Below are 69,994 nucleotides of genomic sequence, written 5' to 3'. Positions count from 1 at the left end.
GTGTCTCAGTGGTTAAGAGCCCCTGGGTTCAATTCCCAGAGAAGCTTGTCTCTTTATCGTGGACGTTCTTTCTTGACCTACACAAAAGCTCGACAAGGGCTCCTTTCCTGAAGATCAGTGCTCCCCGAGACCCCGCCCCGACAGCTCGTCCTCTTTCACTGAGCTTCGCTGACTCCCGTGCACTTTGAATCTGATCTGAACCTTGCTGGGCTAGCCACTGGGTCGTCTCGTTGGCTGAGGTCTGCAGTCCTTTCCAGTGTCCGCTCTTTGGCGAGCCCGTTGTTTGAAGGACGGGGCTGCAGCACTCACACACTGAACTCAGCCCTGCCATGGCCCGGCAGCCAGGCTGCTGCTCCCCGGTCAGGAGAGCTGCCACCACAATGGTTCGCCCTGGTGACTGGTCCAGGAGTCAAGTGACGATCCCGGAGCAACCGACCCGTGGCCAGGCGGGCTAACTGAGGCCCCTAACTGTTGTCCCTGCTTCCACTTCAGGACCAACAGAGAAAGCCCAACATGCCCTGCTCATCTCCCAGGGGGCCCCTGCACGTCTCTGCCTCCAGCCTCCTCAGCCAAAGCCTCCATCTTGTTATGCGGCTCCTGTCTGCCTCGTCTGCCGGGCAGTGTCCGTGTCTGGCGCCTTCAACACGAGCTCTGCATACAGCGCTCTGCCTTCGTTTACTCCCACGCTCCCACTGTATGCCGTCAGCCGCAGACAGTATGGCCTCGCCTCTCCCCAGAAACGTCTGTAATATCATCCGAGAGTCGAGCTTGAAGTGGTGGGTCAGGGCGTTGCTGGTCTTCAGTCCTTTCCCTCCCAGCAGAAGGCTACCTGCCACCCGAGGGGCCAGTCCAGGGCAGAACCGGCTGGCCGGGGCTTCGTCCCCTGGGGTCCTGTTCCCCGGCTGGCAGCAGACTCCCATGCAGCTCCACAGAGGGCAGGCAGCCAGCTCGGGGTCGAGGTGGAGAGCTAACACATGGCCGTCCAGCTCTGGACACCCTCGGGTGAGCTGGCCTCCACCTCCCTGAGGGCAGTGTGGCTGCGCGCTGCCTTGGCTGGGCTAGGGCCACAGTCTTTGCCACCTTGCTTCTACCTCGTCACCGTGCAGCATCCACACAATGGAAGTGCTTCGGCCTTAGAGTGAAGACCTGTGGGCCCCTTAGGGGGTCTTGGGGCCCTGGCAGCCCGCAGGACGGACTGGAGGGTTGGTGTGTGTGTGTCCAGACCCTCCATTGTGGCTGTGTGTTGCCTGAAAGTGTCCCAGGGTCCTAGTGCAGCTTTAGGCTTTAAATCAGTTTTTGCTTTGTAGGGGTTTCTGATGTGTCAGCAAACAATGACCAAGATTCATAGGAGACGCCTGAGAATTGTGATCAAGGATGAGCAGTGGAAGGAAGAGCCGTCTGTTGGGGACGGCAGCACAGAGCAGCACGGCGAGCACCGGGGCAGAGGTGGTGCGCGATGACAGCCCTGGCACAGCCCCCAGCACAGCCCAGGGAAGCCTGCCACACGGCCGGCTCTGGGGCTGCCCCGCCCGCCCGCTCAGCGCTGGGCATTCAGGGAGGATTCCCGAGCTGTGTGTCCACATCAAGCTGACCTCGGGGCTCGCAGGGTACCCTTGATTTCAGAAAGCGCAGGTGCTTATCTCTTAGCTTACTGAGTCAAAAGAAGAGACAGCTCTGCCGGCATTCTGAGGGGTAAAACCTCTGCATGGGTAAGGTAGGCATTGCTACTGAGTTAGGTTTTTGCCTGGATCAAAAATCCTGCCACAAAAGCAACCCAGAGAGAGCCCGTGCAGGGCACTGATAGACCGTCTCCACCCCTAGGAGAGTCAGCTCTGGCTCCAGCTCACTCCCGGGTGCAGTCACCGCCTCAACTCAGAACCAGCACATCAGAGGTAAGTCACAGACTCCCGTCCACTGACCTCCTTTCAATGTTCAGTTTAAAAAGGAGGTGGACAGATGAGGCTGGACCGAATGGCCAGCTCACCAGAGGGACAGGCACAGGAACCCCGCAGCACCTGGAGCAGGGCTCTCCTCTCCATCCTGCCTGCTCTGGAGCGGCTTCAGGGCGTCTGCAGCCCAACTTGAGATGGCCACTGTATGCTTCAGAAGGCCAGCACTGCCACTCCCACACAAAGGCAGTCACCCCCCCCCCCCCCCATCCCTGTGAATGTCCTCGCTGCTTACTTGCCTTAACCAAGTATAGTCTGGCCTCTGGAAATCCGCGCTTTCGAAGGCTCTGTTCTGTGAGCACAGCTTGCTGAAGGCCATAAGCAACGGCTCTCCAGGTGTGGAGGCCCAGCAGGAAGCTGTTTGATAAACGCACCCCACCCATGTCTGGAGACCCTGCGGAGCTCCCTGCCCTTGACAAACAACACGTGCTACTCAGACAGCTGCCCCAGGAGCCCAGGCTCCGCACGCACGGCTCAGTGAGAAACCAACTCACTCCCAGTTCCCATTGAAGGAGTCTTTCTAAGCCAGCTGCCTCCTGAGGCAGCCTCCTCACCTTGGAAGAATTGCTTTCTGGACTGGGCCATTCCTGGGTCCAGGTGGCTCCCTGGTGGGACAGGGACAGAGAGCAGGAAGCCCTCATGTCAAGTCAGCTGGCTTCAGCCCCCTCCACTCCCAGGGGGACCAAGCTCCTGCTGTGAACCACAAGGCTGCTTCCTGCAGGGCCCTGGGGCCCAGCACCACCTTCTAGGGTGGAGACCTGGCAGGAGAGGCAACAACCCAGAAACCGGAGAATCTGCAGGGCATCTGGTGAATCACTTGGTCTTCCCAATTCCTGTTATCCTTGCTTTCAAATCCACATTGGTTTCGAGTGTCAGGACAGTTGAGAAAACAGTGATTTAAAGTAATAAATTGTCAGGAGGAGCTAAATCTCATTTTCTGCTTTAGTTTCCCTGTTTTTTTGACCTGGGGGTCAGACCTATTTAGTCATCTCTGCAAGAATGATCAATTCTTCAGGCATGTTAATTTGACTAAAATCCATCAAAGTTGAGTCTTTGAAATGCTCAGTGTATTTACCAGAAGGAATCAAAACCCTGCCTCCCATGGTTCAGATAAACCCGCCTGGCCTCTCCCTCCAGCGTGGCCTGCCAGTGGACGCCACGATTCCCGGGTGCAGAACTAGAAGTGGGGTCACGTGAACAGTGCCGTCTGTATGAAGTCCTCAGGCTGCCTTAGACTCTAAAACCTCAGCCGCAAAGACGGACTGATGAAGCGCTGCCAGTGTGTGAATGTGTCTAAAGGAGGTCGCGCCTGGATTCACAGCGGACACGGACGTCAAGGCTGCTGGCTTGCCTTCCCGTCTGCAGCAAGTGAGAGCCGTCCAAACACAATCGTCTACCCCACCAACCTGGGTTTTAAATCTCATCTGTTCATGTTTTAAAATTCAGCATAGGCCTTAAATGAACATGATATTAGTTGAATTTGTCATACCTGCAAAGCACGGAGAACATACCAATAGTGAATAGAAGCCTTCTTGAAGTTTTGATACAGATCCCCCAGATTTCAGATCATCAGAGATGCATTCCTGTATCGGAGGATGTCACGCTGAGGCAAGGGCACCTCTGTCTGCTTTCGAGTGTCCAGGTGTGGCCAGATGCTTCCAGGTGTGCCAGGGACGGGCCTCTCGAAGCTTTAGAGACTGCTCTAGGAGTCCTGGGGTGGAGTTGTTCCTTCAGGGAAAGCAGGGATTATAAATGACTCCCTAGTTTACTGTAGACCTGGCACATGGGGTCTGGAGAATTCCTAACCTATGTACCCCACTTAAAATGTCCAGAAGGGAACTAGGGGCTGTTAGTGATGTTCATGGGATTTGGAAACTACTGATTAGAATTTTAAACACCTTTTCTGTGGAGACTCCTTTTTTAAAATTTTGTTTTAATTATTTCTTTTCAGTTTTACAGACTGCCTTTCGATTCATTGTACACAAATAGGATGCAACTTTCTATTTCTGTGATTGTACACAATGTAGCTTCACACCATTTGTGTAATCAACATGTACACAGGATGATGATGTCTGCCTCAGTCCACTATCTTTCCTTCCCTACCCACTCCTGTCCCAGTTCCCTGTACATAATCCAAAGTTCCTCCATTCTTCTCTTCACCCCCCACCACCCTCCAATAAGTGTCATCATCTACTTATCAGAGAAAACATTGCACATTTGGTTTTTGGGCTTGGCTTATTTCACTTAGCCTGATATTCTCTAACTCCATTCGTTTACCTGCAAAAGTCATAATTTTATTCTTCTTTATGGCACAGTAATATTCCATTGTGTATGTATACCTCAGTTTCTTTATCCATTCATCTATTGAAGGGGAACTAGGTTGGTTCCACAAGCTATTGTGAATTGAGCAGCTATGAACATTGATGTGGCTGTGTCACTGTAGTATGCTGATTTTAAGTGCTTTGGGTATAAACCGAGGAGTGGGATAGCTGGGTTGAATGGTAGGTCCATTCCAAGCTTTCTGAGGAATCTCCACACTGCTTTCCAGAGTGGCTGTACCAATTTGCAACCCCACCAGCAACGTATGAGTGTTCCTTTTTCCCCACATTCACGCCAACACTTATTATTGATTGTGTTCTCGATAATAGCCATTCTAATTAGAGTTAGGTGAAATCTTAGGGTGGTTTTAATTTGCATTTCTCTAATTACCAGGGATGATGAGCACTTTTTCGTGTATTTGTTGATCACCTGTATATCTTCTTCTGTGAAGTGTCTGCTCAGTTCCTTAGCCCACTTATTGATTGGGTTCTTTGCATTTTTGGTGTGAAGGTTTTTAAGTTCTTTATAAATTTTGGAGATTAGTGGAAAAGATTTTCTCCCACTCTGTAGGCTCTCTTTTCACATTATTGATTGTTTCCTTTGCTGAGAAAAATCTTTTTAGTTTGAATCCATCCCATTTATTGATTCTTGCTTTTATTTCTTGTGCTATGGAGGTTTTGTCAAGGAAGTCTGGTCCTAAGCCAACATGATGGAGATTCGGGCCTACTTTTTCTTCTCTTTGGTGCAGGGTCTCAGGTCTAATTCCTAGGTTCTTGATTCATTTTGAGTTGAGTTTTGTGCAGGGTGAGAGATAGGGGTTTAATTTCATTTCACTGCATATGGATTTCCAGTTTTGCCAGCACCATTTGTTGAAGAGCTATCTTTTCTCCATTGTGTGTTTTTGGCACATTTGTCTAGTATGAGAAAACTGTATTTGTCTCTGTGTCTTCTATTCTGTACCACTGGTCTACCTGTCTGTTTTGGTGCCAATACCATGCCGTTTTTGTTACTATTGCTCTGCTGTAGAGTCTCAGGTCTGGTATTGTGATATCTCCTGCATCACTCTTCCAGTTCAGGATTGCTTTGGCTGTTCTGGTTCTTGATTCTATATTTAGAGGATCCAAAAAACTCCACCAGGAAACTTCTAGAACTAATAAATGATTTCAGCAAAGAAGCAGGGTATAAAATCAACATGCATTCCTATTCATAATTGATAAATCTTCTGAAAGAGAAATTAGGAAAACCACTCCATTCACAATCGCCTTCAAAAATAAAATGAAATACTTGGGAATCGATCTAACAAGAGGTGAAAGACCTCTACAACGAGAACTACAGAACACTAAAGAAAGAAGCTGAAGCAGACCTTAGAGATGGAAAGACTCCCATGCTCCTGGACAGGCAGGATTAACCTTGTCAAAGTGGCCGTTCTACCAAAGGCACTAGACAGAGTCAATGCAATTCCAATTAAAATCCCATTGATGTTCCTCACGGAAATAGAGCAGGCATCACGAGCTTCACCTGGAGACTCCTTTTATTAATCAGTGCTGAAGGGCCTTCTGGAGGCTTGCCGTTCTTGGGTCGCCTGCCTGAGAATGGGCCACGTTAGAGGAGAAGCCCTGGAGGAGTGACTTGTCCCCTCCCTGTGGCAGACAGGCACGGGGAAGTGTCCCTCAGGGGGTGTGACAGGTCCAGGGACGGGCGGGCCATGGCAACAGGACCCTCCTCGTGACCTCCTGTGGCTCCCCTCTGCCCCTTCCCCACCTCACATCCTTCTTTCCTGCTGCGTCCCCCCACCCGAACAGGACTTGCTGGGCGCCCCTCCCAGCACAGCGGACATTCCTGCTGACTGGACAGCTTCAGAAGAGGAAGAAGCACCCTCCGGCCCCTGGAGAGGGGGAATAAGAAGCCCAGGGAGAGCCCACCTGCCAATGCGCTAGGTTGAGCTGCTCCAAGCCCCGTTCCGGAGCTGCAGGGCATTTCACGGGATGAGGAGGAGGTTGGGATCCTGGAACTTGATGTTCTGGGTTTTTGCTTTGCTCCCATGCCACTAGGCAGGGGGTTGTTCCAGAGCCACAGCTGCGGCCCCTGCAGTCCCCACAGCCCAGCAGCCCCAGCTGCAGCAGGGCTGCAGCTCCTGTGACCCAGCCGGGCTGTGCTGGGCGGCTCCAGGCCCCAATCCTCTGTCCCTTCCTCTCCGTGTCAGCTCTCTGTGGAGCCCCTTTCCGCACGTGTTTCCAGTGCACATTACCTACCCGTCCAGCGCAGATCCCAGAGCAGAACCGTGCTCTACGGCTCGCAGGTAATGCGAGCAGGCCTGCGGGCGAGTTGGAGGTGTGCTGTTTCTCTGGGGCATTTGAGCTGTGTCTCTAATTATAATAAAACTCTGTTCCACGTAAAGAAATGTTGGTTGCCACGTCAAAATGAGAGGGAGACAAGTCAGAGCAAGGTCCCTTCTGAGGCACGGTGACCACCTTCTCTGCTTATCTGCAAAGTGGGTCTCGAGGTCCCATGGGGGTAATGCACAGATGTCTTCCTTTGGTCCTTGTCACAGTACCATTTTGTCTCCACTTTGTGTGACGAGGCGAGTATTTTTGACAAACATGAATAGACGTTTTGTACTTAGGACCGTCTACTTCCTGATAAGAGCCCCGATGGGATGAAGACTGTTTTCAATGAACACAAAGGACAGAATGATCACTGAAGTTCTGACATTGACGCAGATAAACACAGGTGGCGCTCAGCCGGGACTTCCGAGGAGCATGCTCAGAACTTCCTCCGCTGCTCCAGTAGCTGAGCCGGGCTTGCCTGGCAGGCTAGAGTCCATGCTGCGAAGGGTACTGCAGCAAGAGGGCCTGGCCAGGCAGCCACCCTCCCAGGCTCAGGGACAGAGGGAGGCAGGCGACACCAGAGGTGAGTTGGGGCAGCCCTGCACAGCTCGGGGCCCCGGGTGGGGAGGAGTTGGGGTCTGGGCCAATGTGGAGGGGACCACCTGTGTTCCTGGCCACCTTCCCAGGATTTCTGAGGCATAGAGACGGGGATAGCAAGATGTCCTGTCCTGGCTGTGTGGCAGGTAGAAGAAGACCCTGGCTGGGTTCCTGAAGCAAGTCCTGGCTAGCTGGTGGCAGGGCTTCAGAGGGTCCGTGGTCAGCCAAGGGACCTGTGACCAGCAGGTGCCGAGAGAGTGGCTAAGTACCCAGACTACAGGTGACACCAGGGAGAAACTGAAACGTGGTACAGGCCAAGCCAGCCACGTGGTGACATGGGCCCTGCCACTGTCCAGTGGGGGACAAGCAGGATTCGGGGGGGGGCAGGGCCTGAGGGCATCCAACTGCCCCTGTGGTCTCAGAAAGCCCCCACTCCTCCAGCCCAGACAGTCAGGGGCACATTCCACAGGGGTCACACCAGAGAGGAGCCCACCTGACCCGCGTTTGGCTCTACTGCAGAGCCACGCTCAGCAAGCCAGCTGGTTCCATGTCCGCAGTACCAGTGTTACTTCCAAGGCTCCCCAAGTAGAAAATGGAGAGACAGACCACGGGCAGCGTGGCGGGCAGCATGACTGGGTGCGCTGGGGCAGGACGTGGGCAGAGGTGGGTGGCTGTCTGGAGGCCCTCCTACCAGGAAGTGACCTCTCCAGACACCTCACACCCTGGGACATTTCAAGCCTATCTCTCAATCCCTTGCCACCAATGGAAAACCAGGCAAAGTCCTCTCTGTCACCAAGAGAGGTTTGTAAATTTGGGCTTTAGTCAGATTAAAAAGAAAACTAATTGAAGGCCTTAAAAAGGTCTCTGATATGCATGGATAAATGTGCAATGTGATTGCTTTTGTTAGGAATTTGGATAGCATGGCATTTAAAGATGGGCTTTGTGCATCACAGTGAGGCCAGGAGGACCACAACAGGGAGAAGAGAAGCTCAGGGAGGCCCTGGGGACCCAGGGCTCCAGCTGCTGGAGAGCTTCCTCAACAAACTTCCGGCTTCTCTTCAAGTCTCCTCTCTCACTCACCTGCAGGCAGGGTGTTCCCTGAGATTTCTGAAGCTCTTTCAGCTAGTCAGCCCAACAGTGACCCTGATGGTGGTCCTGAGGGAGCTCAGCAAGCTACAACGAATATGGAGCAGAAGCCAATGAAGTCAGCAGGACAGTGCACTGTCTGGGTGGGCATCAGGGAGATGGATGTCACCATGACAACAGAGGCAGCCAAGCCCCAGAAGCCCTGGGGCTGAGAGCCGCCATAAACCAAAACAAGGCCTTTGACAACAGACCAGATCCAGCTGAAGAAACAGTTCTCAGCCAGAAGATAGGTCTTTGGAATTAACTCAGTAGAGGAAAGAAGCAACAAGATTGGCAAAGAGTGAAGAAATCCCATGGCACCTGTGGAACAGCCATGAGCAGTACTGGCACTGCAGAAGTCCCAGAGGGTGCAGACAAGACAGGCAGAGGCAGGCCTCAGGGGTGTGCCTCGGTGCCTCCTCCTGTCCCTCTCTGCTCCGGCTTCCTGAGCCCTTCGGCCATGATGTTCCATCTCACGCTGGGCCCCGCACAATGGAGTCAGCCAGCCACGGACTGAGCCTCTGACCCTGTGAGCCAAAATAAACTCCTCCTCCTTAGTGGTTGGTCAGGTGTTTGGTCACAGCTGTGAAAGGCTGAGTAAGGCAGGCTGGTTGCAGAAGCGTGGCTTGTCCCCAGGAGCAGGCCTGCGGTGGGCTGGGCTCCAGCAGGGTTGGCGGGTGGGGTGCCTCTGCTGAGCTTCCCGTCCTCTGCTGCACCCTTTCTAGCCCCCTGCCTGGGAGGTCTCATGGTGGCTTTGTCCAGATCTAAACAGAGAGAGAAGTGACTGAACGCTCCGACGTCTAGCTGAGGCTGTGGGTGAGATGTGGTGCCTTGTCTTCAATCCCTGTCATTAGGGACCTGGTGATCTTTCACCAAAAGATCCCCTGCCTTGTGCAAGGTAGCACAAGGCTGAGGTGACGTGGAGCAAGCTTCCCTGTGCCCTGCAGGTGCTACCCAGGTGCAGCTCAAGGAGCAAACACAGGGACACCACCTGGGCACCACCTGTGTCCCCTCAGGCCTGCTTGGTGGGAAGGCACAGGCAGAGGCCCCACCTCTCCAGCTGGGCTGTGGGAGAGTGCAGACCCCACAGGCGTGCGTCTGGCGGGTCGGGAAGTGTGGGAGGAAATGACTCTTCAGCTGAGGGCCCAGGACGAGAAGAGCCAACCGGAGAAAGAGCAGCACAGGAACACCTGGAGGCCAGTCAAGGTCACAGTACTGGAGCTGACGGTGACCATGAGCTTGGCCAGTCAGGGTGCCGGGTCAGGGACACCTGTGAGTCCAGGGTCTGGAGTTCATCGAGCACCATGAGGAGTGCAGATGAGTGTTAAGCAGGGGCGACCTGGTCACTTCTGTGCGGCTCAGGGACCTGCAGGCCCATGAGGGGCACATGGGCACCCGGAGCACGTCTGTGGTGGGCGGCTGTGGCAGGAGCAGGTGGAGGAGACGGGGACAGGGAGCCCCTGCAAGGCGAGGGCAGCAGGGCACGGAGGGGTCAGCCTCTGATTCCGTCTTGTTAAATAGGGGCCGGGGGGAGGAGGGTGGTGGAGTGAAGCAGACACGGTTACCTTCTGTGCTTGTGTGACCGCAAGACCACGTGATCCCGCTACATGTACAATCAGAAACGTGAGATTGCGCTCCAGTTATGATGACTTATCACAATGTAGAAATGCATTCTACTGCCATGTGCAACTAATTAGAACAAATAAAAAGTCAACTAAAAAAAAGAAAACCCAGAGACACTAGTACAAAGAGCGAAAGTTAAAGATCTCCCAACAGCACCACACTCTGCTCCCTGCTGGCCCTGGCACCGGCTTTGCCCCGGGCCGGAGACGCTCCAGCTGTGTAGCTGAGCCTTCGGTGCAGCAGCAGTCACTTCCAGGGGACCAAGATATGGCCTCTCTCACCCGCTGAGCGAGGTCTTCCACCAGGCCGACTTCACTGGGGGCAGACACTCACCTCCTTGGCTCCTGAGGCTGAGGACTATGGATCGCAGGTTTGGAGACCCTGGTGGCCAAGGAGCCAGGGTCGTCTGCGTGGCTCCCTGACCTTCAGCACTGTTGGAGGTCGTCTGCGGTTTTCTGCGTTTGAAGAGAGCACTCATTCTTAAGACAGGCTGCCCCTGTGGCCTCGGCCAGGGTCCAGAGCCATCGCTGCAGGGCCCACCCTCAGCAAGGCAGCAGACGCTGCTCCGCGGCCACCTCACTGGCTTCCCACTGCCGCTTGCAGGTCTTGGGAAGCCACCTCGGAGGCCCAGCACGGGCCAGCCACCCGGAGAGGCAACGCCTGCAGGCCCGCAGTGCCAGCTCGCCCTCACCCCGGAAGGAGCGGACGGCGCCCCGCGGGCTGAGCACTGGGGTCAGGCGGCCCTCCGCAAGGTCCCACTTCCCTCCTTTCCAGTCGGAAGACCCGGTGTGGCTGCCACTGTGCAGCTGGGCCTTTTCCTGCCTGGTTCACAGTCGGATGAACTCTCGCATGCTTTGGACCGTCTTCTGGGCCTCTGAGTGCTGCCCCTGGAATGGATATAACAGCTGTGGCTAGGCTGGTTCACGTCACTCGGGAAAGGCAGTCGAGCTTGAAAACAAGAGGCCCGGCAGCCCAGGCAGCCACGCTCGGGCAGTGCTGCCCGTGCAGGGCAGACGCTGTGCCCTCAGAGCCGTGGGCTTTGAGCGACAGCACAGGGCTCAGAAGAGGAAGCAGGGAGCTGGCTCACACAGAAGAGCTGAAACCAAGGGGATCTGGTGTCAGGACTCTCTTGACAGAGCAGCTTTCTGTGGGAGGTTCAGCTCGACTCCCAGGAACTGTCAATCATCAGAAAGGCCCACAGCTGGGAGTAAGCTGAAGTGTTACTAGGGCTGAATCTAATCAGCGCGTTGTTCCAATTAAGGCTTGCGGTGTATTCGAGAGGCGGGCAAAGAGCTGGTCAAGGGGTCATCCCATCACTTGGGCAGCTGGGCATGAGTTGCTGCCTTGACCAACCTCGGAGGACTTTCTGGCAACCCGGGTGAGGCAGGACCACAGGGCAGGAAGGGGGATTCGTTCTGAATTCAAGAAGCCATGAGCACTGAGGATGTGACCTAGCAGCCCCGGATGCCCAGGTCCATGGGAACACGCTACTCTCTGCATCTCACTTAAAAGCAAACGCACGCCAGGCCAGCAGCAGGTCTATGTTCCCGTCGTTATCCGCGAGCCCCGGAGACACAGGAGCCTGCACACCACAGGACCAGTGCTGCCGTCTCCCCTGACCAGCCTTTACTCCAGTCCTCCCCCGAGGCTTCCGGGGCAGAGAAGGGGCCCAACCTCCTGGAAAAGACTGAGGCTCCCACGCCCCACAGTGGATGTCTCCAAAGTTCCTGCTGGTTTTCAATGGACCATGTTGTCTCGCTGTTAAAATGACCTCCGGGAGGTACCATGCTGGGGTAAGGACACCCACTCTTCGTGCCACACCGTGTGCTCGCACATGTCGGACGCTGACCACTGCACTTCCTGAGCCCAGGGGAGCCCGCGTGCACCGCGGATGTGGAGAGGCAGGCATCCTATGCCTGTAGTGGTCCTGAGCCCTGAGCAGTCTGCAGAATGATATCCGTCTTACAAAAATATTTTTGAGTGAAGGTTTCTAGAGAAAGTCACTCCATGCAAAAGGGCCTGTTGGTATAAACCAAGCATCTGCCATTCACTGGCAGGAAGGAAATGACACTTGAGAGCCAAGTAGTTCACTCACTCTGAAAGATCCCTGGAGAAATCACCAGCTTTTGAACATGGTGGGGGTCCAGATAGGAAAGCCTGGTCTCTATCCCAAACCACACCATCTTCCTATTCCCCTGTTTGTCAGGAAGATGAGGATAATTGAGACAAGAACGACCTTCGTCACAGTGATCAGGGTTCTCGTTGATTAGAAGCCGAATCTCCAGGGCCAGAAGCCGTGGGCTCTCTTCTCCCCAGCACTGGGGCCTGAGCTGCGTCTTGGGTTTCTGCTGCTCAGGTGGATGTCGGTGCTGCTTAGGCAACATTCTGCACTATGATGGGCTCCGTGGTATCTTTGATCCATGTTGGCGACGCTCAGAGGAAGGTGAGGTCCTGGGCTCCAGGACAGGAGCAGAGTGAGCACGAGGGAGGCTGGGCGGTGCGGCACCTCATCTCTTGAAAGCTCAGGAAATGAATGCAGAGCTCGGCTTGATCCCAAGACCCACCTCAGCCACCAGCCTTCTGGGACTTCTGATGCTGCTGCATTTCAAAGGAAGTCTCAATGGGTGTCCAGAAGGAAGCCTGGGACAGGCCAGGGAAGGATGCTGATTCCCACTGGCTGGGCGACGAAAGCCTGCCTGACACCCTGGGAGAGGTGACCGACTGCCCTGGCAGTGCCCACAGCCCCAGTCCTCACAGAGAACAGCGAAACCTCTCTCCATTTCCAGCAGGCGTTGGCACGCAGCTAAGATTTTTGTAGTTAGGTGAATAAGTGTAACGCAAACCTCTTGAGTATCTTCTGCTTTGAAAATATAAAGCTTGGAAAATGTTATTTGGGAAACAAATCAATAAAGTAATAAATAGAAATAAAAATAACAATGGGAAGACTAGAAACTTCTAATAGTTGCTTGCTAATTAGAACAAGTAAACTCACATACTTTGTGGTTTCATGATAGAAATGATCACTGTATTTTAGAAAAAAGTTGCAAACACAATTAGAAGTGCAGCCAGCCCAGTGCTCAAAATGTCCTGAGCTGGACTTGGTCTGACTTGCAGGAAGACGTGGGCGTGGGACCAGGCCCTCGATACCCTGGCACTGTCTGTGGGTGCCCCATGTTCTTACTGAAGTCTGATAATTGAATGCTGAGGACCTGCCCCTCAGCTTCCCTCCAATGAGCATGACCTTGAAATGGCGTCCCTGATAATGGGCAACGCTACCTGTGGCCACTTCCACAAGGATATTTATTGACTGACTGGAGAAGGATCTCAAGATCATTTTTCTCTTTAGACTAAAATGTCATGCAAAAGAGAACACACAAATAATTTCTTTAGAAAATGAAGCTGGTTCATTACCAATGAACCCACTGATCTAGCTCTCTGTTGAGCTGGTATAAATGTTCGTACTTTACTTCATTACGGTGCTGGCTCTCCTGTCCTGGGCAGTGGCCACGCCTGCTTCACACTCTCCTTTCTGCCCATGTCCAGGAGTGCAAGTCAAAGTCCCTGCCCCCATGCTAAGGGGCTCCTGGGCAGAAGGTCTGAAAAGAGGAAGTTCAGAGAAGCCACCTGAACTTCCCAGACTTCTTTCCTTCCAGAACCTGCTTCCCAGCAAGGAAGACTGAGTGGGTGCCACAGCTCAGGGGCTTTCCAGGCTGAGCACGAAGCTCCTGGGAGACAGAAAGGGGTGGATTGTGGGAAGAATGATGGGCTCAGGGTCTGTGGCTGAGGGAAAGAAGTGGTGCTGGAGCTGACCGCCCTCGAAACATTTCCTGGACTTCAGCTTCGTCCCACAAACCCTTGGAGATTGTGGGCTAGTGCCCAGCAGGGCAGACGAGGATCAGCAGTGTGCAGGTCTAAGGAGCTGCCCACCACCGGCCCTGCTCCAGACCCTCCACAGAGGGACCATCTGTACAAGACTTGGGATCGCTTTTGTCTAAGGAACAGAGGAGGGCACAGATCTTCTATCAGAGGAAAGACACGAGGTTGGACAGAGCTCCTGGAGCTGAGGACACGCCTTTGGGGTTTATTAAGTTTAGAAAAAGAAGACGTGGGCTGTCAATGGCTCTCACTGGACAGCGAGAATGACGAGGTTGCAGATACGGCACGGTCGCAGACGGAGCCGACACGGTGGGAGGCCTCCCCTTCTGCTCACTTCACTCCCAGCGCTGAGTCCAGTCAGCCCTCCTGCCTCTCAGTGCAGATGGCCAGCATTGGTGGGGACACAGGGTCCAGCCTCACCCGGAGAGGAGCCTGCAGGGCTGCACCAATCTTCTTAGAAAGGTGTTTTGCTGAAAGAGATACCTGCTTATTTTAGGTTTCCTTGGCTACCTGATTGCTCTGAGTCACCATGAAGAGGTCTAATTGCTGCAATAAAAGCTTTTGAACGGGGATTCCCAGGATGGCTGTGTATTTGGGAAGTATCAACAAATGCTTCCATTTTCCTGACCTGAAGCCTCCCTCTGTTCTTATGGCCTCTATAATGGGCACAGCTGCATTGTGGGACAACGGCAGCTCTGGGTGTCATCAGATCAAACGTGAATGCTGTCTGGGAGGAAGTTCTTCATTTCTTTATCAACTGGAAAACTTATTTCCCAGCACCTTTCGAGCCCGCTGTCCACAGGATGCAGCAGCCAGAGGGCCCTCGCCAGCTGTGGCCCCAGGATTACGGACTGTCAGCCACCAGAACTAATAGACTAATAACTAATAGACTTCTGTCCACTTATTGAAGCTGCCCCATCTGCAGTTCTCTGTTATAGTGGCACAAAATGGACTAAAGCACTTATTTATGGGGCATTTCTGGGACTTCCAGGGTCCTTTTGGGTGGGGAGCGCATACCACAAGTCACCTTAGGTTTGACTGCTCCACAGGCTGCTGTAAGCACGGGTGTTGTGAGAATGTGCAACCCCATCCCTGAAACACCTGCAGCTTTGAGCATGACGGTGTTGGTTTTCTGGAATAGGTTAGAGCAGAGGCCATGGTTAAGAAGTCTGATGATCTCAGTGCTGCGGGCCCCTCAGGAGGCAGGAAAGGCAGCCAGGGGCTGCAGGCGGTGCCTAGGACTTCCGGCTCCTGGCTCTGGCAAGGTTCTGGATCTCCAGGCTGCCCCATGGCCTATTTTCCTGTTGTAAGATGAGAGTTTGGCTGGGGTTCTTAAGTCCTGTCTGGCTTCTCCAGGGTAGAGCTCTGCTATGCAATGATTCACATTTAAATGTCCTCCAGAGGCTCGATGACGTTCATGCGGGACGGCTTACCTGAGTGTCTCCTTGGCTAACATGTGACGTTTGCATTGCAGTTTTTCCAGTCTTTCCCCAAAGTGGCCTGATACTCTCCTGACCACGTGGATGAGATCAGGTGAAGTCCCTGGAACCGGGATGTCCAGCAGGCATACCACTCATTTAGGGGCCACGTGCTCAGCTGGACCCCTGGGTTAACTGGGCAGTGCCTGCTGCCAAGGCACAGGAAGTCTGAGAGCTGGTGCTGCCCTGGGTTAGGTAGGTTGGGGCCGCCAGGCGAGTCTCTGGGCTTCTGTGGGATTTAGCATCTGTCTTTACTGTCCCTCAACCCACTGGGCATTTGACAGTCAGGCCTCTACTTCAAACAAGTCAGAAAACTGCACATGAAACAGACCCAGATCCTGCCTCAGCCCACCTCTTGGGGCCAGCTGGAGCCTGTCCATATCCAAGTAGACCGCCAAGAGTGTGAAGGATAGGAGGGGGCACCAGCAGTGGCCAGGGGCTTTCCCAGTGCTCTCCTGAGGTCCTCCCAGCCTCCTGCTGGTGTGAGGAGGGGCTGCTGGTCCCTCTCACTATGAGCACGAAGGCCGACCGCTTGCACGTGTGTCAATCTGCTCCTTCCCCTGGGTTTCAGCCGCACTCAGATTTCATCCCGTCCCTGGCAAACGTCGGTGTCCCCTGCAGGCGGGCTGCACCCACCTCCCATGTCTTACGAAGCTGAGTGCAGTGAGCCGTGCCCTCATGAGGGTGTGTCCCATTGCTTCTACCTGAGTAGAGCCCCCAGCAGCCTTCTGTCGGGGATGCTGTTCACCCGTGCCCTTGGGCTACCCAGGAGGGAGAGCCTGCCCTGTTCATCACGAACTGCTCCAGGCTCTGAGGGTCGGCAGTGACAGACGGTTCCTCCTATGGGACTGGTGTGCTCAGGGGGGGACAGGGGACGTGGATATCTGTTCCACTCCTTCCTCCAAGGTAGCATCTGACGCTTCCCTTTGGGGAGCAAGTTCCTTTGGGGGGGGATGGCCACCATTGCCAGGAGAGGAGCTGAGGGTCCGCTGGCAGAGGTGACCGATGTGGGGATCACACCCTTATCTGAGGGATTCCAGGGCACTCGAAGACCTCTGGGGAGGCAGGGGCCCCAGGAAGGCCACCTTGCTCAGGTTGTTCCCAGGTCTGCAGAGGACATGGTAGCACATTTCCCTGGCCACTGGGCAGCCCTGGGCATCAAGTATGATGGGTGGGACTGAGCTGGTGGAGGCAAGAGCCAGAGTGCCCTGTGGGAACAAGAGCGAGCTCTCAAAGCTTTGAGCGAGGTCTCAAAGATGCCTCACCTTTAAAACAACTCGGGCCTCCTTTCCGAAGCCTCCTTTCTGCATTCTTCTGGAGTCGGCTCTCAAGCAGGTGCCCCATTGGCCTTGCTGGTCCCCTGGCCTCACTGGCCTTCGCTGGAGCACACTGCCAGTGGCTGCTTGTGGCTGCTCTCAACGCCTGGAGTCTGAAAAGGCCCAGGCTCTGAAGAATAAATTGCAGATGAAAAGAACTGATTGGCCCCAAATGGAGGCATGTGGCTGCTTTCAGGATCTTGACTTTTAAAATATTTATTTAAAACAAACATTTGCTGTGCCCCATGAAAAGCCTTCCTTCCCGACTCCTCTTGACCTCCAGTGACCTCCTGTGGGGCACTGTGCTTTCTCCCTGGGGACGGTTGGAACTGGAGAGGCTTTTGTCTATTCTTCAGGAAGCTGAGCTCACAGGAGTTTTAAAAATTAACCTGGACTCCAGCAGCCGTGTGGACCCTGCTTCGTCCCAGCATCCCCTCACCACATTAAAACCCTGTGCCCGCCCCACCCCTGGGAAGGGGACGGCCCCATTCCTGACCCGGGAGTCTGGAGTCATGGGAGTGGGCAATGCGTCTTCCTTCCCTGCAACTGGCTAACCTTGAACTCCCGCCCTGTTTCCGAGTTCTGGAAGCACAGTGCCCTTCCATGAGGGTGCTTGACAGCGTGAGGTCTGGTCTCAGAAAGGAGGCTTTGGAAAGGAAGGCCCGAGTTGTTTTCAAGGTGAGGTGTCTTTGAGACCAGGAAAAGCTCCATCAGTCTAGGGTTCACTTAACTTCGCCCGACCTTTTTAAATGACGGTAAACCGGCTTCTGTCTGAGTGCACTTCTTGCTTTAAGAAAGACCGGCTCCTGGGGGAGTTGGGAGCTCGCTCTCCTTCCCACAGGGCACTCTGGCTCTTGCCTTCTCCAGCTCAGTCCCACCCATCATTCTTGATGCGCAGACTCCAGCTAGTCGGGTTCGCCGAAGACTGAGTTGTGAGGTGTCCCCGAGGGTCGGGGCAGCAGTGATATCTCCTAACAGGTGTGTGTGGCAGGTGTGCCATGACATGAGGCCTGGGCTGCCCTGAAGGCGCAAGTGGGACCTGGCCTCTGGGGCCTGTCTGCTGCCTCCGCTCTCTTCAGAAGCTCTGTGGAGGTTGATCTCTAGGTGCAAGCTAGCGGGGAAGGGAGGCTGATGTAGGAGGGCAGCATGGGGAATCTCCTGGATGCACCTGGATGTCATCAGAGCAGAGACGGTGCTGGGGGGCCGTCACCTGCCGAGCTTCCAGGGGGTGGAGGCCAGTGGGCTGTGGCTGACCCACAGTCTGGAGTGAGCCCTGGGTACCCCAGACCAGGTTCCAAGTCTGTCAAGCTTGACTCCATCTGAGGGTTCGAGGACCTGGACCAAAACGAGCCGCAGCCACAGCACCAAGGAGGCCTATAAAAGCTTTGTTGTCTGCCTCCCCTCCAGGCAGACCCTCACTCAGCTTCAGCATGGCAGAGCTTCCTGCTCCCTGCCTCTCTCCTGTTAGGAGCAGCGTTCCCTTGACAGCCTCCAGGACCCAATCCTCCAGACCTGAGGCAGGAGGCGCTGCCCAGGCAGCAGGAGAGCAGGTGTGACTACACATGCCAGTCTTCTCAGAGGGCACAGGACGAACAGGCTTCCCGGACTGCTCGTCCTTAAACTGCCATCTGACGACCCAGCTCCCCTGAACACCTCTGCAGGAGTGAGGGAACCCATGCTCTGCCTGTCACCTGGGCCCTGCCTCCCCCTCACCTGGGCCCTGCCTCCCCCTCACCTGGGCCCTGCCTCCCCCTCACCTGGGCCCTGCCTCCCCCTCACCTGGGCCCTGCCTCCCCCTCACCTGGGCCCTGCCTCCTCCTCACCTGGGCCCTGCCTCCCCCTCACCTGGGCCCTGCCTCCCCCTCACCTGGGCCCTGCCTCCCCCTCACCTGGGCTCTGCCTCCTCCTCACCTGGGCTCTGCCTCCCCCTCACCTGGGCTCTGTCCCCTCCTCACCTGGGCCCTGCCTTCCCCTCACCTGGGCTCTGCCCCCTCTTCACCTGAGCCCTGCCTCCCCCTCACCTGGGCCCCGCCTCCCCCTCACCTGGGCCCCGCCTCCCCCTCACCTGGGCCCTGCCTCCTCCTCACCTGGGCCCTGCCTCCCCCTCACCTGGGCCCTGCCTCCCCCTCACCTGGGCTCTGCCTCCTCCTCACCTGGGCTCTGCCTCCCCCTCACCTGGGCTCTGTCCCCTCCTCACCTGGGCCCTGCCTTCCCCTCACCTGGGCTCTGCCCCCTCTTCACCTGGGCCCTGCCTCCCCCTCACCTGGGCCCCGCCTCCCCCTCACCTGGGCTCTGCCTCCTCCTCACCTGGGCTCTGCCTCCCCCTCACCTGGGCTCTGCCTCCCCCTCACCTGGGCCCTGCCTCCCCCTCACCTGGGCTCTGACTCCCCCCATCCCCACAGGGCTGTCACTCAGATCCGTCATCATAGACTTGTGGAATGTCCCAGGGTGTTGTGAACTGTGCTCCCTGTCTACTGATATGATATTGCATATTAAGTATTAGTGTAGAAAAGCCAGACTGAGGAGAGGGGCAGGGCTCCCTAGCAGCCCTGCTAGTGGCAGAAAATGGAAACATTCTCCAGTTCCCCAGCAGGTGCTACGTGTGATGGCTCCCTGGACAGCAGGCTGCTGCGGCTTCGATTTCCTAAGGCCCTCGTCGGTGGACCCCAGCTCCCCTTCCTCTCCACCCTGTGGTCTCTTAATGAAAACCTCGTGTAGCCAGTGACTTGCACAGTCACGGCTGGGGAGGAGCCAAGGTCCCTGCCTGCTCAGGGACCACCATGAAGGAGGGAGAGGGTCTGTAAGCACTGGGGTGGGCGTGGTAGGTCTGGAAGCACAAGCTGCCATCAGCGCAGGCAAGGAGAGCTGCAAGTCGGCTGTCCAGGAAGATGCTGAGGCCCCTGGGCTCACCCTGGGAGTGGCCATAGCCAGGGGGGACCCAGGGAGGCCAGGAGAGGAGGCTTCCTCTCCGTGCAGAGGAGCAGCCTTGCTGGGACTTCTGGGAAGTCCCCCTCAAGCGAGATCCATGCCATCCCTTGACTCAGTGGGCAAGACCTGTCTCCATCCTCCCAGGACTGAGGCGTGGGCTGCCTCCTGGCTGCTGGGCCTGCAGGCCTGCACCTCCAAGGCCCGGCAGACCTTCCAGCCCAGGGCTTCCCCTCCCTCAGGCTGTCTGCGCCGGGTGCCCCAGCCGCGCGGGCCTTGTCCCTGCTCAGCGCGGGGGGAGGGGGCAGCGGGTCTGGAGGAGACTGAGCACCAGCACTCACCCTCCCCCAGGCTCCTCGGGACTCCAGAGCCCTCCTGATGCTGGGAGCGCGTCTGCGTCTGCTGCATTCCAACTCCTCTCTCAAGGGGAGAGCGCCCTGTTCCTGGAGAGAGGAGCACTCACTTCCCAGGGTGTTGCACCCCACCGCCTGCAATGGACCTAGCGAGACCCCCACGTGGAGGCCGCCGTGAGAGTCCTGGGGCCACGTCCCCACCTCCCAGCAGGTGGCGATTGTGTGGCGGTCACCGTGACCAGGAGGTGCTGGCCACGTGACACGAGATGCAGGGAGATGCACAAGCTCCAGCAGGAGGCCCTGGTCTCTGCCTCACGGACCTCCAGGTCCACCACCCCAGCCCCTGTGCCTGAAGTGGGTGCTGCACTCCTGCCTCCTCTTTGTGGCATGGAAAGCAAATGGAAGAGCAAGGGCGTCTCCTGAATGCCCCACTCCAGAACAGAGGCCCAGGGCTGGTGTTTCTGGGTGAGTCCACCACCAGACGGCCTGCATTCACTCTCCACGCTCTTCCCGTCCCTCATGGCCCCTCGCTCCTGGAGCAGACTGGTCCTGAGCCTGAGGGCACCCGGGGCCGCCTGCCCCAAGGCTATGGGAGCTGAGGGCACAGATTTCCTCCTCAGAGCTGGGACTTCTCTGTCCCCAGGGATCTTGCCTTCCTACCTTCTCTAGACGGGAGTAGCCGTTTCCAGGAGGAGACAGCCTGGGCCCGAGAGCTGCCTCTTAGAGGAGGTTTTCTTTTATCGAGGGTATGACCAGCTTGGGGCAGGAAAGTGCATGTCCAAAGCAGACCTGGGGGAGAGTAGGGAAGGACAGGAAGCAGAGGGACGCACAGCTAGCGGTCACCCTGTGGAGCAGGTGGAGTCCCAACCCCCACTGGCCCACCTCATCCCCCGTGGCCCTGCAGGGCGCCCCTCCACCCTGGGGACTCGGGAAGCCGAAGCTGGGTTGGAACGTGATGGACGTCTATCTCTCCCCCTGCGCACGTTCCTTCCCCAGGGAAAACAGCAGGTGGGAATGTCGTCCCAGAGAAGCGCCCAGGCTCCCCGGAGGCTGGTTCACCATGGCTCAGGGGCCATGCTCCTCATCATCTGCTCTGTGCCTTCGGAGGTGAGCAGCACAGTCGGACAGTGGTGCCCTCCAGTCCCTCCTGGGCGGTCGTCGGCCTGTGGGAAGGATGCAGGCGCCCCACCGGGGGAACGTTGGTGACGCTGGGCTACGGTCACACTAACTAGGCGGGGCAGGCCAGGAGGCTCAGAGCAGCCCTGTGGCCCAGCACTGGACCAGGCTTTGGGGACAGAGGGTCGCAGGTCCAGCTCTCCAAGCAGCTCCTCAGCACCCAGGCGGGAGTCCGATAGGGCCACTGCTCCTCGGCACCCTCCCGGGGAGCCAGGCGGGGACCAGCAGCTTCCGCTCTGAGAAGCGGAGCCCAGCCTGAGGAAGCGCCCACTCCCAGCAGTGCTGTGCAGCCCGCCCAGGTTCCTGCTACAGGTCTGGGACGCCAGAGGGCAGCGCACAGCTTCCTTCCTGAAGGCTGGCCTCCGCTTGGCTCAGACCACGCAGGACTCACCGTGGCCTCAGATGGCCTCAGACAGGAGCCTGGCACCCAGCTCCTGACCACGGCCAATGTCCTGGGGTCTGCTGCTGTGCCCAGCCGATCACAGGCCACATCCATGCTGTGCGCGTGCACACACACCACACCACATACCAGGCACACACATCACATCTCACACACACACCACACACCATACATACCACACACACACACACACCACACACCACATACCAGGCACACACATCACATCTCACACACACACCACACACCACACATACCACACACACACACACCACACACCACATACCAGGCACACATATCACATCTCACACACACACCACACACCACACATACCACACACACACACACACCACACACCACACATACCACATGCCTGCACAGGTGCACAGCCCGGTGCCTCGCTGGCCAGCATGCCGCCCTAGGAGGAAGCCCTGGTGGCGCGTCACAGGGAAGTGCAGCTGGTGCAGATCTTGGTGGCAGAGCCACCACCCAGTGGGTGTGAGGCTGGTCAGAGGGCCTTCTCATTTAGCGCCCTGGGGACATCTCAGTGTGTCACTGTCTAGCTGTCAGGGTGCCATGTCCTGGACCCACATGCCCGTGTGGGGACAAGTCCCTGTGGGCTTGCCCCTCCACAGAGCCCCTGGGGTGGACCAATGACCGGACACATTAGCCTGGGTGGGGGGCTTCCTCTGGCACAGAGAGGCCATCTCTTCCTGCCAGGTTTGGGCGCGTCTCCCTGTTCCTTGCCTTCTCAGCAGACTGAGCAGACCCTAGTTCTGGCCCTTTCTGAGCAGACCCGAGTTCTGGCCCTTTCTGAGCAGACCCGAGTTCTGGTCCTTTCTGAGCAGACCCGAGTTCTGGCCCTTTCTGAGCAGACCCGAGTTCTGGTCCTTTCTGAGCAGACCCGAGTTCTGGCCCTTTCTGAGCAGATCCGAGTTCTGGTCCTTTCTGAGCAGACCCGAGTTCTGGCCCTTTCTGAGCAGACCCGAGTTCTGGCCCTTTCTGAGCAGACCCGAGTTCTGGTCCTTTCTGAGTAGACAAGTTCTGGCCCTTTCTGAGCAGACCCAAGTTCTGGTCCTTTCTGAGTGGACAAGTTCTGGTCCTTTCTGAGCAGACCCAAGTTCTGGTCCTTTCTGAGTGGACAAGTTCTGGCCCTTTCTGAGCAGACTTGAGTTCTGACCCTTTCTGAGCAGACCCGAGTTCTGGCCCTTTCTGAGCAGACCCGAGTTCTGGCCCTTTCTGAGCAGACCCGAGTTCTGGCCCTTTCTGAGCAGACCCGAGTTCTGGCCCTTTCTGAGCAGACCCGAGTTCTGGCCCTTTCTGAGCAGACCCAAGTTCTGGTCCTTTCTGAGTGGACAAGTTCTGGCCCTTTCTGAGCAGACCCGAGTTCTGGCCCTTTCTGAGCAGACCCGAGTTCTGGCCCTTTCTGAGCAGACCCGAGTTCTGGCCCTTTCTGAGCAGACCCGAGTTCTGGCCCTTTCTGAGCAGACCCGAGTTCTGGTCCTTTCTGAGTAGACAAGTTCTGGCCCTTTCTGCCCATCAGTTGGATAGGGTGGGGGCGATTTGTGTCCAGGAGCCAGACTGTGAAAACAGTGTTGGGCATAGGCAGGCACGCGGCTGCTCGACCTCACTGTCCCCAGCCACCTGGGCGGCAGGCACCCCTGCAGGCAGCTGCCAGTGACCATCAGGGCCTGGAGGATGGGTTTGCTTACCCAGGGGCTTGTGCCCCATGCACCAACCTCGGGACTAGAGTACAAGGCAGTCCAGCCTCAAGACATGGACAGGCCACTGTCTAGGGGCACAGAGTCACACCATGCCCCCACGGGGCCAGGGCAAACCAGAGCCTCAGAGCCCCGCTGTGTCTGGACGTGGATAGCACCTTGGCCCCCGTGAGCAGGCACCCTGGTGCACAGCTGGAGAGGAAGCCAGGGAAAGACGCAGGCCTGCCCTCCACTGGACGGGGCACCGAGGCCTGTGCTCTCCATGTGCAATCTGACGGTGGCTCTGGAAGCAGAGCTGGTCTCCCCCCGACTCCGGCAGCATGGATTTGCCTGTTTTTTAAGGCACCGTCCCGCACTCTGTCTCCCCAAGGAACCTCGGCAAATGCCCAGGCCCCACGTGGAGCCCAGGGGAGCTCAGTGCAGGACAGAGCTGGTGCCAGTGCCCAGCCTCACCCAAGGGACCTGCACCCTGCTCTGGGGGTGGAATGATGTGATTGAGGGACTCCGTAGGGAGCATTTGTGACCGGTACCCTGAGCAGCCCCACAGAGGCACGTTCTGAAAGCCCAGAACGATTCTCTGCTCCCTTCCAGAGGCAGAAGCCCTGTTCCTGAAGGCACAGCCGGCTGTCTGCCAGCGTCATTCTGCATGGCGGGGAACGTTCACGGTCACTCAGCTTAGAAGCCCCTGAAACCAGAGTGTCCATCTCCACACCTCCATTCCACCCTGCCAGAGCTACTGGGCGTGAGCCTGTCTCCTCCAGGGCAGCAGGTCACCTGCGCGGCTGCCTGAGCAGAGTGGGCCAGCACAGAGAGCCCCTCTCCTCTCAGCATGCGCTCGCGCACTGAAGAGCACGCACTCCCGAACAGGAGAGTGACACCTGACCCTCCTTCTGCACAAAGCTTGTGGGAACTGTATCTTAAAATAGTGCCACGTGGGAGCGTTAAGTGGTGTGAGAGGAACGACACGTTAAATCCTGTAAAAGCTGTGATCCACGGCAAGGCTCCCCGTCAGCCTCTGCGCTCGGCTTTTCTGTCAAACCAGCAAGTCTGTGCAGCAGAGGAGAGGTGGATGGTGCTTCTGCTAATCCCTTATTTATACAGTAACAGCCCAGGCGTTCCACAGCACAGCCCTTTCCTTCCGGGGTCTGGACTCCCGATGGGCTGGGCCCGGGCCGGCAGCTCAGTGTGTTCTTGGCTGTTTCCATCCCACGTTCAGCCAGCACCTGGTGAGCTGATTCCACCTGGAAAGTTTCTCCAGAGGTCCCTGAGGCCCACACAGGCGGGGCCTGGGCTGCTGTGTGGCCACCCCAGAGCTGCTCCTGGGGGGTCTAACCTGGGCTCTGGAGTGGGGCAGGCCCCCAAGAGCTGCTCCTGGGGGGTCTAACCTGGGCTCTGGAGTGGGGCAGGCTCCCAAGAGCTGCTCCTGAGGGGTCTAACCTGGGCTCTGGAGTGGGGCAGGCCTCAGTGGTTCCTCTGGGGCCTGTGCTCAACCTCATGTCAGCCCTGCCTGTGGGACGGTCTGGAGATGGCTTTTGCTTCTCATTCGAGAAGTTCAAACGACAGTGTTCTTTTCTGATGCGCCTGAGCTGGTGTGCAGGGTCCAGCATGGGCCAGTCCCTGTGCTGGCTGATGATCCCTGACCTTGGCCCTGGCCCCTGTGAGCCACAGCAGGTGACTGTGGCCTGGGAAGACTCTGGAGCTTTGCTCCCAGTTGCCCCTTCTTGCCGCCCAGGGCCTGAAGAAGGAACAGGCCGCTCCTGGAAGCTCTGCCACGCAGGGTCTTGGCTTCCCTGGTTCTCTCTCTGTCTCCATCTGTGATTTGGGGGACGGAGGCTGCTGGGCTCCCCTTTGCCCCACAGAGAACCTCAATCCCCACTCCTGAGCTGCCCGTCTTCTAGAGCCAGGGCCTGCCTCTCTTCCATGACTCTCTGAACCAGGTCGAGACCTGCAACCTGTGACACTACAGACACCCACTGCGCCCCATGGCCCTCCCCGCACTGCTGGTCTTGTGTCACCGTGAAGGGAGCGATGAAAGCCTGGGGGACCCTTGCTGGCCCTGGCTCTCCCCAGAGCAGCAGAGTCGTGGGTTCCCTGCACTCGGGGCCCGTGTCCCCATGTCTCTCCTGCTCTGGGACCTCGTGGGCGTGAAGCGCAGCCCTCCCAGGCGCCGGCATCTCACTGGAAATAACCCACATGGAGCGGAGCTGCCAGGGCAGGTGGTAGCAGGAGGATGCCTCCATCCAGGCTGTTCTCCCTCGGCTGGGTTTAATGTTTGACGTGCAGAGGGCCAAGCCCAGGCTGTTTAACTGACGGTTCACTTTGAGCAGTCTCAAGCTCCACAGGCTCCAAATTACACAGGGCTACAAGCAGGTGGCAGAGAGCCAAGTCTCGTTCTCCACCTGGGCGCCCTCTGCCCACGTCACCTGTGTGGTCAGCAGCAGGTCCTGCCTGTCCTCTGTGATGACCTCTGCAAGACCACTCAAGCCTGGGACTGGGTTGGGCCAGAGACATGGGTACAACATGAGCACGTGCCACCTCATCAGAGTCCCACCATCTGGGTCGGGCAGCGGCCATGAGGTGGGAGTGGAGGAAAGGCTGGGGTCCTGAGCACAGGCTTGTGACAACGTATCCAACCTGAGCCACACAGGCCCTGGCTGCGCCGGTCCAGATTCTCCTTCTGTGCATGCGGGCACACAGGCTGAGAGCATGGCCAGCCCCAGGGGCAGAGGCCGGCTCTGGTCCTGGGTCCCCAGGCCGAGGTTCTGACCTCCCATGATGTCTTTCCCCTCACAAGGCCTCCTGGGGGTGGGGGTGACCAGATCCCCTGTAGAGTTGTCCAAGATGGAACAGAGGTGAAACTGCCTAATGCCAGCAGGCACTGGCATGGGCTGACTCAGACTCCAGCCCTGGTGCCCCACAGGGCTCAGAGCGTCTGTGCAGGAGCCTGACCCCATCTTCCTGTCCCCGGCCTGACCCCCCGCTCTCCGACAGGAGAGGACACAGGTTCTCCAGGGGACAGGGTGGGACAGCGGAACTGCTCCAGCTCAGGTGGGAGTCTCCATTCCTGTATCCTGTAAGTCCTGACAGTGACCTGGAAGCCCACCTCTGGCCCTACTGTACTGTGGTCCCCAGCGTCTTGGGGTCCCCTTCCCAGGGTCTCCTAGGGTACCTGGTTCCCCGCCACTCTGGGGTCTTTAGAGTCGTGGGTTCCCTGCACTCCGGGGCCCCTTATGTCCCCATGTCTCTCCTGTTCTGGGACCTCTGTCTTGCTTTCTGGAAGCGATTCTGAGAGACACTCTGGGAAGCACACGTAACTGGAAACCTCCAGGCAGGGGCTGGGCAAGGCCTGAGCCCTGGGCCCTGGACATGGGGGAAGGGCCCAGTCACTGGCTCCCTGTGTCCAGCATACTTGGAAGTATTTCAAAGGCCTTCTTTGCACACAGAGAGAAGTCCAACCAGGATCTGTCCACACCCGAGTGATGGCAATAAAACGAATGCAGTGGAAAGCCAAGTCCCTGCAGGACTGAGTCTGCTCTGGTGTTTCTCTGCTTTCAAGCATCAGAACTGATGACAAAGGTCTGTCCACCTATGTCTCATTAAAGCTTTTAAAATAACTGAAGGTCGCTCTTAAAGCCGGGGGCAGGGCCCCAGGGGCGACTCCCTGAGTCGTGTGGTACCTTCAGCCCGTCTGCCACCGTCCTCTGCCCCACGCGAGGGGCAAGTCTCTCCTGCTGTCGCCATGCTCCTACTTAACGTTGGCTTTGGGTGCCCTTTGCCCTCCTTAGCCAGGTAATTTTGTGATGTCCAATTGTGTCTGATACCTCGTCCTGCAAACTGGGCCCTGGCCCCAGCTCCCTGTTCCCAGTGCTGGGGGGCAGGGGCTCTGAAGCAAGGCTCCTCTGTGGTTGCAATTGAAGTCGGAAAAGACAGAAACCCAGGGGTGGGGATGGGGGTCAGAAGGGGCCGAGAATCCTCCTCCACCCTCCCAGGGCCCGTTCTTGGGGTTGTGTGAAGCCCAGCACCAAGGCAGCCCCCGATGTCAGAGTGAGCACCCAGTTCCACCCTTTGAGTCTGCATCCCCCAGCACGGCCGGCTCTGTCCCATCCACTTCCGACCACAGAGGCTGTCAGGGACTAACGAGGACCCGGGCTCAGAGTCCCTAGCGGGGGTTGGGGGAATCAAAAGGGTGTGTTAATCTGAAGCTGGAGCTTGGGTTGAAAGTCTGAAGTCCTTGATGTCCAGTGCCTCACTTAGACGTGCGGCTCTGCTGCCCATCTGCATGGGTTAGAGCGGGGCCACACGTGCATACTAACATCTAGGCATCTCACCTACTCAGCTCTGTCAGATGAGCCCTCAGGAGCATTCCCTGCAGCTGCAGAGCCTCCTGGTGGTGCTGGTTGTTGGAGCAGAGCAGACACCTGACCCCAGGACCCAGCAGCCAGGAGCCTTAGATTGCAAGCTGCCAATCACATCAGGCTTGGTGTGAGGCATGCACAGCAGAGCTCCAGAGACCAGCATCCTGTCACTATCTGATACAGATGCCTGATGTGCGGTCTTTCAAAACCATTTCAATATCTTTGCCTTACCCTTAGAACACATGGGAACAAATGGGAAATATTAGGCAAAACGTGTATTTTGGGGATGTGGAAATCTGCAGGGGTTGCAGATGAAGACCAAGACCAGGGATTTCTGAGCCGTAGACACATTGCACCATCTCTGAATTTCTTTTTAAAATTATACACATTCTTTGGTCATCCTCTTTTCATAAACCAGAAAAATGAGTACCAGCGGGCTCAGTGCCTCCCGAGCCACGTGGCTGCGAGGGAGCGTCCGGCCCTGCCGGCGCCCTCCTACTGCTCTCCTGCCCTGCCTCTGGGCAGGTCCACCCTCCTGGTCTGCTCTCTGCAGTCGGGGGTAGACGTTGGTGCAGAGCTGCTCCTCAGCCCTGGAGTGTGCTCAACACAGCGCTGGGTCTGGCCTCGCTGCTGGAGTCCTGCCACCCACTGGACTGGCCGTCAGGGCCTGTGTGCTGCCCTTCCCTCCTTCCAGGCCTCTGGGGTTTAGAAACCACTTTTCCTTCTTAACCTCACGTGACTTCAACATTGTTGCTTCACAAGTTTAAAATGCTATTTCTTAAGTGACAAGGAAGGCCTCAGGCCACGGGGAGCAGCAGGAGGAAGCGTGGAAGAGAGAGTGTTAGATCTGAAGCTGCGCAGAGGACCACAGGCCGAGGAACGAGTGGCCTGGCCCCGAGGGCCCCGGAGAGTCCCCTGCAGGAGTGCAGCCGTTCCCACATCCCTCCTCACCCACAGGCTGCCACCTGCTCTGCACGCTACTCTGGTCCTGTGTCCTCTTCCCTGACATAACCCATGGGGCCTGGCATCCTGCGGCTGGCGAGGGCTGCAGGAGGCGGGTGCTGAGGGGGCCTGGGTGGCCATGCAGCCCCCCATGTGCTTGGTGCCTGGTGAGGTGGAAGCCCAGCAGGGTCTCAGTGTGGCTGTGCATCTGAGAGCATCTTCCCTCCCTGTGAGCAGGCTGTTCATGTTCTCATTTGTCCCAAGCCTTGGAAAGTTCCCAAAGGCACCCTCACTGGAATTCTCCCGGAGACAATGCCCTGCACGTCCATACCTGACGCAGCACCCCGCAGTCTACGCACTGGAGAGGTGAGTTCCTCTGGTCAGGTAGGTGAGGACTGCAGAGATGGGGAGATGGGGAGGGCCAGTGTGCTCAGCCAGGCCATCTGGACACAGTCCTGGGCCCACTGCTGTGACATGGGCAAACTGCTGGCATCCTGAGGCTGTGCCCTGCCCCCACACCAGGAGTCGGTGGGCTGTGTCTGTCAATCTTGGGTCCAGGGGTGACAGCCTCCACCCAGGCTGCCCCAGACGACCTTCTGGGATGGCTTTAGGAATCTGTGCTAGAGCCCTTCCCAAATGCATTGAACCAGGAGGCACTGAGGCCGCCCCAGGGCCTGCCAGCTCCCGCAGCCCGGGCTGCTGGCAGGGGAGTGCTGGCAGCACCTGGGGCAGGTGGGGCCAGGGATTGCACCTTTAGCTGGGCATGGTCCCATCTGGAGGCAGGGCAGAGCTGGCCTGTTACAGGTCTGGGGAAGTGCAGGGTGTCTGCAGCAAGGCAGACCTCCCAGCCTGCACGACTGTGAGGCACGTAAGGTGGCTGTGCTTACGTAAGGTGGGACCACTTAGGCTTTACTTAAATAGCAGCATGTTATTTCACCACAAAAGCAAACCCCAAAGTCCCAAAAGAAGGACTAAGTTAATAGATTTTATGAGTAATTATTTGTGGATAAACAGTGAACTAAAGCAAGCTGGGTGATACTTCAGAGTGCATGTGCTCTGTGGTGATGAAGGGTGTGTGCCCTGCCGGGCTGGGCTGCCGCCCGAGAAGGCCTCCAGAGTGTGATTCCTGCAGAAGGGCCAGGCCTGAGCCAACTCTGTCCACTCTGCCGCCGCCTTGCGTTTCCAGCCTGTTACCCAGGATGACTTCTCTCCTTGTGCTTCAGGAGTCCTGCAGAGGAGGTCGGTTCCGAAGCCGACAAGATGGAGAGTCAGGCCTGCATTTTCTTCCAGCAGGCGCAGGCCTGGTCTAGTGGTTGGTGCTCAGTCCACTTGAGTGGAGTTTCCTGCAGGGGGGACAGGGCTTCAGTGTCACTCTGCCTGTCTGGGCTGTTCCTGCCCCGCCATCTGAGTCCTCTCAGAACTCGCGGGAGCTGACATGTGGCCCACCTGCAGCCAAGCCCTGCAGCTGAACGGCTGGCCTCTCCCTGAAGGGGTGCCATGCTGGCCCTGCATGACCACCTTCTGAAGCACAGCTGGCCACAGCCGGGGCTCAGTGCAGAGTGGCCGACACCTCCTGTCCTCTCTGTCCGTTGCCCTGGCCCGCGGAGCCCTCGCGCTCACCCCAGGCCCTGTGGCACTCTCTCTTGCCTTTCTCTGGGGTGCTTCATCTGACAGAGGACTCTGGACCACGCTCTTCCCCAGGCACAGGGGACGTTGGGCCTGCAGTCACCCGGGCTGGGCGGGCACGGAGCTCGTGGCCGCGTCTGGCCCTCGCTGGGTGAGGGTGTGGACTGAGAGCGGAGCTGGAGGGCGCGGGGCTCCCAGCACTAGCCCACGCTCCCAGCTGGGGCGCCTTGCAGAGAGTCAGCTCTTCCTACTTTGGGGGTCACTGAAACAGACAACTGAACTGCTCCCTCAGATTCGTATTTCTACCCAGAAAAGCCTGGCCTCTCTGGAAGTGGTGTCTGCGGTTGCTGCCTGCATTCTGAAGCGTGGGACTCTGGACCCCACGGCTCCTGCCACAGCCCCTTCTTCAGAGAGAGGGCTGAGGGGCCGGCGCAGCCCGGACCAGCGGGAGGGGCCCAAGCCAGCAGCAGAGTCCACCCCAGCCCAGCTCACGGCCTGCTGCTGCTGGGCTGTCAGCCTCTGCAGACTCCTCTTCCTAGTTCCCATGTGTAAGGGGCCAGTGGGATGCTTCCTGTCTTAGGGGTTTTCAGTCTTGGGAGAAGAGGCCCTCGTGGGTTGTTCATGTCTGCCCTCAGGAGGGTAGAGGGAGTCCCATCCTGGACCTCAACACGGGGCCTCCACAGAGGCTGGCTTAGGGAGGTCCTAGGGTGGCTGGCTGCAACACGACTGGTGTCCTCCCAGAAAGGGCAATGAGGACACAGAGGTGGACAGCACACAGAGCAAATGGGAGACCCGGGCACCTGTGGGCCCAGGGCTGACGTCTGGGAGACCCTCCTTAGTCACGAAGGAGCAGCTCCCCAGCCCCAGCCCCAGACACCAGCTCCCGAGCTGTGGACGGCACTTCTCAGTTGTCAAGCACCCACCCGTGGTGCTTAGCAACAGCAGCCCTCGTGGGCCCAGAGACAACGGATGCTAACTTAAGACTTGTGCCTCGAGGACAAGGAGTGGGCCGGAGCAGTGAACCACCAGCCATACCAAGTGTGGTGCAGCAGTACCTGCGCCCGGGCCCACACACACCTGTCACCGCCTCTGTCTGTGGCCAGAACTGGCACCCGCATTCACAGCGAGGCGTCGGCTGCCAGCCCGTCCACAGGCTGCCTCTGCTCAGGCAGATGCGGGGCTCACCGCACAATCGCACAAAGCATGTCCTTTCATTATCTAAATACACTGTTCAGCTATAAAAACAGAACATCAAAAAAGAAGAAAATGTCACAGAATACTTGCACAAAAAGCTCGTTCCCATCCTGATGAAAAGAGTGAATCTATTACCATTTCTCACATGCATATATTTTCTCTTAGCTAAAATTTCCCGTCACCACGATTTTCTATTCTGATTTTCTACTCTGCCATTTTAGATTTTTGAATATCATTCCGTCTTCATTTTCTCGTTGAGATATCCAAACCCATCCTTCCAATGACTTGAGCCGTGCGCAAGTCACCATGTGGGCTGCTGGTTCCTTCTCGTGGACCTGCTGGGCAGGCTGTGCTTCTGGGTAAGGAGCAGCTCTGCAGCCAAGGGTTTGCTGGGGGCGTCCTGTGGGACGGACAGCTGAGGGCACACCTGACAGAAGACAGACGTGCTGCCCACCCCGTCGAAGGCAGGGTGGAGCTGTGCCAGCATCCGCGGGCCCTTCTGCTTCCGTTCCTGCTGGGCAGGGAGGCCTCCGTGGCCCCTAGGCCTTGGCTGCGGTGTCTGGGATGGCTTGCAGACGGAGAGTCCTGCACAGGGCTGGGCGCCCAGCCTAGTTCTGAGAAGGAGCTTTCCCTTTGCACACAGACTGGGAGCCACGCTGGAACTGACCGCTGCTCCTGCTGTGGCATGACCGGAGGGGAAGGAAAGAAGTGCACCCGTGTATCGTGGTTGAAAGCATCCTTAGGCGGGGTGCTGCTCAGTGGTCAGCGCTTGCCCAGCACACGCGAAGCCCTGGATTCCATCCCCAGCACTACAAAGAAGAGAGAATTTAAAAGACTAATAAATAAGACTTCTTAAAATAAAAGGTGTGGGGAGGTGGATGTGCCCCTGGGGTGAGTGTGGAGACATGGCTGCTGTCCCCGCTGGCCTGGCCTGTCTGGCCCAGGCAGCTCAGAATCACACTTCTGTGTGACTTGGGGGGAAGGGGCAGGAAGGTGTGCGTGCTCCTGGGGGCCTACCTGAGTCGGGCCCAGTTGGGCAGCAGAGGGGAGTCGGGCAGACGGGAGGCACGGCTCAGCAGAGTCACGCCAATACCCAGAGCTGGGTTCCGGTGGCCTCTGTGTAGGGCAGGGCTGGCATGGGGCTGTGGTCAGAGCTGGGGACCTAACATGGACATGAACCAGGGCCCCCACTGAAGTTCCCCCAGCGGAGAGAGTCTGCCGCCACAGTCCAGGAATGAGCATTCCACGCCGTGCCCCAGCCTCGGTCATGAGAACGGTCAGCCTCGCCACCAGCAGGGGCTGCTCTCCAGCAGTGAGACTCTGCAGCTGGTTGGGGGCATCTGTCCCCCTGAGTCCAGGCTCTCTGGGGTCCTGGGAAGTTCAGAGTGACCTGCAGGTGTGTGGCAACAGGCTCCTGTGGACAGTCCTGCCCCACCTCCAGTTACTCCTAGGGTAGAGGCAGAAGGGGTGTCGGGATCCCCAGACTCAGGCCACTCCCACTGGACACAGTCTGAGCAAAGCAGGACTGTCCCTGAGTGTCACATTCGAAGCTGCCCCAAGGGCCACGAGGACTGAGGAAGAGGACAGCTAGTGTGGCTCCTGACACCATGGTTTCCACTGCCAACAGGGACCAAGAGGTATGCGGGGACAGACTCCCAGGGTGGGGCGGGGGCTGGATCTGGCCAAGGCCCCTCTGCCACACAGGTCCTTGGGACCCTGGATGTCAGCTTCTTCCTGGAGACTCATCCACGGGGCTCCAGTCACCCGCAACTCCCCAGAACTGCTTCTGTGGGGGTTACAGAGGTGAGCCCTGAAGGTGGGTAGCGGGGCTGGAGTGCTAGCCCTGGCCTGACCTTGGGCGGGAGGGACCCAGCCACCTCAGGGACTGGCCTGTGGCCCACCCGGAGCCACACAGATGCTCATTTCTGCCCTGTTCCTTGGCTCCAGGGTGCTACGTGCCCGACTCTACCTCACAGAGTTGTCAGCAGCAGGAAGGAGGCTGGGGAAGGGCTGGTGGAAGGCGGCAAGTAGATATGGATTATCAGTCACGCACACTGGTTAAAAACAAGTGGTAGAGAGTCAGTGGTAGCCAGGAAGAGCGAGGCCACAGCCTCAGAGGTACCCAGGTGCGTGGCACCTCTCTGCCGCAGGCCCTGGAATCCCCTGGTGAACCGCCTTGTGTCTAGATGACATGTAAGATCAGGTGTGCGCATCTTCACCGTGAGAGGGTCTCAGGTCACCTCGTGTCCACCTGAGCAGCTGGTGTGACAGTGCAGTGCTGGCCTCATCTGCTCAGGGGAAGGAGCTCCTGCAAAAGCCCGTGTCCTCCTGGAGTGGTGCACAGCTGCCCCGGTCACTGTGACTTGTCTGGGACATGCATGCGTGCGCTCAGTGCCTGGGGTTTGCACGAGCCCGGGTCCCCAAACCTCCGCTGGCCGAACCAGTTGACCTTTGGCCAAGTGAGTAAATACTTACAAAAAAAACATGACTGGCATTCAACCCTGGAGCTGCCATGCTTATCGCTTGACGGAGGTGAAGGCCCTTGGCCAGGGCACGGCCTCTGGCCACAGAGCCCCACACTGTGCACACCGAGCACCCCAAGCACACCTTCTCTGTGCACCCTCTGTGCCCTGATGCTCTGCCCACTGCCACATGCTTGGATGCCTCAGACTCTTGCAGGGTGGTGGCATGGGGACCTTCTCTCTAAGGACCCTCACTGCTCACAGGGTGGTGGCACGGGGACCTTCTCTAAGGACCCTCACTGTTCACAGGTGGCTGGCCTGGGTGGCCACTGCAGAGGGAGCTCTGCAGAAAGGCAGGGGACAATTGGTGCCTCTCCCCACTCCAGGTCCCGGCCACAAGTTGGGTCCGGCCTCCACCCAGAAGGCAGCCTCAGCCCAGATAGGGGGTCTTGCTTAACACAAATCTAATTATGTCCTCCTCCTGCTTCTGCAAGACCGAATACACAAAAGGACAAAGGCCAGCCCAGGTGGGAAAACAGAACTCAGACTCACAGGTAGGGCAGGCTGCCAAGCAAGCAGACCCCTGGTCCAATACACAACCTGGGCCCAGCTGCCTCCCTGGGACCCACTGGAAGCCAGGCCCCGTGTCCAGGCACCCTCTAGGAGGCCAGAGACCTCTAGGGCGTAGGTCCAACTGCCAGGACGTGGCTTGCAACTGACATCATCATCCCTCCTTCTAATGTGGGACCAACCAGAGAAAGCAGAAGGTGCCCCCACCTGCCCACAGCAGGCCCCTGGGAGGGCCACCTCCCTGGCCATGGCCTTCAGGGCGCACCAGGCCTCCCTTCCGGCCAGAATCTGTGGCTCCTGTGCCCGCCTGAGTCTCCAGCTGCCCAGACGCAGCAGGCCTTGGGCAATCAGCCTCTGCTTGTTCTGTCTGGTGGGGCTCCATACCCTGCACATCAGAGTTCCAGGTGGTTGCTGGCCGCCTTGGTCCGAGGGCACCTATGCCACCGCCTATCCAGCCTCAACCTGGCCCTGCGCTGGCCCTCTTCCCGGCTACCCCAGCACCACTTCTCCTTCTCTCCTTCCTCCTCCTGCCCTCAACCAGATGCAGCCCCTGACTCAACCCCCAACTGCACTTCCCACTGCGGCCCACCCAGTCTGTGGCCCTGGAGGGCAGTCAGTGCTTCCTGCAGACCTCTACAAGGAGATGGAGCTGCCCCTGAGTGGTCCCGACTTTGCTTCTTCCCACAGCTAGCTCTGAGTAAACAGCATACAGCAGGTGCTCAATAAACACAACTGAGTGGCAGGGAGAATGGAGCAGGACCTCTGGTAGTCCCCACGGCTCCCCCAGTTACAGGGAAGAGGACTGGTACTTGGGCCACAGCAGTGAGAGGGTCTCCTGTGGTGAGGGAGGCAGGGGGCGGTTCCTGCACCTCCTGAAGTCCTGGGCACGAGCCGCCACTCGCCAGCCCCGCTTTGAAACAGGGCCCTGTGTGCTGCAGAAGGTGGGTCCCTGCAATGCTCAGGAGGGTCCAGGGGAGCTCAGTGCTGAGGACCCAGCAGCCGGCAGCCACGGTGCACAGAGGGTTCAGAGGAAGCCCTTCCGAGGGCCCGGAGAATTCCCGCGTCTGATTAGTGAAGATGACAGGTCCTATTTTCTTCAGTGATGTAGCAGGAGGTGCTAGGTCTGTGGGGTACCTTCTCTGACACAATGATCAAGCTTATTTACTTTCTATCTCGCTTGACTCTTAGAGTCCACCTCTCTTTTTGCTAGCATATTTTATTTCAAGCATGCTGGGGGTTAGTTTCAAAGGATTTCTGACGGGCCCAGAGGCTGAATCCTCGGCTCTCCACTTAACGCAGGAGGGGTGGGGAGCTCATCTCCCTCTGGGTGCACCATCGGTGCTGCCTGAGTCCCCAGGTCCCAGGCCGCAGCCTGTCTGGCGGGTTCTGCTCATCCTCTTCCATGCGGGTGGTCACACCCCTGCCTGTCGGGAAGATGACCATGCAGGCGGGAACTGTGCTGGCAGATGGGTGGTTTCCTGGGCAACATCTCAGCTCTCGCGGGTTCTGAGCACTCCGCCCTCGACGTCTGTGCCACGCTTCTTGTCCCTGGGGCTCTTACTTGGATGTTTTCTGTTCTGTTGTTTGGCTGCAGGGCTGGGACTCAGATCTGAGCCTCATGCACACGTGAAGTCGACCAGGGAGCTACCTCCCAGCTCTGGTTATTTTGTTTTGAGAGCGGGTCTCACTAAGTTGCCCAGACTGGCCTCAAACTTTGCCTCCTCCTGCCTCAGCCTCCTATCCCTGGGATCACAGGCCTGGGTCACGGTGCCCTGTAACAAGTACGGTAAGTATCTCCTTGGGTCCCCCCTGCACCAGCGCCCACACCGCAGCTTGTCCACTCGTCTGGAGAGCCTGAGAGACGATTCAACCCAGAGGGAGGCTGTGCCTGGCTGGAGGCACTCTGCTGAGCCCAGAAGGCCAGGGTTGGTTTTCAATGCCATCAATTTGCTCCTCATTCCGAACCTAAGCTACCATCAACCTCATTTATGACAGGAGGCCAGTTCAGCCAATCCTGAAGCTGGTCTGAAGCCACACACAACTGCCCACTGCCCCATGGTCGCGTGGCCCTGCTCATTGCTGAGCGAGGACCTGGCACACAGGCAGGAGGACGAGGACTAGGAGGAATCATGGGATTTGTGTCCACTTGCTTCAGACCTCTTGAGAGGAACTGAGAGCCGAAAGCCAGGGTCTAGCTCAGAAATCAAAATGTCTGTCGGCCCCACTGAGAGACCGTGAGACAGAGCTCCGATCCCTCTGTGGGGCTACGCAGCTTCCCCGGCCCACCAGTGAGCATCCCTGCAAAATCCCACCTCGGCCAGCGCCTGCCGAGTCACTTCAGTAAGAAGCCCTGCCTGAGGTCTGATGGGCTCTGCCCAGGGGAAGTCTGAGGACCAGGTCCGTCTTCAGGAAGAATCCCGTTGGGTGGATTTGGCCACAATACCCAGCCCCTGGTGTCCCCTCTCGGTCATTTTCTGTCCAGAGCTCCTGGCTGCTGCTTGGCCATAGAGTGCCTCTGGCCGGTGCTGCTCAGAGTGAGACCCTGCCCTGAGGATTCCCTGTCCCATCAGGGTAGTCCTGCCCAGCGTCTTCCTCCCTTGTTTCAGCAAGTGTCACTGGATGATTTTTCTTTAAGGACAGGCAAGAGAGGCAGAAGGGGGGCGGACAAGGAGAGAGCAAGCTGCTGAGACAGGGTGGACAGGGAGCAGGGAAGACACAGATGGGCTGATCCACGCTGTCTGGCCACCAAGGACCCTTGCTGCCCACTGCTTTGGGGTGGTGTGGCATGGTTTCCATGCTGGTTTGCAGGGCTGCAGACAGGCCCAGATCCAGGGGCAGGAAGCCCTCCCCTCTGTGCTGCCTGCACTCTGCCTGCCAGGGACACAGACTGCCCCCGGAAGGTGACACAGGATGGGATATGCCTCACAAGGAACAAGAGGTCTGCACTTTGCTTGTGGTTTGCTCGAAGCTTCCCAACCGTGGAAGCTCCAGCAGAGGCCACAGAAGATGTCCAGTAAGCAGAGGCAGCACCCCAGCTGGGGATGCAGAGCGCCTGAGCAACGTGTGGACCGGCCAGCGGCACCACAGGACTAACCAGGCTGACTCAGTGGCCTCAGGCAAGAGTCCTGGCAAAGCCAGTTTCCCTCACCTGGGGCCCGCAGGATGGAGTCAGACTGTGTGTATAGACTGTCTGGAGTGATCTCTTACGATAAGCCCCAGACACGAGTGGGCTGGAAGCATCCTTGAAACTTCAAGGCAGCTTTTAAAAAAGCACAAAACTGGCAGGCAGTTCCAGGAAGCACAGGTGGGCATCTGCGTGGGCAAGGAGGCGCGCATCCTTCAGGTCTGCTCCGCCCTGCACTGCCTGCGTTTTGGAGTGGTCTGCACTGAAAGCCTTACAGAAAAGAGGGAACTCCTCTTCTTAAGATGCTAATCGGTGTTTAAAATGTTAGGCTCTTCAAACTGCATCCTGGAGGCAGCGACATGTTCCAGGAATAATTGGCAACTAGTATAATAAAATTCACTACTATTTTCAGCTGATTTTCTTAAGAGTTTCTTCCCCAAATTAGGGAGGGGGTCCAGAAGTGTGAGGACTTTGGTGCCCCCAACCCCTTCTGCAGCTCTGGGCCAGTGTGCACCTTGAGGCGGCTGTGATCACTCAGGATAAAGCCTGGTGTGTGCTGCGCAGACTGAGGCACCAAGCAGCTAAGCTGAAAAGCCTCCATCTTTCTCCTTGAAAAGCGGAGGGGAGTTTGCTTTGGAAAAACAGATACCCTAAACAAAGTTATTTTCCTACAACACCCGTATGGGACCTAGAACGTGACCCCACTTCCGTCACCCGCCTCCCCGCCGTCGGGGCCAGTGCAGGAAGGAGCACCCAGTGCCTCTTGCACAGGGACCAGGAGGAGCGGCTGCAGACAGCAGACAGTGGGCTTCCCCGGCCAGCACGATGGCAGTTCAGTAGTTTATTCACACTGAGAGCTTAACACGGAGTTCACGCTGGAATCCAGCACTGGCACAGAGTCCGCCACGTCTCTAAAGTAATGGTGTTTGGGGGAATGGCTTACAGACACTGAAGTGGGTCGGGGGGCACAGGGGACAGGAGGGGGCTGCTGGCAGAGGCTGTATCCTTTGCAACTTCAAAGTCCTCGCGAATCTGCTGGGGAAGAAAAATCACCCACGGAGCATGCAGCCGTATCCCAGGGCCAGGACCACCCGAGGGGCTCCTTGGACGGCCACTCTGGAGGTCAGCAAGCTGGCAGGTGACCTGCAAACCCACACTGTCCACACAGTGTGGCCAGGCCTCTGTGCCATGCCGGGCTTGTCAGGGACCGCCTCACACCATGGTCATGACCTTCAGGGCCGCTGGCTGGAACCTGCGGATCTTTTTCTTCAGGGCCCTGGAGGCTTTGATGCGGCACAGCTTAGGCACAGGGGGCAGGGGAGGCCTTGCGCCTGCCGGGGCCCGTGGGGGCTGCTGGAGGGCCAGCCGGGGCCAGGCCAGCTCCCCCTCTCTGGCAGCTGCACCTCCCACCCCCAGGCGGCCGCTGTGGCTCTGGAAGCAGCCCTCTGAGTCGCTGCTGCTGGACTCCCCGTCCCCAAAGCGGTTGGCGGTGTGGTCGCTGGCCGCCTCCTCGCTGCTCTCTGCGGTGGTGACCTGCAGCAACGAAGCACACGCGGCCAAGGGCTCGGAGGGGTCTGGCTGGCTCCTGGCACAGGCATCCTGGCGGGCCAGTGTGGGCCTGCCCTGGGCTTGCAGGCCACCTGCTCTCCTGGCTGGGGGCCTCTGGGGCCCCAGGCTGGGCTCCTGACCACTGGCCTGGTGGGCCTTGGCTGAGATCTCCACGGTGGACTGCCACCTATGCTGCTTCCTCCTGGTGGCCGCACAAAGCTGGGCAGCCTCAGTGGAGGACAGGGCTTGGGACGATGCCCGGTAGCTCTCCCGCTGGGCCACCAACAGGGGGACAAAGAAGGGCACAGGGTACAGAGTGGACTCGGAGCAGGACCGTCCGGGAGTGCCCCCAGCCAGCACAGGCCTCCTCCTGAGCCCTCCCTCCTGGGGCCTGTGTGTGGGCTCACACTCTGGGGGCAGCTGGGGGGCGGTGTGGACACCCCAAGGTCTCTCTGGCAGCAGTGGCACCTGTGTTCCCAGCCTTGGCGTCTTGTCACTGGCCTTCCTCCTGATCTTCACAGGCTTGGGCTTGGGGTGGCCCATCTTCAGCCCTGTCCGGGAGGCTTCGCTGCCGGGGCAGGGAGGGTGGACAAGATGCCCTGGGGCCTTAGGGGGACTCTCACAGTCCATGCTCCCGGAGGGGGAGGAGGTGCATGGGCTACAGTCCCCATGGGGCTGCAGGGCCTGGGGGCAGGGAGCGGGGCCCACCGCGTCTTCCCTGTAGGTGCGGCTGTTCCAGGGCTCAGGTCCCATCTCCGGGGTGTGTCTGGGGGACTGGGCATGCAGGAGGGGTGCAGGCCCCTGCTGCCCAAGGCTATCTCCACTGCTGGGCCTGCTCTGAGCTGCCCCTCCCAGGTCCCCTCTCCCTGGGGCACAGAGCAGCTTCCCAGGTCGACCTCCACTGACTAGTCTCTGGGCATCTGGCTTCCGGGGGGATGGGGATGCTTCACGTCCTGAGGGTCCCTGGTCCCCCCCAACCTCTGCTGCGGGGGCCTCTCGGCTTGGCCGACGCGGCAGCCTGTCGGTGTAGGCTCCAGCGGGGCCGGCCTCAAGGACTGGCTCGCCAGGGCTTGTGCTCAGACCCCTGGGGCCCAGAGGAGGGTTCCTGGGGGGCAAACGGCTGTCTAGCTGCGGGGCCTCCTTAGTCAGTGCGAACAGGGGGCTCTGCAGAGCCACTGCGTGCAGGGGGCTGGGGTATAGGTACACCTCCCGGCCACCCCTGGACACTAGGTCGCACTGGTACTTGGGGTCCAGCTCGGGGGACGGAACATCTGTCCCCTGGCAGAGGTGGGAGGGGGGTGTGGCATCCTGGTCGACGCTCGGGAGCCCCATGTTGACTGGGAGGACTCGTTCAAGATCGCCTGGGAGGAGAGAACCGTGAACAAGCCCGTCAGTACGGAAAGACTCGGGGTGCCAGGCTAGGCCTGCGGGGGCACTGCTGTGAGCATCGGGCCTGTGGCGGTCTGGCCGTGGGTGCCTGCCACCCTGCCCGCAGTGAGCAGTCAGCTCAGGCTCGCTTCACGGGCAGCCGGCTGCCCGGGCTGAGGCTCCTGCAGCCACACAGGCTTCTGGCGGGGGTGGCTCTGGCCTCCCTGGCCTCCCCGAGGCAGCCGCTGTGCCTTCACCCAGGAGAGCCGTGGGCAGCATGGTCACGTGGAAACAGGACGAGGCCAAATGGATCAAGGAGGAAGCTGAGGGGGAGCAGGCTTCTTTCTCCACCTTCCCCAAACATAGGCAGACCAGAAGGTTTGGAAGGATGTTTTTTTTTAACTTTCTGATACCCATTTTAAAAACTAAGAAAAAAACCCACACCATTGGGAGACCAGGACAGCACGTCCATCACGCCCAGAAGCTGACAGTGATTGCTCCTCTCCCTGCTGGTCAGTGCCAAGCCCACTCCAGGAGGGTCTCTACTCTGTCCCCAGCAGATCTGGGTAGGCTGCCCTCTGCTGTCCCCCACTTCCTTCTGGCTCTCTCACCTGTAGACACTGGCCTGGGCCGGAATATGCCCTGGGGCTGACCAGTGTCCTCCATGCTGTCCAGGACCCTGTCACTCTCCTTGATGGGCCGAGGTCTCCATGCTGGCACAGTGGTCTCATCAGCAGACCGAGGTCGCCAGTCCCCCATGCTGGGCCTCGCCATGGAGACTGCAGGCAGCAGACTGCCCAGCGAGGGCGATAGGCGGTCACTGCACACGGAGGCACAGGAAGTGGACAGGGAGCAGGAGCCTGCATCGCTCAGCTCATAGAAGCCTGGGCAAAGCAGACAAATGTGGGTCAGTATGATGTGGGCAGTGGGTTCTGCCAGAGGACCCTGGGTTCCTCTCTCCCCCCATTTCTCAGGACCCAGGGAGGGTGAGGGAGCCCCATGATGAGGCAGGCTGGTGAGAACAGACCCCAGGGGAAGGCCGCGGAATCTCCCAGCAGCTGTGAGCTTGCCCTGGCCAGCGGTTCCTGCAGCTGTGGTGGTGCTATGGAAGGGGCGGCCTCTGTGGCTGGTCCCGCCTGAGCCAGGCCTTAGGCATCTCCTGCATCCCACCCCCACCACCACCTGTGAGGGGTGATTTCAGGAGCCCCTCAGCCCTGGGCCTGTGGGATGCACCAAACGCCCAGGCCAAGCTGGACAAGGGAGGCAGCAGGCAGCACTGGGAGGTCCTGGCCCGCAGCTGCCACTGGAACCTTTGACCAGTGATCTGAAGACAGATCTGCTTACCAGGTGCAGACTGGGGATGGAGACAAAAGTGACCAGAGCCACACACGCCAGCAGCCACTGCGAATGTCCCCTGTGGCCTTTGAGGCGGGCACAGGAAGGGGATGTCTGTCACCTTGACATGTTATGCAGACTTGAGACTGACAGTCTGCAGACCGGAAGGCGAGCCTGTTCCTCGGCCATAAGATGGGTGTTCGCACGCGGCGACCGCCCAACCAAGCAGAACCACAGCGTCGGGAGAAGGCGGGAGCATGCCCACCTTCCTTCCAAGGCAGTTCCAGCCGGTGAGGAGGCACAGACTCTGGACTGACCACTAAAAAGCATTTTGTTTTTAGTCTCTCTGATAATGTGTGCTTTTTCGGGGGTCCATCTGTCTCCTAACTTCCAGATCGGCTGAGACCCAGGCCAAGGGCCAGCACCACCATGTCAGGCAGGGTCCCCAGGAGGGGTTTGGGCAGATGGTGTCACTCTTGCCCCTGGGTCTTGCAGGCGGTCCCCTCCCACAGTCCTGCCTGCCCACCTGAGCTGGGCCTGCTGTCGCTGTCCAGGACCTCGGCAGAAGACCTGCGCATGCCCAGCTGCAGCTCACTTATCTGCTGGTCCAGCTGGTCCAAGTGGGTCTTCAGGCCAGTGTCCTGCCGTCTCAGCCGGGACTAAGGAACAGAAAGCAAGCTGAGCAGGTGCAGAAATGAGACCCCACGTGCAGAAGGGCAGCTTCCAGCCAGCCTCGTGCCAGGGGCCTCACTCAGGCCGAGCAGCCTCTGTGCTATCGGCTCGCGCTGAGAAGGTCACACACGAACACCTGCTTCTCTCCAACGCAGACTTTAAAACTGATCGTGACTTTCAGTAAGACGTCTCTTCCTAAGGGGAGGCGGAACAACAGTTCCTCACGAGTGCCGTCGGGTCAGGACGGCACAGGGACCCCATCCGAGGGCCCGGACAAGTTCACCCTGCTGCTTTCTTTCTGCTCCAGGCGAGAATTCACTGGTGATTACAGAGATCTTCACAGCAGCCCCTTAGGAGCAGCTGGGGAGGGCAGACCCAGGCTCTTCCCTGTCACCTTCCCAGGGTAGAAAGTCCCTGTGAAGAGGAGAGGCCTCCTGCATCTTGCCTCCCTCCCTGAGAGATGCCATGGGTTTGGAAGAATTCAGGGAGCAGACTCTCAGCAAGGGCCTCAGGCACCAAGTGAGACCAAGAGGTCATTCAACTTTGCGTGGAATAAATGCTGGGGTCTTCTCTGGAAAAGGGCAACTCTGCTTTGCCCACAGAGGCTGTGTCCTCCGGCCTGGCACTCAGCTGCCAAGTGGGTAATTATGAGCACTCACTGCATGTGTGTGTCCCCCTATCATGAGGACCATTTATACACAGAGGTAAACACCAGGTGTCCACACCCACATCTCTACATAACCTAGCACTGATGTGTCCACACCCACATTTCTATGTAACCCAGCACTGGCTGTCTAGTAAAGGCTGACTTCTTTCAATTACAGAATTCCATCCTGTTTTCCAGGCTCACTGCAAACACTTCTTGATTAACAATTAAGTTTAAGGCAAATAATTAATGAAGGGGGTTCATCCTAAGAAAGTGATGGATTGCATTTTTTGGGGGAGTGACTTCAGTAATTTTGCATTACAAGAAATCTTCACAAGGGGGAATCAGGTACTCATGATTTCCTGTCCACAGGACAGAATCACTTCTGCACAGGTTTTCAGCCATGACTGACAACCCCTTCCCCGGTGAGGTGACACACAGCCAGGGAGACCACGTCACTCAGCTGGGCTTTCCCTCCAGGAGCCAGCCCAGGGGTCCCGGAACAACCTCCAAGGTCCAAATGGAGTCTCCCAGCCTCAAAACTATCTGCACACAAGAGCGTGGCAGAACTAGTCACAAGCTGGAAAGGACTCTGGGCCTCCAGAACCACCCAGACTGGTCCAAGTGTCCTGGCGTCCCACCTGCCACATTGTCACAACAGCAAAATGTTTCCCAGCACTACCAAAAAGCCCTGCAGTACAGACAGGCTCAGCCCAGTTACTGTTCTTGAAAAAACAAAGAAGACACAGATTTACTGAAGGCCCAGCATGTATCTGATTTTCTTTCCCGTCATAAAGCCATGGGACCCACAGAAAGCTAGGTTCCTTTGTTAGGTCTCATTTCAGTCTTTAAAAGCATCTACTTAACTTCTCTTCCAAGTCACAGCTTTTGCTTCCTTCTAGGGACGCCAGCGCTCTAGATCCCGGGCTGACCTCCCTCACCCCCGACCCCTCTCCACAAGCCACCGTCTGCACTGGGGCTTGCTGCTTCGTGGCTGACATCTGGCTGGCCAGCCTTTGGAGACTGGCTTCTGATCACTGGTCAAGGGACACAGATGACTTATTACGTCTTCAGGCCCCGCCTCCCATCCATGGGTCCACCACTCACCTCAAACCGCCCTCGCTGCCCCTTTCCACAGTCCCCAACTTGTGGGGGTTCCACGACTGTGCTTGTCCTTCCTCTTTTGTGCCTTGGACCTTTGTGCTCCAAGTCTGCACGTGGTGACAACTGGAATGCCCCTGCATGCCTGCCCAGACCACTCTCCACACAGGCCACTGACCCTCCCCTGTAGCCTCCCACTGGCAAGCCTTCAGGCCTACTTGGGGCCGTGCTTCTCAAGACATGCTGGGGCCCTAGGGTCAGAGTCAGGGGCTGACCAGGCAGGACATGCATATGTGCGGACCACCCAGGGACCAAGGTGAATCACCGGGCACACCTGCAGATCTTGGGCTTGCGTCCTGAGACGCTCCAGGGCAAGCCTGGAGCCTGGATGTTAATAACAGGCAGGGGCAAAACCCATCTTCCCCGGCCAGGAAAAGCCAGAATGTCTATCACAGGGGGGATTCTAAAAATGAGTATTTGGTTAAACCCCTTCTTTGAAATGCTGACTTTACAGTCCACAGGAAATGATCCGACCTGCGCCTGCTTTGCCCTCCCCATCAAAGTTCTTCATTGCAGTCATCACAAAAATTGTGTTCAGAGGACAGAGATTGAAAGTGTCTTGAACCTCAGGCTCTGGAGATGGTATCTAAGCCACTTCCTTCCTTTGCTGAAAGCTGAGAATGTACAATGGCAATATTTCATGCATGAAGTACGCAGCTGTGGCCCTTGTCCTGTAGAGGGGTAGACTTCATATCCGAGTTAAAAAGAGCACCATCGAACAGTAGCCAAGGGGCGGGGGCTCACAGTGAACTCATGGATAACAGGCATGGTGACCTGGGAGGCAGCCCTGCAGGATCCTGTGGACACCTGCCCTCACTCTTGATCTTGAGCAAGCTCTCACCCCTTCCTCGCCTCCCCGAGGGTTCACAAAGCAAAATGGTCAGTCCAGGGAAAGTACCAAGCATCACATTCACATCCACAGCAGTGCGGCTGACTCCCACAGGGCCGAAGGCCAGGGCCTGCCAGCAAGAACGGCTCCCTGCAACTACCAGGTTTAGAGCAGTCGTGACCACAAAGCCAGCAGGGGACATCTCTAGGTGAGACCTCAAGGGGCCCATCCCTTGGCCCGCTTCTCTCCAAGTGCAGGCTCTGTGGGAGAGGTCTTCAGGCCCCTCCCAGGTCACCGGTGGGTGACACCTTTCTACTTAGGTGCTGCTGTGCCATGTAAATCTCACAGAAATGAGCATGCCAGCCACTGTCTGAGAAGGACAATCTCTTGAAAACGTGAACAGGTAGAGCACCCTTGGTTCTGCCCAGATTGGTAGGGCTACTGCCAACTGCCAGTCAGAGGGCACGGGGCCATTAGCACAGAAACCTGGAGGAGGGAGATCTACATACTGAAACCATCTCTCCTTTTGTCCCATAAATCAAAGTCACTGATGGATTTATTCAACAGCAGCGTTCTATGCACCTCTGTGACCTCTGATCCTACAATCAGAAGGTGCTGCTCACCCGACATGCTGCTGCTTCTCAGTTAAAACCCTAGAAATGCTAAAGCACGTTCTCACTTGAGAATTCCTGCAGGATAAGGCGCTGAGGCTCCAGAGACTTCTTCCTGTCTTCACACCTGGAGGGTGACCTAGGCCAGGTGAAGCCAGGGAGGGGTGGGGCGGGGTGGGGGTAGGGTAGCTGGTTTTAGCTGCTGGACTAATGCCTTGAATTGTTTTCTTTATTACAGAACTAGTATCACTCCTAATTGTTTTCCCTGTAAGAAAAATGTAAGAGTGTTAAGCATTGGCTGATGTCACACAAATTCAATTATTCTTCTCTTTTGATCACATAATCCATTCCAAGAACAAAGTCTCAAGACAGAGTCTGCATGTTCCTTCTGGTCTCCACATTAAAAAAAAAAAAAAAAAATTAAACCAAAAACCTGTTTGATCTCTTCCAAAGGGTTACTTGTAATTAGAGGCCCTGTGTTCACAGCTTGATTGGTGTGTTACTGAGGCCAGGTTAATCATCAGCCACACTCCCACCTCCCTGAGAACATTCACGCGTGCGTGCAACATGCCTGCAGGCCGTGTGTGCCTGGCTGAGGCCACCAGGACGCCAAGACTGTGGTTGGGCACTAACCCCCACACGCTGCCACGCAAGGTTAACAGGTGGCTGGACCAGCTGAGGGAGCCCCTCCACCTCCATGCCAGCTCTGTTCCTCTCCTGATGGAGCAGCCGATGCTGCAGAGGCTGCAGTTAGGGCATGGGGCCTCCTCAGGCAGCTCCTAGGCTGCAGGGTTAGGGGACAGGCCCCCTCTGGCAGGCTTCACCTCTGCCTCTGGCAGCAAGGGAAGGTAACAGGAGTCCAGGGAGGTGTACCCAGTCACTGGACTTCCTGATTCTTTAATCCAGAAGCACTTGCCCAGTTCAGGCCACGAATGAGCTAAGCTGATAGGAACGCTGCTGAGGCCTCCGGGGAGGCTTGTTAAAGAGGGTGATTTTTAACAGGGCAGGTCAGATTTCTAGTACAAAAGAAACTCCACTTGGAGAAATAGAGGTAACTCAATCAAACAGACATTGTGTATAGCATTTTAATTGAGCTTTAAAAAAAAAACTGCAATACTGCAAAAACTCTGTTGAGTTGTTTTCCATAAGTTGTATGAAATCATACACAACAGTACAACCAGAGGAGTAATAACTGGAGAATCTTCAAGGGTCTACCAAGGCATTGTTCTTGGCTAGTTCAGGCAACACAGGGGCAGAGGAAGCTTCAAGGTCTGGCTCCCACCTCCCTTACTTGTTAAGGGCAAAGAAGCCCTCCTCAGACAGCGAGATACAGTCGACCCCACCAATGTTTTCTTACAATGGCCGGAGGCCATTCAACCTGAACACATGTCCGGGGCGGTTCGAGCGGAGCACGCTCTGCACTCTTGTCCCCAACCCAACGCAGCACAGGAAGGACCTGGGTCCTGGGATGAGACCAGGACGGCCAGTCAACTCCTGCCAGGGGAGATCCATGGAGGCATGATCCCTACTGGAGCAGCACCGCAACTCGGGCGCGAAGGCCACCCCCACCTCGGGCGTGTGGGAAGCCTGTGGCGGGGTGCGCTTCCCACGCAAGCTGGGCGAGGGCGGCGGTTCCTCCTGCTGCTCCCGGGATCGCAACCTGCGGCGCGGTACCCTGCGCACCTACGCATCGGGCCTGCAGGTACCAATCCTTTGGCACCGAGCTGCGTCCCCATTAGGCACAAGGACTGCCCCTCACCCCATCAGACAGCCCCTCGCCTGCTGCCCACCCCGGCCTCCAGGTAGAAGTGCGTTCGCTACCGGTCCTTACCAGCTGCTCCTGCAGCGCGGCCAGCGCCGCCTCCAGCCGCAGCTCCTGGCCGCCGGGGCCGCGGGAACCGGCGGGCGCGGGCTGCATGGCCAGGGCACCCCGCACCCGTGCCTGCTGCGCAGCGCGCAGCCCCTGCAGCTCCTGCAGCCCAGCCAGCGCCGCGCGCAGCCTCGCGCCCACTCTGCGGCGGTCCCAGCCCGCAGGTTCCGGGGGGCCGCCCGGAGTCCACATCCCGCTGCCGCGCGCCGCCGCAGCGTCTGCTCTCCCCGCCCCGCTCCTCAGGTCGCCTAGGTGGAGAGGGACCTATCGCCGGCCGCGGGGGGCGGTGTCTGCAACGCCCCGAGGTCACAGCGGCCGCCCCCGGCCCGCCCCGGCCGCCCGCTGCCCTGGGCTGCGCTGGGCCTGCGCCCGGGACCCGTACCTGCGCCACCGAGGGCGGCCGAAGTCGGGGAGGAGGAGCCCGGCGGGAGAGGGGAAGGAGACACAAGTGGGACAAAACCCGAGGAAGGTTTCTTTTGGATTCTTAAAAGTATCACGTTTTAAGAAGCTTGTTCCCATTTATAAACTGTTACAAAGTTGAAAACAAGGCGTTAGCCACGTTTCCTGAGGGATACCTGTACTTCGGAAACCTTGACTTGCCTTTCAATTTTGTTTTTAGATGATAGTTTGGTGGAGCTGTAATTTACATACTGCGGATTCACCTTAGTTAACCGTGCAATCCAGGAGCCTTTAGCGCGTTCACGGACCTGTGAGACTATCCCCAAGATCACTTTAAAAACTTTCACCACCTGCACAGTCCTGTACCCACTAGCTGTCACCTCCACTTCCTCCGTCACACCCCGACTCTTGCAGTTGTGGACACGGGAATGGGATCATGCCATATAGCCTGGCACTGGCTTCCTTCACTAGGCTGATGTTTCCAAGGTGCGCATGCAGAGCAGTAGGAGCATCATTCTCTTTATGGCTGAATAATATTCTATCCTGTGGACACAGCACCTTTTGCTTATCCGTTCGTCTCTTTTTGTCACAGCTTGTTTCTACCTTTCAGCTATCAGAGGAATGCAGCCAGGACATTCCTGTGCAGGTTCTGGTGGGGAAACAGGTTTCATTTCACTTGGGACTACTTAAGAGATGGACTGTGGTTAAGGTCATGCTTAACCTGTGGGAGAACTGCCAGACTGATCTGCAGCCCACTGTTCACACCTTCGCCTGCTGGTGGAAGGGCGGCATTTCTCCATGGGCTACCAACAGTTATCTCTGGTCGCATCTATCCAGTGGGCACATAGTGGTGTCTCAAGTTGGTTTGATTTGCATTTCTCCAGGGCTGAGGATGTGAGCACCTTCCCCTGAGGCCACGGGTGTGAGTGTCTCTGTGGGTGCTCATCTGCATCTTTTCTGGAGAGATGTCTCACAGATCCTTGCCTGCTCTGGAGCTGAATGGTCTTCTTCTCAAGAAGCGGATCTGCATACGGTTCCCCGATGAGAAACGTGATTTGCAGGTGTTTTTCCATGTGATATATCCTTTGCAGCAAAACATTTGTGATTTAAATTTTGTCCAGTTTATTTTTCTTTTGTTGCTTGTGCATTGTTGCCTAAACCAAGATCAAAGATTTTGCCACGTCTCCCAAGATTTCTGTAGCGTCAGCACCTATGTTGAAGTTTATCATCCATTTTGGCCCCAACACCATTTGTGGGAAAGACAGTTCTCTCCCTGCTGGATTGTGTTGAGAATCAATGGAGGTAGAGAAGCAGTTTCTGGCTTCTTAATTATACTCCACTGGTGTGTTCTCCATCCTTATTCAGGGCCATGCTGCCTTGATCACTGCCACTTGTACTGAGTTTTGAAGTCAGGAAGTGTGAGTTTCACAGTTTTGCATTTTTTTTCCCAAGATTGGATTGACTGTTTTATGCCTTTGCATTTCCACATGGATTTTAGGACCAGCCTGTCAGGTTTTACCAAACAGCATGGACGCAGGTCTCCTGAAGGCCCTGCTACCTTAAGTGGAGACTCTGGACTGCGTGCACGGGCTCCTTCCGTTTGCTCAGGTTTTTAATTGCTTTCAGTAGTACTTTGCAGATGGGTTACATGAGTCTTATACTTTAAAAATTTTATTTCTCAGCATTTTCCTTTTTTGGAGGTATGATTGTGATTAAAATGGTTTTCTAGCTTCATTTCCAGAATGCTTGTCACTGGTGTCCAGGACTCAGTGATCAATTCTTGCATATTGATCCCTGTAGCTTTGCCATACTTAGTTCCTGGAGATTCATTGATTGATAGATTTTATCGGATTCCACTGCCTTTTCTATCTGTAGCCCATGTCACTGGTGAAGAGAGATGGTTTTCCTTCCTTCTCTCCAATCCGGGTGCCCTTTTTTCTTTTTCCTGCCTAATAGTCCTGGAGACGACCACTAACATGATGTTGAAGAGAGGTGGCAAGAGAGACCTTCATCAGTCTGTGTACCTGGGACTCTCTTATTGGTGTCTGGTGAGCACCAGGTCTGGACTTTTAGGTAATTGTTTTGTGTTTCTTTGAATAATTATTTTTTTGCTCACAAAAATGTTACTTAATTATTGAAGACTGTGGTCTTTCAGAACTTGATCATGTTTGACCTTCTTATTTAGATCTACAGTCCACCTAGAATGGTTCTTGTGTGTTATGTGAACTGGGGAGGAGTCGCAGTTGAATTTTCTCTGAACACATGTCTCAGGGCAACCTCAAATGAAATGAGAGTTCCTGTTGGCCCCTTCTGCACTGCCACCCCTGTCCAGAGAGAACCGTCCATCTCGTTGGGTCTGCAGTTGGTCAGGTTCTGGTCTGCTCTTGGGCTTGTTTCATTTCTTGCATCTTTATGTGAAGGGTGGGTGTTCCGCAGACCTAGCTCACCCGGTTCCTCTTAGGACATCTCAAGTGTCCTTGGTACTTTGCAATGTTACTTAAATTTAGAAGCAGCAGGTAAATTTGCACACACACATGTGCACACGCACACACACCCAGCCTCTGGTGTTTGATGAGACTGTGTGGAGTCTACAGGTGTATTTGGGGAGGTGTCTCTCACCATGTTGGTTTTCTGGCCTGGGTCCTGAGTGCCACTTGGCTTATGAAGGCTTTCCCCGGTGTCCCTCACTGAGACTGCAAGTAGCAGTCTACTCCACTCTTCGGTAATTACTTGTCACCCTTTCGTAAAGCCTTCTTCCGATACTGCTCTCAATGTTACCTTTCCAAAATCCTTTTGGTCTTTGCCGGAGCTGCGCAGAGCCCGGATGTGCCGCTGGCGGCCCTGTGAGAGTCGCTCGGCCAGCAGGAGAGTGTCTCTGGGTCGTTTGGTTCTCTCCGTCGCACCCCATCTTCTGGGCTGGCAGTCTCATTTCTTTCTTTCCAGTCTGCACACAGTTCTCTTGTTCTTCCTGGTTCTCTGCTGTGACTGGAGACTGCAGTGGAGTGTCGGAAGGCCATCCCATCTGGTGTCCACGTATCGCTTCCAGGGGCACCTGGGAGCCGCTCCTCACGCCTACGAGGTGTGATGACTATGTTTCGTAGCTGAAGGAGAGAGCCCTCTACTCCCGCAACACAGGTCGAATTTGTCGAACGCATTTTCTAAGGTATTAAAGTGGTCACATTATTTTTTCCTTTTATCCTCTTAATTTCATGAATCATGGTGATTAATTTGCAGATACAGGTCGGTTTTGCCTTTCTGGAAGAGGCCGCCCTGGCTGTGACATTTCCCCACTTACACCCTGAGATGTAGTTTGCTGCCACTTGGTTTGAGGGGTGTGCACCCACGTCCATGAGGAGCCTGCTGCTTCTCTTGCGTTCTGTTTGAGGCTCTGGCATTGGTGGGCGGCCTCGGGATGAGTGGCAGGCCTCCTCCTGGAGATTTACTCACATCACTCTTAAGCCCTGGGCAGCCTTTGCTAGCGCAGCACCTGAGCCTGGGTTTTCTTGTAGAACTGTAAATTACGAACACTGGTCCTTGAGCAATGGTGTGTCTAGTGGCTTGGCCTCCAGTTCTCTTGGGTCAGGTGGCTGACATGTGCTATTTCATCAGGTTTGAATTTCATCTATGAGTGTCCTCGTGGTTTGTGCCCGTGTGATGGCCCTGCAGGCTTTCCACCCGCAAGCTGTGTCTGGACTTCACCTGCACCCAGGCCGGCTGCAGAGGAGGAACCAGCGCTCTGCAGAGACCAGGGAGGGAAGTGGCTGCCAGCCTGGAGCTCTGGCCTGTCCTGGACCCTCCTCCCTGCCCCCCAGTGGGTGAAGGGACGCTGGATAATCCCCTCTGTTATTTCTTTGATGAGTGTCTCCTCCTATTTCACTTCCTCCTCACCACAACACCTAGACACTCATTTTGTACTTGGCATAATCCCTTCCGATGTTAGTTTTCCAGTGGTGTTCCCTATCGCACTTTAGTTTTTGAGAGTTCTTTTCACTTTTGATTTCCTGTGCTTACATTGTTCTTCCTAAATCTGGGTCTATCGGATTTAGACTTTTACCAGGACTTTGCTGACCTCTGGCTTTCCTTTGACCATGGCCTCTTGAAGCTCCCTCGGGTGCTGACCCTGCTTTGGCTTTTGCTCTTGTGGATGTGGCCTTCCTGGTTTCAGTCCTGGGCTTTCTTGTGCCCCTGTACAGCCCCTTCTCTCTCCTCTCGCTTTAACTCCACAGGGAGGCCGAGGACTCCTGGGATAGCACTGGCTTTCCACCTCCTTTCCCACTGATCACAGTGGGTCTGAAAGTTTGCCATTGGTAACTAATATGCATACATGTGGCAGTTATAGACTATAACTTGGAGCACAGAATAGAAATGAAGAAAATGTTTATTAGATGCCAAGAAGAAAAGTGCATTTAAAACTGTAGCCACACTGTAATGCATGCATATTTACAGGGTCCACATGGAACCACAAGAAAATTAAAGCACTTATTTATGTTTGCTATGGTTGTGGGTGACTTTTCCTGTAGGGCTAATTTTATTTTCTTATTGTTTAATTTGTGCAGTAATTCAATACTCACACACGTACATACCTATGATACTGTCTTTATAAAGTTACAAACCCTTTTTTGTCCTTGAGATTGGCAGAGAAAACGGTGCTGATTTTAGTGCATCATTGGTGAGAGACTGGAGAAACCCCTCATGGTCCTCCGGGGTGTGCCGTTGGGAGGCTCCTCCTGGCAGACACTCAGCAGGATGGTCAAGAACCTTAAAGCAATCATGCTCTTGGGTCCCTGCTAGGACTTTCCTAAGGAAGTGACCAGTCATGCATTCACAGAGGAGTTTATGAGGATGTTCACGTGAACGCTGCTGGGAATTGCAACATTTGGAAGTGGTCTAGCCAAGGACTCGGTTGAACGAAGCATGAAATGGTCATGTGAAGAAGGGGTATATTAAGATTGACGACTTTAAAGGGATAGGTTTTTGCTTATTTGTTTTTAATCTCTGCTATTTTAATTTGCTATGTAAGCAACAGAGTAAGTGAATGCAATCTTATTTAATAGTAGCCACCCATCGACAATAGCCAGTCTCTTGGACTTGCTCAGCTCCTGCTGCACGGCGTGCTCCTACGGACCTGCTCCCCAGCCTCTGGAAGCTCAGTTGGTCCCCAGGCTGGGGTTCCTCCAGCTCTGCAGGCACCTGGATGGGGCCTCTGGCTCCGGCGCCCCCGTGTGGTCTGTCCCAGCACTGCAGCAGGGGAGCCTTGTGACCCTAAGATCCCAGCCCCAAGCATAGGAAGTGCCCTGGGGGTGAGGGGGATCTATGACCGCTGACCCTCCCTGGCCTCTCCCTGCTGTAGCTCTGTCCCTCTGTGTTTCTACCTGCCTGGAGGGAACTCTGGGCTACACTCCGTCCTTGGCAGGCTTCACACGTGCTTTTCAAAAGGACTTCAGCCATGTGCTCCCACCCCTGGGCTAAGACTGTCCAGCCAGAGCTGCAGGCCACACCCTCGTGTCCTGTTGACACTTGGAAATGTGTGTCTGGCTCATAGCAACTGCTTCATATTTCCTGAAAACATATGCGGTGATTTTTTATCATTGAGCAAAAGAAAAATTCTAAAAGTTATATGATGGTCTTCTGAAATTGTCTCCCACGTAGTATAAAATTTTTATATCATTAAGATAAAATGATACACAAGATGTATAAGGAAAATGAAGGCTTTTCCTCCATTTCCCTAGACTCAAACCTTATTTATGTGTTTTGTTGTATTTCACAAATCCACTCTTATCAATCTATCAATCTAGTATCATCTGTTTATCTGTCCTTGACCTACCATCTTTCTTTCATTTACTGATCATCTTTATCATCCATCTTCTGTCTACCTATCATCTTCTTTCCTTCATCATCATCTATTCATGGATCATTCACGATCCACCATCTCTCCAGCCTCGATCATCTATGGTCTCACCTAGCAATCATGAATCTGTCACCTTTGTACCTATCACCTGTGTATCTCTCACCTGCCTGTCACCGGTCCACCATCATCTGCGTATCTCTCACCCATCTGTCACCTGTCCACCATCATCCGCGTATCTCTCACCTGTCACCTGTCCACCGTCATCCGCGTATCTCTCACCTGTCACCTGTCCACTGTCATCCGCGTATCTCTCACCTGTCACCTGTCCACTGTCATCCGCGTATCTCTCACCTGTCACCTGTCCACCGTCATCCGCGTATCTCTCACCTGTCACCTGTCCACCATCATCTATGTATCTCTCACCTGTCACCTGTCCACCGTCATCCGCGTATCTCTCACCTGTCACCTGTCCACCGTCATCCGCGTATCTCTCACCTGTCACCTGTCCACCGTCATCCGCGTATCTCTCACCTGTCACCTGTCCACCGTCATCCGCGTATCTCTCACCTGTCACCTGTCCACCGTCATCCGTGTATCTCTCACCTGTCACCTGTCCACCGTCATCCGTGTATCTCTCACCTGTCACCTGTCCACCGTCATCTGTGTATCTCTCACCCATCTGTCACCTGTCCACCATCATCCGCGTATCTCTCACCTGTCACCTGTCCACCATCATCCGCGTATCTCTCACCTGTCACCTGTCCACCGTCATCCGCGTATCTCTCACCTGTCACCTGTCCACCGTCATCCGCGTATCTCTCACCTGTCACCTGTCCACCGTCATCCGCGTATCTCTCACCTGTCACCTGTCCACCGTCATCCGCGTATCTCTCACCTGTCACCTGTCCACCGTCATCTGTGTATCTCTCACCCATCTGTCACCTGTCCACCATCATCCGTGTATCTCTCACCTGTCACCTGTCCACCGTCATCCGCGTATCTCTCACCTGTCACCTGTCCACCGTCATCCATGTATCTCTCACCTGTCACCTGTCCACCGTCATCCGCGTATCTCTCACCTGTCACCTGTCCACCGTCATCCGTGTATCTCTCACCTGTCACCTGTCCACCGTCATCCGTGTATCTCTCACCTGTCACCTGTCCACCGTCATCCGTGTATCTCTCACCTGTCACCTGTCCACCGTCATCCGTGTATCTCTCACCTGTCACCTGTCCACCGTCATCCGTGTATCTCTCACCCATCTGTCACCTGTCCACCATCATCCGCGTATCTCTCACCTGTCACCTGTCCACCATCATCCGCGTATCTCTCACCTGTCACCTGTCCACCATCATCCGCGTTTCTCTCACCTGTCACCTGTCCACCATCATCCACGTATCTCTCACCCATCTGTCACCTGTCCACCATCATCCGCGTTTCTCTCACCTGTCACCTGTCTACCATCATCTATGTATCTCTCACCTGTCACCTGTCCACCGTCATCTGTGTATCTCTCACCCATCTGTCACCTGTCCACCATCATCTGCGTTTCTCTCACCTGTCACCTGTCTACCATCATCTATGTATCTCTCACCTGTCACCTGTCCACCATCATCCGCGTATCTCTCACCTGTCACCTGTCCACCATCATCTGCGTATCTCTCACCTGTCACCTGTCCACCATCATCTGCGTTTCTCTCACCTGTCACCTGTCTACCATCATCTATGTATCTCTCACCTGTCACCTGTCCACCATCATCCGCGTATCTCTCACCTGTCACCTGTCCACCATCATCTGCGTATCTCCCATCTGTCACCTGTCCACCATCATCTGTGTATCTCTCACCTGTCACCTGTCCACCATCATCTGCGTTTCTCTCACCTGTCACCTGTCCACCATCATCTATGTATCTCTCACCTGTCACCTGTCCACCATCATCCGCGTATCTCCCACCCATCTGTCACCTGTCCACCATCATCTGCGTTTCTCTCACCTGTCACCTGTCTACCATCATCTGTGTATCTCTCACCTGTCACCTGTCCACCATCATCCGCGTATCTCCCACCCATCTGTCACCTGTCCACCATCATCTGCGTTTCTCTCACCTGTCACCTGTGCACCATCATCTGTGTATCTCTCACCTGTCACCTGTCCACCATCATCCGCGTATCTCCCACCCATCTGTCACCTGTCCACCATCATCTGCGTTTCTCTCACCTGTCACCTGTCCACCATCATCTGCGTTTCTCTCACCTGTCACCTGTGCACCATCATCCGCGTATCTCTCACCTGTCACCTGTGCACCATCATTTCTCTCTCTCACCTATGTCATCTCTCCAGCCCTCCGCCTGTCCCTTCCCCATGCAGACCACACAGGTCACTGTGCACCTCTGTCTTTCCTCTTAGTGGATGCTTTTCCTCCCGTGGTGATCACTCTTTAGCATGGTCCCTCTCCTTCTCATGGACATTCTGTTGTCCTTACTCTCTGACTGCAGCAGTGCTACAGAAAGCTGTGATCACCTGGCCCCATGCTGGCCTTCCTTTCAGAGGCCGCACCCTCCGAGATGTGTGCCCTTGTCACTGGCTCGTGTACTTTGTTTCTTCACCAGGCATAGGTGTGGCCAGCTCGGGGCTGCAGGGAGAGCCCAGCTCCACGCTGTCCTGCCACTGCCAGGCCTCTGTGTGAATCCTCCCAGCTCTGGTGGCCAAGGGCATCCGGCGTCCTTCAGCACTGTCACGACCAGCGTGACCAAACTCTTGGGTCTGGCGAGGGGCGAAGAGGGATTGGAAGATGAAGATTCACAGACAGATCTTGAAGATGAAGCTGGGGTCAGGTGGAGCCTGCTCTCTGGTGGAGATGCAGATCTAAAGAGTTACGCCAGCAATCTTTATGTAAGTGTGTCTCATTATCAGGTTAAAGGCTATGCAACCATTATTCTTCGTATTCAGGAAAGTTCCAGAAACCAGGACATCTATAAGCTTTTCCACAGTTGCAATCCACAGTTGCAAAGTGCAATGTCAGGAGCTTTGTGTAGCTCTCAGGAAAGTCCATTGTATAAGGTTACTGTAAGGCGACTGGTGAAACCTTGGGGTTGTCAAGCTTCCTTCCCAGGAGCTGTGTGCCTGAGATCAAGGTCGGAGCTGATAGGGCCCTTGCACAGCCTCCTCATGCAAGGCATTGCCACAGCCGCTGAGCATGCTGTGCTCTCCTTGCACAGGACCATTCCCAGGTACCGGGCAGGCCACAGCCTTGAGGTCATCAGAGAGCCCTGATCTCAGTCACTGCTCTCCCCTCCTCTGTCACCACTCCCATGCACCAGTGGCTTCCGTTTCTTCCTCTGGGAGTGGCTCACAGCGCCTCTCCTGGTCTGGATCTGTCAGCCCTTGGGAACTCCGCCAGGGCCTGTTGCTTGCCATTTGTGCCCATGTTCTGTGGCACACTGCTCTGCTGGTTTCCAGCTGTGTTCCTGGGGCGCCCACAGGCCAGCACCTCCCCCTCTTTGGCAGCTGGCCGTCGGCAGCCCTGGTGTCCATGGATGGCTTCCTCCTCCCAGGTGCCTTTCACAGGTGGTGCAGTTGGCCTTAAGGTCTCCCCACTGGCTGTTCACCTGCCTGTGAACCTCCCCGTGTGCTGCCTGTGTGCTGACTGCTCGGACCCTTGGGGCCCCTGGGCCCAAGGTCTCAGTCACGCTGACCACGGGCCGTGGAATCCCAGGAGGAACCTGGCTTGAGCGCACGCGTGATAACTGACGTGACAGATTGTTGAGACTAACAAGCAGACTGGGCGCACTGTAGCTCAGCTCCGTTGAACAAAATGGTGTGTGTGCGTGGTGTGTGCGTGGTTTGTGCTCATGTGCTCGCATGTGGGTGGGCGGGTGTGGGTTTTCTGCATGCAGAGAGCAATGAGGCTCTGAACGCCACAGGGCTGCGTCTGGTGAAGGGAAGCCAGGCCCCTTTTCTGCGTTCACTGTTCTACTGGTGTCGTCTGTGTGGTCAACAGAAGGGTAACAGCTAGCGACTCTCCTTGACTTAGGCAAAGTGTCCCAGTTAGCTTTGTCTTTAGGCTGCTGTGTTTGTACCGTAGTGAGGAGAAACTTTACAAGTGGGTCAGTTTGTGGGTGTTCTTTGCAAGGACTCGATAAAGAGCACAGGAGCCTGTTTTTGGATTAAGGACGAGCACTTGGCTTTGGGTTCGCTCCTCCTGCCCCGTTAAGCAGTCAGTACAGGGTTGCTGAAGGTGAGCGGGCTGAGCAGTAGGTGCCGTCTCCATTCATCCCTCAGCAGCTCATCCCAGGAAGCACTGCTGGCTTGTGCCCTCCACCGTCCAGTTCCTGGGCCTGCAGGCCTATTGCCTGCCCTTCGGCCATTAGCAAGGATGGGGGCGTCCCGGAGGGGGAGGAGCCAGCGGTAGGGTGTGCTCAAGGCCCCACTCCGCCCTAAGGTGGAGACACTGGAGGAAGTCCTGCAGGTGGAGCTGGGCTGCTCTGCAGGGAGGGGCCATGCCGTGTGCTGTCCCAGAGGCAGAAGCAGGAGGGCGCTTGGGGTTCCATGGACACTGCCCACAGGGGAGCCCTCACCCAGCGGTGGACGCCAGGGAGCGGCAGGATGGCACCATGCACCCAGCTGCGCTGTGGCCCTGCAGCTGCTCATCATTGTATGACCCGGTGTCTGACTCCTCACGGAAGCAGGGCCATGATGAGTCTGAGAGGGAAGCCTGTGCCCCACAGCCACCCCAGTGCCACCTGGGCACCCCCTGGGTGCTGCCTGCCACGGAGCCTTGCCCCTTCTCCTCCACGGCCACAGGATGGCTCCAGGATTTCTGTGATCAACCCCACCCCTGGCCACCACGCGCCTGCTTGTGGGCTGGCGTGTGACCTGTGATGGGCGGGTGCTCCTGTCTCCTTTCTCTGGGACACAGTGGTACAGGCTGGGAGGCAGAATAATCAGAATGTAGAATATGTGTCCACGGTGTGTGGGATGCAGAGTGTGCATGTGAGCACATGTGTGTGGTGCTGTGTGTGTGCACGTGTGCGTAATGCATACAGTTCTGTGTGTGAGCATGTGGGTGCTGCCTGTGTGTGTGCATGCACGCTGTCTCTGTGTGTGGTGCGTGTTTGTACACGTGTGTGCATGCACGTGGCATCTCTGTGCCTGTGTGTGGTCCTGAGTGTGTGTGCAGATGAGTGCACGTGTATGTGCATGCCCATTCTGTTTGTGTGGTGCCTGTGTTCATGTGTGTATGTGCATGCACGTGGTGTCTCTGTGTGTGAGCATGCATGTAGTGTGGGCATGTGTGTGTTTGCATGTGCAGTCTGTGTGGTGTGTCCCCCTGTTAAGAGATGATGGCGTTGTGTGTCCTGTGGCTGATGAGTAATGGATCATCGTTTCCCATCTTGATGTCTCAGGACGGAGCCAAGGATAGGCAGCTCTGTAAGGAAGGAGCTGAACTGAGGGTAAAGCCACCTCAACTTGTCCGCGGTCCTGCCTTGTCCTTCCTCCGAGTGTGAATGGCAGGGAGGAGACCTCCTCACCTGCCATGGTGTTTGGATATGGAGGTTATTAGCCTCGTCTCCTGTGCATCCATGCCAGGGTGCAGGGACACGGTGCCACCGTGTCATTGATCTGCTGCGGTTCCTACAGCCTTGTCACCTCGGTCAGTGTTGTCGTATGTGGCCGCTCCACCAAGGCAGGTCCTGGAAGGCCAACATTGTGGTCATCGGCAGTGGCCGGCCAGCCTCACAGGCCCAGCCGGACCTCCCACATCCCTCCCTTTGCAGGTGGCTGCCCTGCTCGCTGACCGTCAGGGAGGCAAGAGAAGACCAGCCGTCTTGGCATGGGCACGGGCAGCAGGGGCTCACCTCTGCAGCCTGCCCGGCAGGCACAGCTTTGTGGAGGCCTCTGTGGATGCTGCTCATCAGTGAAGATGTAACTTCTTTCTCACTTTGGGTGTTTCTCTGTTTTCTATAATAGCAGAGTACAGTTGCTGACATCCTGTGGCTGTACAGCCCTGCTTTTACTGGTCCTCTGTGATGGACACTTGTTGATCACTTCTCACTGTTCTGCATCTCCTGCACAGAAGCGCTCTCCTCCCGCCCCAAAGCCTCATCAGCAGTGTGTGGCCATGAACACCCCAGTTCTGCAGGCCTCCAGTTGTTGAGGGGACACCCGTTTCCACTCAAGCCGCATGCTTGAACACCCACTTCCTGTTGGCTTTGTTGTCAAAATCTAGTTGGTGTGGAGCCCTGGGTTTAATCCCCATGGACACCAGAAAATTAATTGGAATGTTGACTATTGGTACATAAAAGTGTTATATTAACGCCATGGGGAAATATAACAAAATGACACAAATCAGAAGAAATCTGGGTCCACTTGAACGGGAAAGAGCACGGTGCTGCCTGAGGGTGTCAGCTGCAGAGGCCTGGTGTCAGGAGATCTGCCACAGGAAGCACCATTCTTTAAGTGGGAATCACAGGTTTTGGAAGGAGGCCCAGTGAAATCCAGGGAATAGAGCTGAGAGGCAGTGCTCCTGCCCTGCCGGGCCGTGTGGACCCCAGGCCGGCGGAAGCCCCGACCCCAGCGTGCTGAGCACTCTACAAACACGTACCAGCCCACGCCGGGCAGCTGATCCTGGAAAGCGACACACAGATGGTCCCACGGTCATCGTCCTACAGAAACTACAAGACCTTTAACAATCAATCCACTGTGGCCGGAAGTCCAAGCACGCTTTGATCTTTGAGCAGCAGGACGGGTGAAGAGGACTGCCTGGCTCCTGGCTAGGCGCAGACCATCGCCCAATGCTCTGGGCCTCGCCCGACCCCCACACCTAGAGGCCGCGGGCTCTTCTGCTCCCAGGGCTCCTGCTTTCAGTCTAGGGCCTCTGCGCCCGGCCTCCCTGCCAGGTGTGGAGTGAGCCTGCCTCGGCTGTCCCTGGGCAGGCTGCAGCTCGCCTCCCTCCCCTCTGCCATTCTCCTGAGATGAGTGGACTTTGGGCGTCGGCCCTCTACCTGTGATGAGCTGCCACTGACCGGGGGGGGGGGGGAACGAGGGTGACCGGGAGGCCAGTCTGCAATGGCACAGAAGTGAAAGGCCGTCATCATGTGACCCTGCGGCAGGCTTGTCTCTGAGGAGAGGACAAGGGATCACTCACACTGTCCATGCCAGACATACAGCTGGACTGTGCAGCACACACAGGTTCTGAGAGCCACCTGGAATCACGGAGCCCTGACTTGGGGACAGCAATGTGCAGGACTTGGAAAATACTGGCATGAAGTGACCAGGAGTGCTTTGAAGGAGGACTCCTGGGTCTCTTGCTGCCCAGCGTGGCCAGCTGTAGTTGCTGTAGTTGTGTTGCTGGGGTTTGAACCCAGGGCCCCAAACACTCTACCACTGAGCTACAGCCAGGTCTTACTCCTGGTTTTTAGAGCCTTTTAATTGACAGCTGGTAATGGAGAAGTGTGTGGCATCCCGTGTGGAGCTGGATACATGCACGCATGGTGCATGGCCATGGTGTGGCTGCCGCGGGTAGCCACCTGGTGAGAGCCATTGAAGCCCCGCTGGCTTCTTGGACAGGCAGTCCAGGTCTGCCCTGTTGCCCTGGTGTGCTGCAGAGCCTCAGGACCAACACCATGGTCCAGTGCAAGCCTGGACCTGTGAATGGCCCAGCCCTCTGCCCGCAGCCAGGAAGTGGGAAGGGAGCATGTCTCGTCCTGGTGTCTCTCTGTTGCTGTGCCGACAATGGTGGCTCCGCTGCAGCCAGCGCCTGCTCGGCTCTCCGCCCAGGGGGGGACACCCCATGGCAGCCCCGGGCCACAGTGGCTGCCCTCCGAGGACCTCCTCCCACCAGCACTTTGGGTCAATGTGCATCCCCAGAGGCAGGGCAGAAGCAGCAGGGAGGGGAGCCTGGGCAAATGGCGCGTCCGTCCTCCCCATGCTGCTCAGCAAGGCCCACACCGTGGAGCCAGGGGACTTTGGGGCTGCTGTCAGGGGTCGGCTTCCTGTCGCTGAGACCAGGGGAGGCCCGAGCCCTCTCCAGGCATAGCCAGGGCCTCTGCCCTCGTTCCCCACCGGGGCTGCATGGGGAGCATCCTGGGGCCCAGCATGAGATCACTGAGAAGGGCCTGTGAGCTGGTCTTTGAGGTTCCCAGGTGACCTCAGCTGGCATCCTGCAGGGCCAGAGCCCTGCACTGGAGGCTTGGCGCTTCCACGGCCACTGTGGGGCCCATCTCCCCTCGGCTGCTCCAGGAGTTCTGAGGGCCTGGGTCTACATCCAGGTGACCTTCCTGTGCTCAGTGGACCCGGACACCAGAGAGGCTGCCGATGAGCAGCATAACTGCGCGTGCCTCGAGGTGTGCGGCAGCAGAGGCTCTCGCCACCGAGCAAGCAGAATCAACCCCGGGGCCCTCAGCTGCGCGAGGGGCGTTTCCCACCATCTTGGCATGTGGCTCAGTCCAGCTGCATGGCTGTGGACCTCAGGTCAGGCTTCCCCTGGAGTGACAGCCCTGCTGCAGAGAAGTCCTGGCCCTGCCTCTGGGGACCTGGGGTGGTGGAATTCCTGGGGAACTTCACAGGAGCGAGGTGAGAAGCCTTCCAGTCACTTCGGGTTAGTTTAGAAGGGTGATCTCTTTTCTCCATCTCTAAGGATGAGAAGAAATCACCTTAAGTCTTGAAATGGCTGCATCACTGGTATTGACCTTGTGCCCCACAGGCAGAGTCTGTAGGGTGGGGCCTCTTGGTGGCTTGGAATGTGAGCCTCAGTTTCTGCTTCTTAAATGGCCCCAAGGTGTGGAGCTCATCGGGGGCCGTGGAGTAATAGGCTGCAGGTGTGTGGAGCTTTCCGCACGGCGCTCTCTGCACGGCGCTCTGCTCGGAGCCCACGTGGTGAGCTCTCAGTGAGTACTAGCTGTTGCTGGCAATGCTCTGGTCAGGCTGTGACCGGAGGAGATGGTCCTTCGTCCTCGATAGGGTCACAATCCAGAAGAAATGGAGTCCACAGCTGCTGTCCTGCCCTTGCATGCCAAGCACCAGACTGGCACTCTTAGGTGACACCAGGTGGGACAAGCCAGGAGGAGAGGAGGAAGCCAGGCAGGAGGAGCATGGCCTGGGGAGCCGTCTCACTCAGGACGGGAGGTCATGGGGCTGGAGACGCCGAAGGGGAACAAGGTCCCTCGGCCACAGCTCATCAGCAGGAGCCGCCCGCTCCCTGCTCTGCAGGCCCTGGGCCTTTCCTTCAGGACGGAGAGGGCTCCCACTGCAGAGACCAGCAGCCCCCACCCAATACGCCCTTTCTGATCCCAGGAGCTCTGTGGGAGACCCACCTGGCCAGGGTGGGGGACTGCCCACTGTTTACCTGCTTGGAAATACATTATGAGGGTTTTCTTGATTTTTAAAAACTCTGGGAAACCAGCCTCAGCAGGACACACTGTCTAATTCCATCCAGATGTTTCCCGGAGTCAGACTCCCAGAGCGCGACGGCAGTGCCGAGCACGGGGACTCAGTGTCGAGGGGCCGGAGCCTGCGGGGCAGAAGGCAGGCTCCGGCAGAGGTGGTGGGACTGCAAGGTGGTGTCAGTGCGCCTGTGCCCCTGACCTGCCCACCAAGGAGGGCTAACATGGCAAGTGTGCCCCCGCACCCCGTCCAGCTGCTGTGTGGCGTCCCAAGGGCTGACTGACCCGAGTGGGCTGGGCGGAGGGTGCCCACAGCACGGTGGCAGCCGCCTGTCCTGGCCACCCTCGGGTCACTCCTGGCTTCCCTTTCCAGCCTCACACCGTCTCGGTCACTTCTGGCCGTGGGCAGGAGGAAAGCTGTGGTCATCACCCGAGCTGTCTCCGCCCTCCCATCCCAGTTCTAACACATCTGCCGCCGAGGGAGGCACCCAGGCAGGCTGCGAGGAGGCGAACCCGGGACCAGCGGTCCACCTGGCCCAGCGCCAGATGTCACACTCAGGTGGCCTTCGTCGGAAGCTGCCGTTGGCCTGACTCCTCCCAGAGGAGGTCTTCTCAGCCGCACGACCTGACACAGGACCTGCAACCCTGTCCACCTGGCCCGAGCTCCCAGTGGCCCGGCCTCTGTGCAGAAGGCTGCAGGCGCTGAAGGCTTCACGCCCTCCGCAGGGGGACCCTCACCCTCAGCTCACACAGGCCAGGCGTCCCGCAGAGCCGAGCTGAGCCAGGCTAAGGAGGCCCGGCTGGCGCTGTGCTACTGCCGGACAGGGCCTGCAGCCACTGGAGGAGGAACCACTGCCCAGCAAGCGCTGGGGACGTGGAGTTCCTGTTGGCCACTTGAGACATGCAGACAAATAGAATCTCCCAGATCCTTTCTTTCTTCAGTGGGGGGTTTTCCCCAGAGAAGAGCAGTGGTCACAGAATAACGCAGGAGAGAGCACAGGCCACACCGAGGTGGAAATCAGTCACCCGCTGCAGGGGCCACAAGAAGCTTCCTCGAGGGGGCCCCGGAGTGTGGACCAGGAGGTGACGCGGTCTGGGGGAGACAGAGCAGGCGTTCCGCCTGCCAGGGCCCACAGCCCTTCCAGGCGCCCATTGGCATCTTGTTGGTCTTCATACCCCAGTGCTGGCCAGCTGACTGATGGGAAAAAGAAATGTCTGGAGAATAAATGAACGAGCTCTGTGTCCCTGGAAGCTCTGTGTCCTTGGAACGAGGCTCTGCTGTTCTGGTGGGGATGATCCTTGATATGCGGCTTGAATATAGGTTGTCTCACCTGGATCTTGACAGGAGCCCTGTGGGGCGTCCACTGCTCTGACTCACAGCTAACAGAGGAGCCCACGCAGGGGAAGGGGAGCCATTGCCAAGGTCCCTCCACTACCTGGACCAGGAAGGGGCCTGGCGCCCGGGCTGCAGATCTGGCCCAGGCTCCCCGCCGGCCATGGCTTTCTCTGCTGCTTGGCCTGCATGTTGTCCTCCTGGGGAAAGTGTGGCCAGTGCTGCAGAATAGCAGCCCATGTTCCCACAGTGACGTGACCTGAGAAGCATCTGTAACAAATAAATTCCCCCATGCAACAATCATAGAACCAAATATGAACAAGTCACCTGACACGGAGAGAGCGTCTACGCCAGCCTGTGCTCGCGCAGCCGCCACTACAGGGCAGGACACTCTCCAGGCTTTATGTACCGTGGGTTCTTCACGCCTGCAGCATTTTTCCCTAGGTGAGCTCTTCTTGTGGATTTAATACGCAAAAAGACACAGATATTTCTGTCACTTTGCCACCTGTCATAAGGGAGCTCTGCAAACACAGTCGTCAGCCACCGTGATGTCACAGTCAGTGAGGGGCAGCGTGGACAGTGGCCCTGCCGAGTACCCCAGCGTGTGCTCTGGTCTTATGATGTTCTTCTAATGCAGTTGACTGAAAATTGACCTCCAAGACAGGGTTTAAATGGACCTCTCATGCTTACATGTTGAGTTCAGATAAAAAGCCTGAGTGGATGGAAAGAGAGGGACAAGGACTATAACTGGGTGGCAGCAGGCCCAGGGTGCCTGCCGCCTGTCACCAGGGAGGTGCGTGGTGGTGCTGCTGGGCACCCCCTGCTGGTCCTCCAGGAATCCTCCTGCCCCTGCGCATGCAGCGCCACAGTGTGCTCCGCACCTTAGAAAATCACCCACTTCACGGCAACAGTCTGATCTGGGGTGGCAAGGGCCAGACACACCTCCCATCCAGCCTTTCTCCCCAACCAGTGATCAGAAATCAGCCGGAAGCCCAGGTTTAACATGACCACTGCAGGGGGCCTGGCCTGGCTTCAGGAAGGGCTGTGACATCCTTCTGCACAGAGCCGTCCCTCCAGCGTGGACAGGGCACCCCCTGCTGTCCACACGGGAGGCCTCGTCTTCAGGTGGAAAGGAGGAAGAGCCGGAAGAGCGGTGCTTCCTGTGAAGGTCACAGCATCAACCCCGCGCCCAGCTCTTCACGAGCGGGCAGCTGCACCTCCAACCGGCCTGCTGTGGCAGGCCTGGCGCAGGAGCCCCACCTCCCGGCACCCACGCCCTCTGTCTTCGCCTGCCCCAAGCCTGGCGTCTTTCCTCTCTGCCTCCCTCCTTCCTCCGGCTGATCAGATTTTGGCGATGACTTTTTCTGACTCCAGATGAGGTTCTTAGGCCCCAGGCTGCTCCTTCCGCCGTGAAATGAAGGCAGAGTGTCCGCAAGGCAGGGACCCTGAGAAGGGCAGTGGCAGGCAGAGCAGGCCAGCGGCCCAGGCGCACGGCCCTCAGTAAGAGGTGACCGCAGGCCCTCTCCCAGGCGTCTCTCCCAGCGACACCCGGGGCCAGCTCCCTGGTCGCACGGCCAGGAGCCCAGTGCTGGTCACTCTGCACTGCAGGTTGGGCCAGAGCAGAGCTTGAGGCAGGAGCACACTTGGGCGGGAGCCTTCGGGAGTCCCTACAAAGGACACTGCGGCAGCTCCTCCAAATGCCAACTCCATGCCAAAAGTGTCTCATGCCAGCCAATGGGCTCCGTGACCGCTGACTCACGTGCTCGCCTGACTCCCTGTCCTTGATGGGCTTTCTGCCATGATGGGACAGAGGTGGACGATTCAGGTGAACGTCCGCCTGCGATGAGGATGCTGTCCGACGGACCTCAGCCACTGCTCTCAGAGTCCAGCGCCTGGTCCTTCCCTGGGTCATCAGGGAGACTTGCTAAGTGGCGTGCTTCTCACCACTCAGCTGGGGACTAGGCGCCAGCGGGTCAGATGCACCACTGGTGCGTTCCCCACCAGCCTCCAGGGCCCTGTGATTTTTTTGCCATGAATGTGCTGCTTACTTCCGACTCTCTTGCAGCTCATCCTCAGGATGCATGAAGGTCCCGTCTGCAGCTGGGGCACAGGTGCCCTGCCTCCCAGGAGCCTGGCTGTCCCGGGGGGTTCCCGACACCAAGCTCACAAACCCGAGGTTTCCACTGACAAAGGGAGGTGGGCTTTGGCGCCCGAGTTTAAAGGCGCTGCCGGAGCACATTAGTCCCCAGCTCCGGGTGATGAGATTCTCCGCTCATCTCTTTTTGAATTTGCATTATTTCAATCGTACACAAGGCGAGGTTGTGTAAATCATCACACCCTTGTAAACTGTAATGTTCAAACGTGGAAAACCACCCCGCTGCCAGACACCGCTGCTTGTGCTCACTCAGGACCCCGGGTGGCAGCATCTGGTTGTCTGACATGTGGGGAGTCTGAGCCCCAGTGGAGGCGACCTTCAGACCGTCCCGGGTTCGGTCCTGTGCCCTGAGGCTGGGGGGTTCCCTCAGACGGACGAGGCTGTCAGCTCTCAGACACAGTTGAGATGACGGGGACGGGAACGCAGGGTGAGCGGCGGCTCTATGTCAGGGACAGAGGAGTCAGAGCTGTGGGGCTGATTCGTGTCCATCCTACGTGGGCTCCTGCTCGGAGGAAAGAGTGAGGGCCTTGCAGAGGCCCTCGGCGACCCACCTGAGTGCAGGCCACACTCAGAGGTTCCAACCCAGCTGGCTGGGACAGGACCTTTCTCCACATGCGCCTGTGGACACCATAGGAACTCGTTAAGCCACTCCTCCTGGTAACCAGGACTTTCTCCGTGTGCGAGAGGCAAAGCAGAAAGAGCTCCGAGTTGATGCTCTTGTCCAGAGGCCCTGAGTTCTCGGAGTTGACATCATCTAGTGGGTGGTCCCAACATCTTTTTTTTTTTTTTTATTATTCATTGTACACAAATGGAGTATAACTATTGTTTCTCTGGCTGTACACGAAGTGGACTCCTACCATTTGCATATTCATACATTATCTTTCCTTCCCCTGTCCCCTCCCCACCCCTCATGTTTGTCTACATAATCCATCCTTCCTCCATTCTTCCCTTACCTCCACCTGCTCCCATTATGTATCATCAACCACTTATCAGAGAAATCATTCCACCTTTGGTCTTTTGGTATTGGTTATTTGACTTAGCATGATGTTCTCCAACTCCATCCATTTACCTACAAATGCCACAATTTTATTCTACTTTATGACTGAGTAATATTCCATTGTATATATATGCCACAGTTTCTTTATCCATTCATCTACTGAAGGGCATCTAGGTCAGTTTCACAATCCAGCTATTGTGAACTGAGCTGCTATGAACATTGATGTGGCTGTATCTCTGTAGTATGCTGATTTTAAGTCTTTTGGGTATATGCCAAGGAGTGGAACAGCTGGGTCAAATGGTTGTTCCATTCCAAGCTTTCTGAGGAATCTCCACACTGCTTTCCAGAGTGGCTGCACCAATTTGCAACCCCACCAGCAATGTATGAGTGTACCTTTTCCCCACATCCTCCCCAACACCTATTGTTACTTGTATTCTTGGTGATAGCCATTCTAATTGGGGTGAGATGAAATCTTAGAATAATTTCAATTTGCATTTCTCTTATTACTAGAGATGGTGAACATTTTTTCATATGTTTGTTGATTGCTCGTAGATCTTCTTCTGTGAAGCGTCTGTTCATTTCCTTAGCCCATTTGTTGATTGGGCTATTTGTATTCTTGGTGTAGAGTTTTTTGAGTTCTTTATAGATTCTGGAAATTAGTGCTCTATATGAAGTATGAGTGGCAAAGATTTTCTCCCACTCCGTAGACTCTCTCTTCACGTTGCTGATAGTTTCCTTTGCTGAGAAAAATATTTTTAGTTTGAATCTATCCCAGTTGCTGATTCCTGCTTTTATTTCTTATACTTCTGGAGTCGATGTTGATGACCCCTGGTCCTCAGCTGACAAGGTGAAGATGTGGACCTACTTTTTCTTCTATTAGGTGCAGGGTCACTGGTCTGATTTCTAGTCCTTGACCAACATCTTTTAGGTAGTGTTCCCAAGGGGAATTTCAACCAAGTCCATGAGATTTCTCAGCTGCTCGGGGACTTTAGTACACATGAGTGCAGTCACCTTGACTGGCGTCCATGGCAATCTCCCCTAGAATCCTCTGTGTGCTCACCTCCCGGCCACTGTGGAAGGAGAGTCCCCACACCCAGAAACGAGGAATCCCTGGGAATGATGTTCTGGGAGGCTCTTGAGAACATCAGCGTTTTAGAGCAGTAGGAAGACAATGAAGCTGTTTAGAATCACACTGCGTGTCATGGCTGAGCCTGGGCAGCAGCACAGGGAGCCACGTCCTGTGATGCGCGCGGTCCCTGAGCAATGGGCTGCTTCTCTCTTTCTGACCAGGACAGCTGAGGGCTCTTTTCTACAACAGAAGAGAGAAGAACTTGGAGTCTCAACTTTGGGAGGAAACAGATGAAATCCATCTGAAAGCTGCATCTAGTCCTGGAACAGTCACGGACGTGCGCAGCGTTGGGACGGTGGTGCCAGCTGTTGTGCAGTTCTGAAAACAAGGAGAAACAAGTTGCCACCGACCTGTCACCCCAGAAATCTGGTGTGCTTTCCTGTCCCCGGGTGTGCTCCTGCATGGTCTTGGAGGCCACACCACCCAAATCGGGACGCGCTCTCGGCCAGCAGCCCTGGCCCGAGGGTCTCACCAGGCAGAATCAGCTCTGCCCTCGCTGGTCCCCTGCCCTCTCCCCACGTGGGGAGCTGTTGGTCCGTCGGGCCTTCCGGTGACTCGGGCACTTTTGAGAAGGACAGTCAGTTATTTTGCAGATGCTTGACTGAGCTCCGCCCTTCGTGTCCTCGTGCCTGGGTCCAGGTCCACACGGGGTCAGGTTCTTGCTGCGTCCCTGGGGTGCGTGCTGTGTGTCTCCTGGCTGGTGACAACTGTTCCGGTGACCAGATAGGGGGTGTCAGCTAGGCTTCCTCGCAGCGAGGGCTTCTCTGCACAGGCGTGGAATCCATCACTCCTGGTGAAAGTGACATGAAGCTTCAGGCAAGTTAGAAGTAGGGGACGTCCCCAGGCTAGTAAAGCAAAGGACCAAGAAACTCCAGCCAGTGACACAGAGGCGGGTACCAGGTGCTGCCCAGATCAGGAGCCAGCAAAGACGTCCCCTCACCGAGTCAGCCAGCACTGCCCTGAGGCGCCAACCAGGGCCTAGGAGTGGTTGGCCTAAAGTGGCCGTTGTCTCTTTATTCATTCGACCTACCTGTGCCATTTGCTTATAAATAAATCCAGATAGGAAGAAGTGAGCTGCTTTATTTTCAGGGAAGATAATGCAATGGAATTTATAAAATCTGTTAGCATGAATAAAATCAGTAAGTTACAGGAGAAATGACCAATATTCAAAATAAACTGTAATTCTATAAAATACTGGCAACAGATACTGGGAAGTCATAGTAAAAACTGCAGTTCCCTTCACAAGAACATAG

The 69,994-nt window shown here is 56.6% G+C and overlaps 1 protein-coding gene across 1 annotated transcript; it reads right to left on the bottom strand.

Annotated features, from left to right (window-relative positions):
* Positions 1-38,271: 38,271 nt before the first annotated feature.
* Positions 38,272-47,838, bottom strand: DACT2 (dishevelled binding antagonist of beta catenin 2). The gene is made up of 4 exons (XM_079148016.1): positions 47,457-47,838; positions 42,233-42,365; positions 40,983-41,255; positions 38,272-40,364 (listed from the first exon to the last, which is right to left on the bottom strand). Exons 1-4 carry the CDS (start codon positions 47,685-47,687, stop codon positions 38,668-38,670), a joined length of 2,334 nt encoding a protein of 777 aa, XP_079004142.1. The 5' UTR covers positions 47,688-47,838; the 3' UTR covers positions 38,272-38,667.
* Positions 47,839-69,994: the final 22,156 nt, after the last annotated feature.

The sequence above is a fragment of the Sciurus vulgaris genome (assembly GCF_902686455.1).
Source record: "Sciurus vulgaris genome assembly, chromosome: 7".
In the NCBI taxonomy this organism is placed as follows: Eukaryota; Metazoa; Chordata; class Mammalia; order Rodentia; family Sciuridae; genus Sciurus; species Sciurus vulgaris.
Note: the sequence above shows the minus strand (reverse complement) of the source record. Positions and strands in the feature narration are given on the sequence as shown.

Coding starts and splice junctions, on each gene's coding strand:
- DACT2 (XM_079148016.1), bottom strand. CDS start 47,687: ATGTGGACTCCGGGCGGCCCCCCGGAACCTGCGGGCTGGGACCGCCGC. Junction 42,366..47,456: donor CCGCGCTGCAGGAGCAGCTG/GTAAGGACCGGT, acceptor TCTGTTCCTTAG/TCCCGGCTGAGACGGCAGGA. Junction 41,256..42,232: donor CGACAGCAGGCCCAGCTCAG/GTGGGCAGGCAG, acceptor TGCTTTGCCCAG/GCTTCTATGAGCTGAGCGAT.